Raw genomic sequence first — 58387 nt, forward strand, 5'->3', positions numbered from 1 at the left:
TGTTATGATCATGTGCATGTTGTTGGGACAAGATAATGTGAATTATATTCCTCGCAACTCTTTCAGTTTGATGTGTGTAGCGCAATAACAGAGCTAGATAAGAAAAGAAAATAAATGTTCATGAGAGAACAACCTCGATTTGGATGGTGTTTGGAGGAGAGAGCACCCAGGCTGCAGCACTCGCACTACAACTTCAGCCAGATTCATCAACTTTGGAAGGGAAGCAGCATATTCACAGGATTGCTAGGTCTATCACTCAACACACTGATAATTTGTCGATTTCCTGTCCCAGCATACGCACAAATTCACCTAGTAGGTGAAGTGCTGAGGTTCATGTTCAGGTTCAAGTGATTCTTCCCATGTTCTACACAGGATTGCATAATTTTTCTCCAGGTAAGTTGCCGGAGTACATAATACCTACTTCCAGAGAGAACAATATGAACACCACCTACATAGCAGAGCATATAGCCATTTTAGACTCTCGAAAGGATTTCAGTGGGAAAATCAAGAAATGCCTAAAAAATCTTTGCTAGTGCACCACCACCTAACAGACTTCTCTTTTCTTCTGAATCTTGCTCTCTCTAATTTCTCAGTCAGAGCATATAGCCATTTTAGACTTCTCTCTCTCTCTCTCTCTCTCTCTCTCTCTCTCTCTCTCTCTCTCTCTCTCTCTCACACACATTAGGTAGGTAAGGAATGTGCAAAAGAACCGGGAACCTCCTGGATCGCCTGGGACCGCTCGGAACCGAACTGGAGCTGGTGGTTCCTAAGGGAACTAGTCCAGTTCCCGGTTCCAATTTTTGGAAACCGGTGGGTATCGATCCGGTTCCCGGTTCCAGGCGTGGAACTGTCCGCTCGCCCATCCGGATCGGACTGATAATATAATAATAAATATAATATATTTATTTAATTTTAATTTTTTAAAAAAAGAAAAATCCTAAATCCCTAAACTAAACCTAACTCATTCGACGTTCACAATCTCACATTGAGTTGAGAAACACCTCCTTTTGCAATCGCCTCACACTCACTCTCACTCTCTCTTTTCTCGGTCGATGCTCACCTCACCATCTCCAACTCTCCATCTCCATCTCTGTCTTCGTCTTTCCGTCTCCGTCCTTGGCTAGTGGGACCGGTTCCATGGACCCACCTGGGAACCGGGCTGGACCGACGGTCTGGTTCTCGGGTGGATTCATGAAACCAAAGGGCGGTTCCCGGTCGGACCATGCTCACCCCTAGTAAGGATCGACATCTCTTCGCGGTCAACTATACCTAGCATGAATACATCAGATGACATTTTGCAGGTCAAACTCTCTCTCTCTCACGCATGCCGCTAGTTAGGTAAGAATCACTTAGCAGTCAACTGTCCCTAGCATGAATACATTAGATGACATTTTGGAAGTCAAATTCTTTTTCCTTCTACTGTTTAAGCATAACTTGATTCCAAACTTAAGAGTGAAATAGCCGCTCCTGTATTGGTTCAAGAACATGCATACTAATTTGAACTTTCACAATGGGAACAGCTTGACCCAATGACTTTATATCGTTACGCAAGGAAACTTGAACACAAGAAGAGAAGGAAGAATGGAACACTAAGGAAATATTCTTCAAGTCAGAAAAGCACATTTGGACGCTATTTCCATAAAGACGAAATTGCAAGTCTAACTATTAGCTGTAAAGGATTGTGTTTCGGTCTACTTCATTTAAGTCAATACTACTTGCAGAATGTCAAAGCTGGAAATTTTTTACCAGACCAATTGAATGTTCTCTATAAATATTTCGAAAGCTCACTGCTTCTCTTGCACCACCGCATTCTTTTTCTTGGGCTTGAGAGTTGCTTGGTTCTGCTTTCACATAATGGCTCTTAAGCTCAAGTTGCTTCTCTCTCTCTCAGCCACCCTCTTTCTCATGCAAACTCCGGCCAACGGTGCAACCTGCAACAACTGCTTTGTCTCTTCTCGTGCCTCCTACTACCCGAATTCGAGTCAACAAGGAACAGAAAGTAAGGAATATTAGAATGAGTAAAATTGTAGATTTTTGTAGCAGATACTATGATAAATTGAATGCTTGACAAATGGATATTTTCAACCGCAGTTGGGGCATGTGGGTTTGGTTCATTTGGAGCTATGATTAATGGCGGGGATGTGTCGGCAGCATCTGATCTCTATCGCAGCGGTGTTGGTTGTGGCGCTTGCTACCAGGTGAGAATCCTGTTTAACCGAATTTTTTGAATATCATACTATAATTAGTGATTATGAGGATGTAAAAGTTGTTAATACATGGATAACAACTTCAGGTGAGGTGCACCAGCAGTAAGTACTGCTCGGATAAAGGTGTAACCGTTGTTATAACTGATCAAGGTTCAGGGGATCGCACAGATTTCATTCTAAGCCAACGTGCCTACAGCCAAATGGCTCAAACCGCCGATGCAGCCAGCTACTTATCTGCACTTGGTGTTGTTGACATCGAATATAGACGGTGAGACCATAGATAGTGCTTGATATGTACACTATTGGAAAGTTTTTAACTGTAGCATGTGGATCTGTGATAGCTTATGCTTAAAACCAGAGATAAGAGAAAAGAGGCAACTGGAAATCTTTTCTTATACACATACCTCTGGTATGATGGTTAAGCTCTTGCCAAAGAGTGTATTCTTAACAAAACTTAGAGATGCCTGTCCACAGTACAAGTAACACCTAATAATTCCAAGATGATGTGCCGAGAAGTTAAACGGCATGCAGATGAAGGTTTTACCTAATCCAAGAATCTCAAATCTTCCACAGTGTTTCCTGCAGCTACCCAAACAAGAATATAACCATCAAGATCGACGAGAGCAGCAATAATCCCCATTATTTGGCTTTTGTGATATGGTATCAACAGGGCAATAAGGACATCACCGCAGTGCAGCTATGCGAGGTAACACTCATTTTCTATCAAAGATTGCTCTCGAACATCAAACAACAAGTACTTCATAATATGCACTGACCCCTCTTCCATGTAACACCTATCAAACCAGTCAATTCCATGAGGAACCATGAACCACCTTGCAACCACGTTTCAGATCCTCATGAACTTTCAGACATTTAGAAGCTAAAATTTGCATTTATTGTCATTCTATGGGAGAAGATAAACCCATCCCCTTTGTCTTGAAAATCAAATTTATATCCTTATGAACCTAACAATTCGTGCTGATATGTCCTGTCCATTCGTCAATTTGTGTGATTTTGTTCCTGTTGTTGCATGAAGGAGCATGCGACACTAGTTAACCTAAACCATAGGTTTATAAGATATATGAACTTGTTTAAAGTCAATCTTGTCCATCTAATCTCGCATTTTCCGTGCTTTTGGCAAGATTTCTCTCATGTCAAACAGTCATCCACACCGGCTTCTTACAGAAAAAATTGGAATCGTGTGCATCAAAAAACAAAAATTTGCTGACGATTGCTCTACAATGAACCACACTCAATAGCAATGGTACTTTGACGATGGTATTTCTGACTTTATATTATCAAAATTTGGCCAGACTCAGAACTTTGTTTGCAAGCTCCTGGACCGGAACTATGGTGCAGTTTGGACAACCACCTCGCCCCCTAGTGGTCCATTGTCCCTGAGGATGTTGCTCAGCAGCGATGATGGAGACGAGACATGGTTGGTTCCTGTCAACAACATACATCAAGACTGGAAAGCTGGAGAAACATACGATACCGGAGTGCAGATCAGCTAATAGTAAGAAGCCGTGGAAGTACAGCTGATTGTTTTGTAGGATGTTCAATAGAAATCGTCGCTCATGAGCATTCTTGTTCTTTTAATGAGTTATAGAATAATTATTCTCCTTGGAGATGAACAATGGCTTAGCTAGAGAAATGCTTAATATGTAGTCTTCCAGATTTGGATGAAAAATTCATGTACTATGGATGAAGCAATAAATGTCGGATTCTGTAGAATGATCCATCAACTTTACTTAATAGAACCATATGCAATCAACCAAAATGTTTGAGAGATCTTGAGAAGAACGAGAAGAGTGAGAATTTCGAAAAACAAGAGAAATTCTCGTGGATGTGCCTCGATATGAAATGACAAAAAGGGTTTATATAGAATTTCTCGTTACTTTGTTAAGAGACGTGACTATGATATTTACATGATGTCATAACCTATCAAAATTCCGCACATTCACCTGAGGCTGGGTCTTGATTATCCTAGGAATCAATACTTGGGTCTAACGTTGAAGATCAATCCACGTGTTTTTAATGTTAAAACCCTTTCTTTTTCATGGACAGTTATGCCCGCGGGCAGAGGGCATCGAACTTGCAATATGGAGTTACATGCCCAAGCTCGTTCCTTAACCGTGGAGCCTATCCTTTGCTGTTCAGAATCACTAGTTTGAACGGCCACGCACATTTGAAAGCCACAAATTAATTCACAAATGAAAGTGGCTCATCTTTCTCATTTTCAAAAGTCGCACTTTCACCTGTTGTCGTAGTCTGTTTGTAAAAGGCATTGGGAGAAAGATTAAGGAGTTTAAAAAGGGTAAGAATTAGATCTGCGCACAACGCAGCCGCGGCCTATGATTCCCCAAATAGAATCCATCCCCAACCCTCTTTTCCATCCTTCTCCCCTCGGATTTTCTTCTTTCTTCAGCCTGAGGCTGAGAGCCCCACCTCCATCGCCACACACGCCCGTTGCTGCACGCACCCGGTGTCACCTTGCATCACCTTGCGTCAACATCGCCTCGACCATCGCCCCCGTTGTCTTCATCGGGGCTCGCCATCGCCGCTCATCCGCTCCTCTAATTCTAGAAACCTAAAATGATATTTAGGTCATAATGTGTTCCTTTTCATGCTTTTGCCTCGCTAGTATCCAAGCAATGTTGTAATTCAACCCTCAGCATCCATTTTCTACTTTTTCATTATTTAAAATCTTCCTTTTCCTTTCTAATCAACTCCACCAAACACAATGTTAGTTCCCCTACAACTCTATCGCCTCTACAGTACACTTTCAAATGAGAACCTAGCTCACTCAACATTGAATAAATCATAACTCTTCGATGGGGCAAACTATCTTTTTTGGCATCTTTGGACTCGATGCCTCCAAGTTGAAAGAGGCTAGACCCGACTTCCTTTTGCAAACCTGTTTCCTTCATCATCTTTCTGACGTTCTCGACAGAGTCCCAATTACCTTCTGCTGCGTGCATGTTTGCCAAGAGCACATAGGGCCCGACATCAGTCGGGTCCAACTCGATCAATCGCTCGGCCACAAGCTCTCCTAGTTCAGTGGTAGAATAGGTAGATCCAGCCCCCTTTGGGACTTCTTTTGCCAACTCTTCTATATCTTCCTTCATCAACCCGACCATAGCAAGAAGCTCGAGGATACAACCATAGTGCTGTACTTTGGGATCAATCTTGTAAACTCGAGACATTAGGTCAAAACACCACCAACCCTCCAAAACCATCCCACCGCGTTTGCAGGCAGATAAGATGCTGACGTAGCTGGACCCATTAGGTACTTGACCTCTCTTCTCCATCTCCAAGAACATATCTAGGGCTTTCTCGCCATGCCCATGCATTCCATACCCCAGAATCATAGCATTCCATGATACAACATTCCTATCAAGCATCTGATCAAACAGATTCCTAGCCACATCCACAGCCCCGCATTTTGCATACATTGTCAATAGAGCGGTCGAAAGTGCCACATCAGCCTTAATGTCATTTCTCGCGATGTAGGAATGGACTATTTGGCCTCTATCGAGGTCACCCAGATTGCCACATGCAGTCAAAACAGGCAAAAGAGTGAACTTATTGGGTTTAATCTCTCTCTCTTGTAGCATAGTATCATACAAACTCAAACACTCCCTATAGTGCTCATGACGGACAAGATGATCCAACAAGGTATTCCAAGTGGTCACATTCCGGGAAGGCATTGAATTAAACAACTCAAGAGCCACCCAAAAACAGCCAATCCTTGCATACCCGTCAATCATACAGTTCCACGATGGGGTGTCTCTAGATGGCATTTTATCAAACAAACATCTCGCCTCTTCCATCTCCCCTCTCCCAATGTAACCCCCTATCATCGAGGTCCAAGTGACAGCGTCCCTCTCAGTCATTTCATCGAACAGCTCACGTGCAGAATCAACTTCCCCATTTTTCACATAACCATCGATCATCGTATTCCAGCTGACGGAATCCAGAACAGACCCAGCATCAAACACTAAGCGGGCATTCCGGGTCTTCTGAAAAGCCGAGTACAAGTAAATCAGGGCGTTCGTCACGAACAAATCTAGCTCAAACCCAAGTTTGAACACCCTGCCGTGCACCTTTTCTCCTTCCGTCAACGACCCAATTCCCACACACCCCTTCAAAACAACCGGGAACGTGTAATGATTGGGCACGACATCATGACCCACCATCTCATCCCGATAAAACCTCATGGCGCTACTCGCATCCTTCCCGCCCACGTAAGTCCTCATGATGGTGTTGCACATGAAAGCATCGGGCTCACGGGTAGATTTGAAGAACAGGACCGCGCGAGCGACCGCGCGCAGAGCGCAGAGCCTCTTCACGGCTTGGCTGGTGGCGAGATAGTGGTCGGAGAGATCGGAGACGACGAGCTGAGCGTGGACTTGGTTGAATTCTACGATGCTACAGCACGAGTCTAGCTTGCGCATGAGCGGGTGGGTCAACGCGACGAAGTGCTTGGACCTCCCGGGGCTTGACATTGGTCGGAGAGGCAGGGGACTCTGGCGGGGTGGCGGTCGTTCGTTTTGTGAAGTTTTTTGAGACCGACTTGGATCGTAGGTTCTCCAATACCGGTGGCCAAAAAAAAAAGAAAAGAAAAGAAAAAGGGGAAATATTCAAAACACCTAAAACACCCCTGATCGGACCCATCTTCTCATAAGAAACTTCAAAGTGGCGCTTATCTCAAATGACCCCAAATTGAATACCGTGTTCCGAACGACCCCTTCCCGCCTCATTGCCAGCGATTAAAACCACCACCCGGCGATCACGTGACAGCCGTGTGCTCATTTGTTACCGTCGCGCAGGGGCATTTTGGTCCGTAGGATAAATTTCCCAAATTTAAGTCGTTTTGAGAGGGGAAATTTGAGAAAGAAATTGGAAAAGAAGATGGAGCGGGGGTTTTCGTATTTTAGAGCCCGAGTCAGTCGGGGATGGAGAACTTGAATCGCGGATGTGGAATGAGGAGGGCTCGATTGAAGATGTCATGGATTAAGGGGCGAACCCATGAAGGCGATTTCTTGCATGCAAAAAGTACGGGTAAGTGAATGTGTGCACTTTTGGAGATTTGAGGTTTTAACATGCACTAAAGTTCGATTTAAAGGTCAAGTTGCTCTATCGCTTCAATTAAAGTTGCAATCTCACATTCTTCCCTCTCAAATTCGATTTATGATTTGTTCAGCCAAGAAATTAGAAATTTTAGGGTTTCATTGGTGAGAAATTGGGACCAAATGTCACTATCCAACGGCAAAAAATGGGGCACATGAATGACATGTGGTCACCGGGAAGTGCTTGTCATCGGCGATGAGGCACTGGGTCTTTTGGAACACGGTTAATCAATGTAGGTGGTCGTTTGAGATAATTGTCTTTCTGATTGCTCTTTTGAGAAAATGTATCTAATCAAATGCGTATTTGTTATGAAGCATTCTAAAGCATAATTACAAATTTTAATGAAGCATTGGCAATAAAAGTGTATAGATTATCAATTTAGATATATAACCACGATTCACAATTGATGGTTGGTCAATTATCTCATAACCAATCACAACTGTGTTGTTCAAACTATAATTTAAATAACTAAAAGTGTATTAAATATTTCCAATTTAAATTAGATTTATTTGAATCCTCTTTACATTTCATCTTCCACCATATTGATGTTACAACCAAAGAAAAAGGTCGAACAAAAAGTCTTCATTTCGTTCCATTACAAAAATTTTCCAAAACAGAAAAGAGATATATGCATAAATTGTCTCTGAATTTTTACAAAAGTTCAGTCGGGCCCCTGAACTCTTTTTGTCCGTTTAAACCCTATATTCTTTGCTTTTTTGTCCAACTAAGCAATCAATTTAGAGCCTGGAGGAGAGGAGACCAGCTAAATGTTCAACATAAATATATCGACAGCTAAAACATCTTCAAGGCAAATTAATCAATGAGCTTATTACCTTTCAACTTAAGAGATGATTGCTTGATGTATATTGCCGTCCAACTACTGCTCTGAAATTTTAATTTCATCGATTGATGCTTGTAGAATTAACTCAACCTGTAAAGAGTTCCCGCAGTATCTTCCATCCAAAGTAGTGTTCCAGCAACAATTCTCAATAACTTGAAGATGGGCGCACTCATGAATTTGCATACTGCGATTTTCCTTTAACTTGGAGAAGTGCCGAACAGGCATACATATATATTCTTTGCAGAATGTCTTCACCTTCAATCCTGCAAAATATACAAAACACGGATGTTAAACAAAATCCAGCAATATGGTTTAGTCTCTCTCTACTCTTGATCCTCTATTGCTCTAGAGTTTCTACAGGCCGCTTTTATCTGCGGACCAATCTCACTCAAAATCGAGTAAATCATACTTCTCTGATGGGGCAAGCCATCGTTTGTGGACTTTGCAGATTCAACGCCTCCAGGTTGAATGAGGCTGGACCCGCCTACCTTTTGCAAACCCTTTGCCTTCATCATCATCTTGACATTCTTGACGGCATCCCAACTACCTTCAGCAGCATACATGTTTTGACAATAGCACATAGGGCCCAACATTTGTTGGTTCCAACTCGATCAAATGCTTGGCCACCATCTCTCTTAGTTCGATGTGAGAATGGGTCCTACAGGCAAAAAGCAGAGCTGTGAAGATCCTGCCTCTGTAGGCACTTCTTTAAACAACTCTCCTGAATCCTTCACCAGCCCAGCCCGAGCAAGAAGATCGACCATGCAACCATAGTGCTCCACCTTAGGTTGGATATTGTAAACCCGAGACATCAGGTTGAAACACCACCGACCTTCCAAAACCATTCCGGAATGTGTGTAGGCAGATAATATCCTGACAAAGGTAGCATCATTTGGCATTGGACCTCTCTTCTCCATCTCTCAAGAACATTTCCAGGGCTTTCTCGCCATGCCCATGTAATCCATACCCCACGATCATAGCATTCCCCGAGACAACACTTCTATCAGGCATCTGATCAAACACTTTCTTGGCTAAATTCATAGTGCCACATTTTGCATACATTGTCAATAGCGCAGTTGAAAGCAGCACGTCAGCTTCAATTTCATTATCCTTCATGTAAGCATATATTAAGTGGCCTTTATTGAGGTCCCCTGTATTGGCACACGAAATTAAAGCACTCACAATAGTAGCCCTATTGGGTTCAATCTCTTCCTCTTGTAGCATTCTATCAAACAAACTCAAAACTCTGTATAAGCTTTAACACGTACGTAGAGAGCCAACAAGGTATTCCACGAAACCACATTCTGAAAAGGTGTTGAATCAAAAAGCTGTGAGCCTTTGACACGTTTCCAATCCTTGTACACCCATCAATCATACAATTCCACGACACGATGTCCCTAAACAGCGTTCTACTAAACAACCGTCGTGCCTTGCTCATGTCCCCTCGCGCAACACCACCTGCAATCATCGAGTTCCAACTGAAGACGTCCTTTCAGTCATTTCATCGAAAAGCTCGCGAGCAACATCCACTTCCCCATTCTTCACATGACCATCAATCATGGAATTCCAGCTAACCAAATCCAACACAGGCCCTGCATCAAACACCGAGCGCGCACTCCTGGCTTTTCAAAAAACCGAATACATGGGAATCAACGCATTCCTCACGAATAAATCCGACTCGAACCCAAGTTTTAACACCCTGCCATGAACCTTCTCTCCATCGGACGATGATCCAATCACCACAAAACCTTTCACAACAATGGGAAACTTATAGTGATTTGGTGCAACATCATTCCCCCCCATTTCGTCATAATAAAATCTCATAGCACTGCACGCATCATACATGTGGACATAAGTTCTCATAATAGTATTGCACAGAAAAACATCAGGCTCTTGGGTACACTTGAAGAACGTAGCTGCATGAGCAACCTCACGTAAAGAACAGAGCTTCTTCACTGCTCGGTTTGTGGCAAGAGAGTGCTTAGAGAGATGACTGACAACTGTTAGAAATTAAATCAAATTTGTTAGTACTTATTTCCTTTTTGAGTCTGTTCGTATTTCCATATTTTGATAGATATTGTGAGATATTGTTTCTATTTATATTTTAGGAAAGTTTCCTAAGTCAATTAGATTTCCTAATTAGAATAGGTTTCCTAGAAAGAGGTTTCCTATTTCGAATCAAACTATGGTCTATATATAGTCTATTTCTCTTGTAATTGAGACATGCAATAGAAAGACGCGAATTGCGATTGTTTCACCTTCAAAAATTCCTTTCATCAAATCAATATTGTTGCCGCGCCTCTGACGCTCAACAAATTGATATCAGAGCTTACGGTTCGTGATCATGGCCTCAACGAACAATCAGCTTCCTCTTCAATACCCTCGTCTTACCAAAGAAAATTATGGTAACTGGGCTGTTAGAATGAAAGCTCTACTCGGCGCCTACGGTGTGTGGGAATTTGTTAACACTGGCTATGATGAGCCAGAGGATGAAGCTACGTTGAACCAGAATCATAGGAATGCCTTGGAGAATGCTCGAACGAAAGATCAATATGCCCTGTCGATCATCTATCAAGCGTTAGATGATTCCATGTTCGAAAAAGTTTCTAACGCCACTACCGCTAAAGAGGCATGGGAGATTCTTCAAAACACACATCAAGGAGTTCAGAAAGTTCAGAAGATTCGCCTTCAAACCTTGAGAGGCGAATTCGAGGTAATTCGTATGAAAGAATCTGAATCGATTGCTGATTATTTCACGAGAATTTTGGCAATTGTTAATCAGATGAAAAGAAACGGAGAAGAAGTTTCCGATGTTCGTGTTGTTGAGAAAATACTTCGGTCCTTAGACAAGAAGTATGATTATATTGCGGTTGCAATAGAAGAATCCAAAGACTTGGATGCCATGACGGTCGATGAACTTATGGGTTCATTACAAGCCCATGAAGAAAGGTTTAGAAAGAAAAAGATTGAACTGGTGGAGGAAGTTCTCCAAACGCAGTTGACCATACGAGATGAAAAGGAGCAAAGAAGAGATCCCGTACAAAATCGCGGGACAAATCAAGATCGTGATCGAGGTCGTGGCCGAGGTCACTTTCGAGGAAGAGGTCGCGGACGAAGCAGAGGAGATCCTGCTTGAAGTGATGGAGGATACCGTTACCAAAGAGGTGTTCGTGGAAGAGGAAAGAACTCGACAAGCCAATGGTATGATAAATCTAAAATCCGATGTTATCATTGCAATAAACTTGGCCATTATGCTTCTAACTGCTGGAATAAAGAAAGTAGCAGACCAGACGAAAAGGCGAACTTGGTAAATAATGATGATCAAGTTCTCTTATTGGCATTCAAAGAAGATGAAGAAGGTCAAAGCGATACGTGGTATTTGGATACCGGCGCAAGTAATCACATGTGTGGGAGAAAGGAGATGTTTGCCGAGTTAGATGAGACAATTAAAGGGAATGTCTCATTCGGTGATAACTCTAAAATTCTTGTTGAAGGGAAAGGTACAATTTTGATTCGCTTAAAGAATGGTGCACGTCAGTTTATTACTAATGTTTATTATGTTCCAAAAATGTCAAGCAATATCTTGAGTTTGGGACAACTTCTGGAGAAAGGTTATACTGTTCATATGAGAGATCTTAATCTTATGTTGAGAGATCGGAATAATAAATTGATTGCAAATGTGAAGATGTCGAAGAACATGATGTTTATTCTTAATATAAAGAGTGAGATGTCTCGATGTCTAAAGACGTGCATAGATGATCCTTCATGGTTGTGGCATTTGAGGTTTGACCATCTTAATTTTGGCGGACTCAATTTGCTTTCTTGCAAGAAGATGGTTTATGGCTTACCACATATTGATCATCCCGATCAATTATGTGAAGGGTGCGTTATCGGCAAGCATTCCAGAACTAGCTTTCCGAAGGAGGCGACTTATCGAGCGAAAAAGCCGCTTGAGTTGATTCATTATGATTTGTGTGGCCCGATCAATCCTCACTCATATGGTAATCATCGATATTTTGTTACTTTTATTGATGATTTTACTCGGAAAACTTGGGTGTATTTTTTGAAAGAAAAGACAGAAGTGTTTGATATTTTCAAACAATTCAAGAACCTGGCTGAAAAGGAAAGCGGCTATTTTATCAAGGCTTTGAGGACTGATTGTGGTGGAGAATTCACCTCAGCCATATTCAACAAATTCTATGAAAATCATGGTATTCGACGTTTCTTGACGGCCCCGTATTCTCCTCAACAAAACGGTGTGGCTGAACGGAAAAATAGAACCATTCTTGATATGGTTCGAAGCATGTTGAAGAGCAAAAATTTGTCCAAGGAACTTTGGGCAGAAGCTATTTCGTGTGCCGTCTATCTTCAAAATAGATGTCCAACATATGGACTTGAAGGCGTAACTCCACAAGAGGCATGGACCGGGAGAACACCAAGTGTTTCGCACTTGAGAATTTTTGGGAGCATTACATATGCTCATGTCCCGGATCAAAAAAGATCGAAACTTGAAGACAAGAGCAAAAAGCTCATCTTTATCGGGTATGACTCATCATCCAAAGCCTATCGATTATTTGACCCTAACACTTTGAAAGTGTATGTAAGTAGAGATGTCAAGTTCGATGAAGATGAAATGTGGGAAGAAAATTTAAAAGAAGAAGCGAATGTTCGTGATGATTATGATCAAACGGAGTTGAAAGATCAACCTTCACCTTATTCTCCAACATCTTATTCAAGTTCATCAACACCATCCTCTTCAAATAGTGTCGATGAACCGCTAGTGCCAAGATCAAGAAGATTGTCTGAAATTTACGAAGCTATCGAAAAGCTTCATCTTATATGTCTTCTTGCAGATTATGAACCACTTGCTTATGATGATGCGGCCAAAGAAGAAAAGTGGAGGAAAGCCATGAACGAAGAAATTGAAGCCATCAAGAAAAATCAAACATGGGAGCTTGCTAATCTTCCGAAGGACAAGAAATCAATTGGTGTTAAATGGGTGTACAAGGCCAAGAAGAATGAGAAAGGTGAAGTAACAAGGTACAAAGCTAGATTAGTCGTGAAGGGGTACAAGCAAAAAGCCGGAATCGACTATGATGAAGTTTTTGCTCCTGTCATCCGCATGAAAACGATTAGATTGATTATTTCCATTGCTGTTCAAAATAATTGGCGAATTTATCAAATGGATGTCAAATCAGCATTCTTGAATGGCATCCTTGAAGAAGAAATTTATATTGAACAACCCGAGGGGTTTGTTGTGAAAGGTTATGAAGACAAAGTGCTAAGGTTGAAGAAAGCTCTATATGGGCTTAAACAGGCACTGAGAGCATGGAATTCCAGATTTGATGCATATTTCAAGGCGAATGGATTCTCTCAATATCCATACGAGCATGCACTCTATTTGAAGCAAGAAAAAGGTGATATTCTACTCGCCTGTTTATATGTTGATGATCTTGTTTTTACAGGAAATAATTCGGCGATGATTGATGCTTTTAAGGCATCGATGGTGAAAGAATTTGAGATGACCGATAATGGTCTCATGAATTATTTCCTTGGTATCGAAGTGAAGCAAAGTGCCGATGGGATTTTTATTTCCCAAAAAGGATATGCAGAAAATATCCTTGAAAAATTCAACATGAAGAACTGTATGCCGGTCAATACACCAATGGAGTGTGGAACCAAGCTTTCGAAGTTTGATGATGGTGCCAATGTTGATTCGACATATTATAGAAGCTTGATTGGAAGTTTGAGATACTTGACATGCACGAGACCGGATATTATGTATAGTGTTGGAATTGTTAGTCGATACATGGAGAAGCCGAAATCATCTCATCTTAAAGCTGCAAAGAGAATACTTCGGTACATCAAAGGTACTATTTCTCATGGTTTACACTATTATTGCTTTGAATCTTTCAAACTTAGAGCTTATTCGGATAGTGATTACGATGGAGATATCGACAATCGAAAAAGCACCACGAGATTTGTATTTTTCTTGTGCGACACTGCTTTCACGTGGTCATCAAAGAAGCAATCAAGTGTTACTCCGTCGACGTGTGAAGCTGAATATATAGCTGCATCTTCATGCGTTTGTCATGCAATATGGTTGAGAAGACTACTCAAAGATATTCTTATGGAGCAGAAGAAAGCAATGGAGATTTTTGTTGATAATGTTTCTGCTATTGCTTTGGCGAAAAATCCAGTTTTTCATGAACGAAGTAAACATATCGATGTTCGATATCTCTTCATCCGAGAACAGGTTAAAGAGAATGAAGTTGAAGTATTGCATGTGAAGACCGGAGATCAAGTAGCAGATATTTTTACTAAACCTCTCAAGATCGATGCTTTTCGAAAGTTCAAGAGCCTGCTTGGAATGATTGATGGAAGAGAATTTGGTTTAGGGGGGAGTGTTAGAAATTAAACCAAATTTATTAGTACTTGTTTCCTTTTTGAGTCTGTTCGTATTTCCATATTTTGATAGATATTGTGAGATATTGTTTCTAGTTATATTTTAGGAAAGTTTTCTAAGTCAATTAGATTTCCTAATTAGAATAGGTTTCCTAGAAAGAGGTTTCCTATTTCGAATCAAACTATGGTTTATATATAGTCTATTTCTCTTGTAATTGAGACATGCAATAGAAAGACGCGAATTGCGATTGTTTCACCTTCAAAAATTCCTTTCATCAAATCAATATTGTTGCCGCGCCTCTGACGCTCAACAACAACTAGCTGAGCATGGACTTGGTTGGATTCTCTGACGTTGCACGACTCCAGTCTGCGCAGAATCGGATGGGCTAACGTCAATACGTCAAATTCTTCATCGTTTGGGATTAGAATTCGTCGCTTGACAACGTCAGGCCAGAGTTTCGGTGTGGGCTTGGAGAGGTTTTTCCGGGATTTGATGAATTTGTCGAGAGATAGGGATGAGAATGTAGTGTTTGGTGTGAGTTTCCGAGCAACGGACATGTCGTTACTGGCTTGTGCTTGGCTTTTCCCGGGAAGCTTCGTGCTTCCAATTTCTAAAGTTCCAAACAGAATCCAGAGGTCTCGGATGCGTTGTATGCATTACCATTTTTGCAGAAGCTTTTTACCTTAATCAGCATCCCATAAGCCATGTCAAGTGCATTTACCTCTTATTTATGGATCTCTCATGGGGATACAATTTTTTTTTAGGGAAAAAGCCACCAAAAACCCTAAACTTTCCCACTTGTGACACATTTACCCCGAACTTTTTTTTGTGATACCAAAAACCCCAAACTTTGCTATTTGTGACACATTTACCCCAATGCATTTAGTCCATGGGCATTTTCGTCTTTTTTGCATTTTCTTTTTTTTTTCCTTTCCGGCGAGGGGGGCCCTTGCCGGTGTCGGGCGAGGGCCGCCCTCGCCTGGGCAGGCGAGGGCGGCCCGCGTCCGACTCAGGCGAGGGCGGCCCTCGCCCGATCTGGCGAGGGCTACCCTCGCCGGCGTCGGGCGAGGGTCGCCCTCGCCTGGCCGAGCGAGGGCGGCCCTCGCCGACGCCGGGCGAGGGCAGCCCTAGCCGGATCCGGCGAGGGCGACCCTTTCTTCTAGTTCTTTATTACAAATGTCCTCAGATCAAGGACCAATAAATAGAGAAGAAATTAATATAGAAGATTTCAATAAATCTATTGAAAATTGGTTTATTCCAAAAGTCAAGTTGGATAAAATTTATGAACATTCTAAATTTAGACTCTTTGGAAACAATGATTATGTCATTGTTACTGAAGAAAGAGATATTCCACTTTCTAACTCCTTTGCTTCAATACAACTTTTGAATAAGGATTCTATAAAAAAGCATTCCCAGAAATGGAATTACATGCACATAGGATTGGTACAGGTCGGTGCAAAGCCCCTTACCAAAGAAGGATTAGATACTTCTTTACTCCTTATTTTAAGAGATGCTAGACTTTTAAAATATGAAGAATCTATTCTTGGTGCTGTTGAGACCAGTCTTTGCAGCGGTCCAATTTATTTTGATAGTCATCCTGGTCTTACAATCTCTCTCAAAGACAAAAATATTTTAAAATCTCTCACTCTTCAAATAAAAACCCATAATTATTCCATAGCTGAAGGTTCTATTCCCATAGCTCTCATCTACAGAGTTTATTACAAAGTAATGAATTCTGCTTTTGGTAGCAAAGCTTTTAAATTGAATTCCAATAGAGAAACCCTTCTTTTACAAACTGATATTTCTAAAGCAAATGTTACCATTCCCAGGACCATTCCTTGGAATCAGATAACCCTTCTTGATCAATGGGAATTAGAGAATCGAATTCCCCAGCCAATCATTCAAAATTCTGATCCTACCAATATCATTCAACATCCTGAAGGAAGAGTAACTATTCAATTTTCCAGAAGATCTATAGATATTCCTAGAAGGTCTTGCAACATTAGATCAATTCCTTCTTGGCATTCTACTTCTTCTCGAAGGTCAGTAGATACTATTCCTAATATTCCTTTGAATATCCCTTTGAATAATACTGAGGAAGCATCTGCTAGTGCTCCTCCTCTTCCAAATATCAGTGGCTTAGATAACAGGTCAGGAATTTCCAGGCCAGTTTATCAACATACTCCCGATTTCCCTGACCCAACTCCTTCCGAAATGGAAGACCCTGAAATCAATGTTTTGGAAATAGCCTTTGAACCTGACTGAATCATTTTGAATAAAGAATTCAATTCCTTTGGAAATAAACATATCAGAGAATGGTTCTTTGCAAATTTTCAAAAACAAGCACTTGAAATCAAAAAAGAATGTTATGATTACATGTATCAACATGAAGTCGAAGTATTCTTCTTTGATTGGTTTGAAAAAGTATTTCTAAAAGAAAAACAAAATTTTGTTTTAGATCAATTTTATAAATGGAAATTAGACGATGGCCATGTCATTGAATCTAATCATCCTCCTCTGAGAAAAATTAAATTTGATCATCGAGAGACTGAAATTATAGCTTCCCCTTTCAAAGCTGCCTCAGAAATAGATGGTATAGGAATCAAAAAGATTGTTGAACAAAATAACTTTTCTAATCAACATCTGCATACCATAGGAAAGCAGCTTGATCGAATTGAAAATCTTACTCAGAATAGTTTCTCATCTTCTTCCATAACTATTCCGAAAAAGGATTTAAAACCGCCTCTCTTTAGGAATTTTGAAATTCCAAAAAATCCTAGTCTTGATTTTGCCAAAGCCTTAGAGGATAGGAGAAGGCTCCTCAAAGGAAAAACAGTTTTAATTCCTAAAAATCCTATAATTTTGGATACCCCTTTAATACAAAGTTTGAGTGTCAAGGATACTCCGGATCGCACTGAATCCTCCAATCAGATCAATCTTTTAGATAAATCCGATACCGAATCACTTCCAGAAATAAATCGTATCCCTTGGAAGGATCCTCAGAAATTATATTACTCTCGTGCGACTCCCCCTGATATCCTCACAGAAGAAACCTTTTCTAGAGTCTAGAACAAATATTCTTCTGATGCTATCTATGAATGGAATATAGATGGTGTTTCTGAACAAAACCTTATAAATATTCTGACTCAGATGGTCATGCTTGCTAATACTTATAAGACCATCCCTGATACTTCCGATCATTCTGTTGCATATCTTTTAATAGCCGGATTTACAGGCCAGCTCAAAGGATGGTGGGATAACTACCTGAATGATGAGCAAAGGTCTCAAATTTTAAATGCCTTTAAACTCGACCCTTTTGGTCAAAATATTCTTGATGAAGATGATCAACCTATCCAAGATGCTGTTAATACTTTGATATTCTCTATATCCCAACATTTTCTAGGAGATTCTTCTCATATTCTCGATAAAAATCAAGATCTTTTATCCAATATGAAATGTAGATCTTTAGGAGAATTCCGAGAATATAAAGAAATATTTTTGCAAAGAGTTTTCCAAAGAACAGACTGCAATCAGTCTTTTTGGAAAGAAAAATTTCTTGCTGGTTTATCAAAACTCATAGGAGAACAAGTTCGTGGTAAGATAAGAGAAGAATATGGAAATCAAATTCCATATGACCTCCTTTCTTATGGTGAACTAACTTCTTATATTTATAAAATAGGAACACAATTGTGCACTAACATTCGTCTCCAGAAACAAATCAAGAAAGAACAAAAACTTTCTAAAAAAGGACTAGGAGATTTTTGTGCCCAATATGATCCATCTTTTGAATCCTTTGAAAAAGCCAAATGTTCAGGAAAATGCCCTTCTAAACAAAAAGATAAAAAGAAGTTTTATAAGAAGCCTTATAAACCTTATAAGAAGAAGTTTGATAAAAAGTTTTCTAAGAAAAAAGAAAATGATGATTTTGATAAAACCAAAAAACCCAAAAAGGATTTTAAAAATATCACTTGTTATAACTGTGGCAAGAAAGGCCACACCTCTCGATTTTGCAAACTCAGCAAAAAGGTTAATGAGTTAGATTTAGATGAGATACTATTAATCAACTCAATCAATTAATGATTGAAACTGATAGTAGTTCTTCTGATGAATCTAGTTTTGAAAAAGATTTGCAAATTTGTGATTTAGAAACCTCTTCATCGTCAAGTTCAGTAAGTGAAGATGAAAAAGCCACCAGTTTTGAAATAAATGTTTTGACAAAAGAAGAAGAAATTCTTCTACAAACTTTTGATGAAATATCTGACCCTGAAACAAAGATTAAATATTTGAATAAATTTCAAAATCCCAAATCAGTTTCTAAGCCCACTTTTCAAACTGATATTCCTTACAATATTTCAACCATTCTTGGCAAAACCAAAAAAGCAAATTTTAAACCCATTTCTATAAGTGACCTAACTCAAGAGATCAATAAACAAAAACAAGAAATCCAGGATCTCAAGGCCACTCTGATAATTGTGCAAAAAGACATTTTGGATATTAAAATGAAAAATTTAAGAGGAAAACAAAAAGAAGAAGATTTTGAAGAAAATGTCCCTCAACCTCCTTCTTCTTCCGATACAAACTTCCTTTTAATGCTTTCTGAAATTACCACCAGAAAATGGATTATTAATATTTCTATCAGAATCCAAAATGAAATTGTTTTGGAAACAACGGCCCTTTTTGATACTGGTGCAGACCTTAATTGTATAAAGGAAGGTCTCATACTAACCAAATATTTTGAGAAAACTTCCCAGTCTCTCAAATCAGCATCCGGGGATAAACTAATGATTAATTACAAAATTCCTGAGGCCGAGATTGTGAAAGACCAAATTTCTTTCAAAACTCCCTTTCTACTTGTTAAGAATATCAAACAAAATGTTATTTTGGGATCACCTTTTATCAATTTACTTCAGCCTTTTAAAGTTTCTGAAAAGGAAATTGAAACTGAAACCTTGGGCAAAAGGATTTGCTTTGATTTCATTTCAAAACCCCAAACCAGAAATTTGAATACTCTTCAAGAACATTTCATTTCTGAGATCAATTGCATAATCCAAGATAAAGAAACTCATCTTCAGTTTCTTAAAGAGGATCTTGAATACAAAAGGATTGACAAAAATCTTTCTGAAACCAGTCTTCAGAAAAGGATTTCCCATCTTGAAAGTCAAATAAAAAATTCCATATGTTCTAATATTCCTAATGCTTTCTGGTCTCGTAAGTGTCACATAGTTGATCTTCTTTATGAACCAAAGTTTTCAGAAAAGGATATTCCTACTAAAGCAAGACCTTCTCAAATGAATCACGAAGTTTTAAATTTCTGTCAAAAAGAAATACAGGAACTTCTTGAGAAGAAGCTTATTAGGAAAAGCCAATCCCCTTGGAGTTGCTCTGCTTTCTATGTCAACAAAAATGCTGAACTAGAAAGAGGAGTCCCAAGATTGGTAATAAATTATAAGCCCTTGAATACAGCTTTAAAATGGATAAGATATCCAATTCCTAATAAAAAAGATTTGTTAAATAGGCTTTGCAATGCAAAGATCTTTTCCAAATTTGATATGAAATCAGGCTTCTGGCAAATTCAAATTAGTGAAAAGGACAGGTATAAGACAGCCTTTACTGTTCCTTTTGGCCAATATGAATGGAATGTCATGCCTTTTGGATTGAAAAATGCCCCATCTGAATTTCAAAGAATAATGAATGATATTTTTAATCATTGTTCTGATTATATTATTGTTTATATTGATGATGTTTTAATATTTTCTACGTCCATAGAAAAGCATTTTAAACACATCAATCATTTTATCAACATTGTGAAGAAAAATGGTTTAGTAGTTTCACCTACTAAAATATCTCTTTTCAAAACAAAGATTCGTTTTCTAGGACATTACATCCATCAGGGAACCATCATTCCCATTGAGAGATCAATAATATTTTCTGAAAAATTTCCTGATAAAATCAGAGACAAAAACCAATTGCAAAGATTTCTAGGAAGTCTGAATTACATTATTGAATTCTTTCCCCGCATCAATATAATTTGCAAACCACTCCATCAGAGGCTCAAAAAAGATCCTCCACCATGGACTCATGTTCATACTAATATTGTAAAACAGATCAAGCGGACTGTCAAGTAAATTCCTTGTTTACATCTTGCTGATCCTTTTGCTTTTAAAATTGTTGAAATTGATGCTTCTGATATTGGATATGGAGGAATCCTTAAGCAATCCAAGGACAATAAAGAACAAATTGTTCAGTTTGTCTCCAAACACTGGAATGATTGCCAAAAGAATTACTCTACCATTAAGAAAGAAATTCTTGCTATTGTACTTTCTATTTCTAAATTTCAAGGAGATCTTTTAAATCAAAAATTCCTTTTACGCATTGATTGCAAATCTGCAAAAGATGTTTTGCAAAAGGATGTTCAAAATATTATCCAAACAGATTTTTGCCAGATGGCAAGCCATTTTATCTGTTTTTGATTTTGATATAGAATTCATAAACGGTTCTTCAAATTCTCTCCCAGACTTTCTCACAAGAGAATTTTTACAGGGAAAATGCCTCCCAAACCACCAAACAAACCCACAAGGAGAGACAAAGGAAAACAAGTTGCAGAACCGTCTTCCGAAAAGAAAACCCCAGGAATGACTAATCTCAAAACCTGGCTCAAGGCTGCTCAGCAACCATTGAATATTACTACCATTTCTAGCCAAGTCAAAAAGGAACCTGTTCCCCTTACAGGAAATCCTTCGGATAAGCTCTCCCAATTTGATATAACACAGTTATCTCAGGAAGAAGCATTACAGCTTCTCCAACAAGCCTTCAATAGTCAGCCACAACCATCCATGGCGATGGTAAGTCCTGATCCTTCTCCCATAACCACTCAAAAGGCAAAGGGAAAAACAATTTCTAGTGAGGTGGTCATTCAGTCTACTCAGACAGCTCCTCCAAAATCAAAATTTTTTCATAAAACAATATTTCAAAATATCTGCAATGTTGAAAATGGTTTTTATAACGCAGATCCATATGTATTTGCTAAAAACATGTTTTCTAAGAAATTTTTATATACTCCTCATGACATTTACAAAACAAATGAGTTTTATGAGAAAATTCTGGAAGAAACAAAATCTGTTACTTTCAGACATTTTTCACAAGGAGGTCATGTGAACTACTCCATGGCCAGGATTCATAGGGTCATTCACCCTTCCCAGTGGAAACCTGATCCACTAGCCTTGCAAAACCTCACCACCAAAACAAATGAAGCCCTTCCATACAGGTCATCCTTTTCATATTTTGACTATCAACAAGCTTGGTGGAACACTTTCTGGAGAAAGAATGCCAATAATTCCCATACTTGGCTATTCTTTTTTGAAGACTTTGATATCAAAACCATTCCTTATTGGTTTATTCGCTGGTGGGAATATTTGGGACCTACTGACGAATTGATCCACCTAAAAATCCATCCCAGTTATGAGCTTTTTCTAGAAAAATTCACCCTACTTCCATTTGAGAAAAATTTCCCCAAATTGATGCTCTTTTTCTATTATTTCGGAGTATCATGGGTCCTTGGATGGTATTTTGATTATAGGAAAGCCCCTGAAACTGGCATCCCCATTCTCATAAGACGATTCAAAGTCAAATGGTAGGATGGTTTCAAGTTTTTTGATAGGGTCTCCAAGAAAGCCGTCTCAGAATGGCTGTTTTTAAGGAGCAATGCTCCAAACACTTCTGAAGATATCAGCCCCTTTCTACATGACAAAGGGTTTGTACTTTCTAAATTAGCATCTGCTAAGTCTCATCAGCAGCTAGCCGGGATGCTAAAACAAGCCCTTTCAGAAATTGAAGAAACCAGTTCTTCTCATTCCAATCATAGTGGCAATTCAAATGAAGATGACTGCTATGGGATCCCAGGATTTACTCCCATTCCTCACAACTGGGCAAGTGTGAAGGACGAAGAAGAAGAAGAGGAGCCTGAACCAGTGGAAGATCTCTCCAGATTCTCCTAAGGACAAGGCGCCGAAAGACTCCTGGCTGTTTTCATAATTTCTAAGCCGAAAGAAGTCTGTCAACTTTTTCTTTTCTCAGAACTTTCATAATTATGTTCGATCACTGTTCACTGTAACACTGTGCACTTACTACTATTCGCTACAGTACTACCCGTGAACTATTTCTACAGGAACCCAATTTGCTTATATAAACAGACCTCACTCACTTGAGAAGGCAGAACTTCTTCAGACCCTTTCTCTCTGAGTTCAAAACCTCTCCATCCTCTCCAGATCTCTCCAAGCCTCCTTCGAGAGAATAAGAGATCATACATCTCACAACCTTTCTAGAACCTTTCATATCCAGTAAGTTTCTGATCCCTGTTTTCATATTATCCTCTAGATCTTAGTTTCCTTTCGAGAAATATAGTCTGCAGACATCTGCTAGAACTATTCTCAGGAAACACAAAGTTTCATTCGAAACTCCATAAGATCCATCACTTTCTACCAAAGAAATTTTCTTACAACTGCACTTGTACTTCAATATTTACATTCTGTAACCTTTCTATACTATTATTGTAATCCTTCAATATTGTTTATATACCAGTTATTTCTTTAATTCCTTCTTGCATTTACATACTACATACCCCACAAACGGCAGGTCGAACCGCATGTGGAAGGTCTGTACTTTAAATTAAAGCAGTTCTCTGGCGAGGGCTACCCTCGCCGGCGTCGGGCGAGGGTCGCCCTCGCCTGGGCGAGCGAGGGCGGCCCTCGCCGACGTCGGGCGAGGGCGGCCCTAGCCAGATCCGGTGAGGGTCGCCTTCGCTCACCCAGGCGAGGGTGACCCTTGCCCGACGCCGGCGAGGCCGCCGCCGGATTCGGGCGAGGGGCCCTCGCCGGCTGCCAGCGAGGCGGCCCTCGCCCGATCCGGGCGAGGGCGACCCTCGCCGGCGTCGAGCGAGGGTCGCCCTCGCGGATCCGGCGAGGGCCGCCCTCGCCCGACGCCGGCGAGGGCGACCTCGCCGAGGTCTCTCGCAGATCGGGCGAGTGGCCGCCTCGCTCGACGCCGGCGAGGGCCCTCGCGATCCGGCGAGGGCGGCCCTCGCAGGGCCGGGCGAGGGTCGCCCTCGCGGGCGAGCGAGGGCGGCCCTCACCGGCGCGGGCGAGGGTCGCTCGCCCGGACTCAGCGAGTCAACCCTCGCCGACGCCGGCGGTGGTCAACCTCGCCCGAGCTGGGCGAGGGCTGCCCTAGCTCGCCGGCGAGGGCGACTCGCCGACGCCGGCGAGGGTCGGCCCTCGCCGGAAATGAAAAAAAAGGAAAAAAAGAAAAAGCAAAAAAGACGAAAATGCCCATGGACTAAATGCATTGGGTAAATGTGTCACAAATAGCAAAGTTTGGGGTTTTTGGTGTCACAAAAAAAAGGTTCAGGGTAAATGTGTCACATGTGGGAAAGTTTGGGGTTTTTGGTGGCTTTTTCCCTTTTTTTTTATTAATGGGTAATGTTATATTTTAAAGGGAAAACGCCACCAAAAACCTCAAACTATGCCATTTGTGACAAATTTACCCTGAATGTATTTTTGTGACATGAAAAACTCCAAATTATGCTACTTGTGACACATTTACCCCATAATACTTTGGCTCAAGGGCATTTTTGTCTTTTTCCTCTTTCTGTTTTTTTTTTTTCTTTCTTGTCTCTTCCCTCCGCTGGCCATGGGGGAGGGAAGCCGGCGAGGGCCGCTCTCGCCGGCGTTGGGGTTGGGTGAAGGCTGCCCTCGCCGGCGTCGGGCGAGTGTCGCCCTCGCCTGGGCGGGTGAGGGCAGCCCTTGCTTAACGCCGGCGAGGGTCGCCCTTGTCGGATCCGATGAGGGCAATCCTCGACAGCATCGGGCGAGGGCGACCCTTACCGGCGTCAGGCGAGAGTCGCCCTCGCCCCACCCCAATGCCGGTGAGGGCTGCCCTTGCTAGCCACGGTGGAGGGAAGAGAGAAGAAAGGAAAAAACAAACATAAAAAGAAAAAAGACGAAAATGCCCTTGGCCAAAGTATTATGGGGTAAATGTGTCACCAATAGCATAGTTTAGGGTTTTTTGTGTAAAAAAAAAAAGTTCAGGTTAAATTTTTCACAAGTGACATAGGTTGGGATTTTTGATGGTATTTTCCCTATTTTTAAATGGAAATATGTTACAATTAGCTTTTCTGACCCTTGTTGCACGAGTCTTCGCGTATTTGTCATAGCTTAATTGTCGAGTGGCATGAAAAGATGCTCAAATACGAACGCAACCTAAAATGGATCTTTGATATCTTCAAATTTCCCTTTATATCCTCAATTTCAGCACTATCTTTTAGGACCGAATATCCAATTTTTTATTCTCTTAATCGTCAATCGTTCGTCTAACCTACATAAGGAGTATGATCATCGCTTTTGATCACCGAGTTATCGGATACTATAGTGCAATCAATGGCAATGCCCGAAATCCATCGATTTTGACCCTTGGAAATTTTCGAGACCACAAAAAATAAGTCGAATACTCAATAGTATCAACACGCATCAATCAATGGTTACACAAGCATACACATAGACCCCCAGCACAGATCGAGCATTTTGGCTCCTTCGGATGGCCACAAACATAGCCGCCATCGTGACTATTGGTGCAACTAGCTGAGGTATGAGAGGCGTCTTTTGACGTAATGGCAAATTTCACATTTGAATTCCAGTGTTAAGCGCACTCAGGTGAGAGCCCTTTGGGATTGGTGATGTCCATGAAAATTGTCCACTTATATGTCAAAGGATAAATCGTGATGCTCGGTATGAAACAGGTCAAAGAGAACAACTTCAAGTGAGTTAATATAGGGTCGTCACACTTTCAAAGCTCAGATCATGCTACTGAGCATTTGCTTTTATTGGCAAGGCTACTGATGATGTACTTAATATTTCTCAACGAAGTAATAGACACGATCTGTTGTATTTCCTACTTGCACGGTTGCGTTGTTCTGACGTGACCCATCGTATCAGAAAAATATTGTCCCATGGTCCCTTGTTAAAATTACTTGTCGGGACAATAACCCTGAATTTTTGTCCGTTTTATAGCGGAGCACCTCAATTTTTTTTTATTCAATCAATTTCAACTTCTCTGATGTGGCTCCATATGAAGCCTCTGTTTAAATCATGGATGAAAAATGCCATTGTGACACTACCGTTGTTAAATAGTCATTATCTTTTTGAGACGATGCCCGTCATTATAAAATAACCACTATTAATATGACTAATTTAATAGTAAAGTAACTATAAATTCTACTTGCAGCGCAAGTTTGCCCTCATAACATTGGTGGAGCTCGAGCAAATATAACATTTCATCGAGCCGAGTTTAAGCTCGACAATTGAAATGGAGTCGACGCGAAGCTCCACTGTAGGAGGCTAGTCGAGTTTAGATATTAGATTGTCTTGACTTGGGTTGACGTCATTTTTCACGACGAAAGAGCTCAATCTCATGGGGACATAGCCATTACGCGCACACGAATGAAGCAAGTGCTAAAAATAAGTCAATAGCTTGTGATGGTTCAACACGTCTTATTGAGAACGAGATCGATTCGCTCAAAGGTCTCCGTTGCCTCACCTTGCGATCGGAACACATACACATTTGCCGTCTTTAAAGACGGGATGAGACCCGGTATCACACTGCTCTGGAATACAAAAGGCGTGATCGTAGACCTGGCGCCTTGATGGAACACAGAAACATTCGGCATTTTTAATGACCGGATGATACCCGACAGGACACACTTGACCTCTGCCCGTGATGTCTAGATGACACGCTACTCTTTCTTCTGCAGCTTGGGAGACAGCAAGACCTTAGAAAAGGAAAGTTCGGAAAATTCATCAGTGCAGTTCTACATTTACTAATAATAATAATAATAATAATAATAATAATAATAGACGAGAGATGAGAGAAACCTACTAGATGCAATCACCAATAGAATGACCGACGCACTAAGCTTGGCTTGATCCTTCTCCATTTCCAAGTATGTCGGCTTGATTGTGTAAGCTGTGACTGTGCAGAGAGTTTTTTGGGATAATATAGAGGAAATTTGGGCTTGATTATTAGAGACAACCGTGGAAGATATGTGTCATGAGTCCCTTCGAAGTGGGTTTATATAGATGTCTAAAGGAAAAAGTACACAAGAAGTGCCATAACTTGTGTACGGCGATCACTTTGGTGCCATAACTTTTTTTCAGATCACTTTGGTGCCAAGTCGGAGGAAAAGATATCACTTTAGTGCCAATTTGGCCGGAAATCCGACGTGGCATTTTTTATTAATTTTTGACCCCGATGTGGCTCGCCGGAGGCTGAGTCAGCGTGTAAAGTCAGCATTTTTTATTTTAAATAATTTTTTCCAACGTGTACAATCAGCATTTTTTTATTTTAAATATTTTTTTTTCTCTTCTTTCCTTTTTCTTTTCTTTTTTTTTCTTTTCTCCCTTCGCCGGCCGACCACCGGCAAAGCCCGGGAAGGGTTGGGCGAGGGCGGTCTTGCCCATGGCCGGCGAGGGGCGGCCTCGCCGGCGACAGGCGAGGGCGACCCTCGCCCTCGCCTGAGTCGGGGGTGGGCGACCCTCGCCCGACGCCGGCGAGGGAAGCCCTCGCCCGGGCGGGCGAGGTCGCCCTCGCCCGAGTCGGGCGTGGGCGACCCTCGTCCGACGCCGGGCGAGGGTCGCCCTCGCCGAGATCCGGCGAGGGCGACCCTCGCCCGCCCTGTGCGAGTGCTTCCCTCGCTCGACGCCGGCGAGGGTCGCCTCGCAGATCCGGCGAGGGCAGCCCTCGCCCGGGCCGACGAGGGCGGCCTCGCGGGCGGCGAGGCGGCCTCGCCTATCGCCGGCGAGGCCGCCCCTCACCGGCCATGGGCAAGGCCGCCCTCGCCCAGCCCTTCCTGGGCTTCGCCGGTGGCCGGCCGGCCACCGGCAACAGGCCGGCGAGGGGAGAAAAGAAAAAAAAGAAAAGAAAAGAAAAGGGAAAGAAGAGAAAAAAAAAAGAAAAAAATATTTAAAATAAAAAATGCTGACTATATACGCTGGAAAAAATTATTTAAAATAAAAAATGCTGATTGTACACGCTGACTCAGCCTCCGGCGAGCCACGTCGACATAAAAAATTAATAAAAAATGCAACATCGGATTTCCGGCCAAATTGGCACTAAAGTGATCTCTTTTCCTCCGACTTGGCACCAAAGTGATCCGAAAAAAAGTTATGGCACCAAAGTGATCGCCGTACACAAGTTATGGCACTTCTGGTGTACTTTTGCCGATGTCTAAAGCATGGTATTTTTGGAGACTGAGTGAATGCAAGATCTAAAATTGAATTAATAGTAATTAACTTGCAAATATTCAGTGCTGATATAACCTAAATGCCCACTAGCATTACTTGGTAAGATAATATGCTGTAGCGGTATGCAATTAAATAATTCGAAATTCTCTTTCCATAATGTGAGCATTCCATGGATTATTCGAGATTCTCCTACCATAATATAAGAAAAGATACCTAACATGTATATATTTTCTCGTTAGATAAATGTTCTCTTTTTTCTCTAAAATATCTGTATTTGACCCGATTAAAATATGCAAAAATTTAATAATACTACACAAAGTGCAAATTGTGAATGTTAAAAAGGGTTAATACCACGAAAAATCTCGAATTGGTATATCTGTGATAATTTTATCTCAAACTAATTTTTTGACCACTAAAAATTCCAAATTAGTGCATCAGTGACAATTTTACACCATGCTTATTTCCGTTAAATTTTACCGTCAAAATTCTGAGTTGGATGACAAGTGACAGTTGACAGGTGTATCAGTTACCAATTTGGGGTTTTATCCTCCATTTGTCACAGGTGTACCTGTTTGTAATTTTTCGTGGTATTAATCAAATGTGATGGAGGGTAAATTTATCACAAATGTACTAATTTGAGGTTTTTGGTTGTCAAAAAATTAGTTTAGCGTAAAATTGTCAAGGGTAAAAACTTCTCGCAGCATCTTCCTTCCAAAGTAGTGTTCCAGCAACAATTCTCAATAACTTGGAGATGGGTGCACTCATGAATTCGCATATTGCGATTTTCCTTTAACCGGGAGATGTGCTGTACATGCAAACATATAGAAGCAACGCATAGAGAATGTCTTCACCTTCAATTCTGCAGAATATGCACAACACGGATCTTCGACAAAATCCAACAATATAGTTTAGTCTCCCTCTACTCTTGATCCTAAATTGCTCTGGAGTCTCTACATGACACTTTTATCTGTGAATCGATCTCACTCAACATCGAGTAAATCGTACTTCTCTACTGGGCCTTGCCATCTTTTGTGGACTCTGTAGATTCGACGCCTCCAAGTTGAATGAGGCTGGATTCGACTTCCTTTTGCAAACCCTTTGCCTTCATCATCATCTTGACATTCTCGACGGCATCCCAATTACCGTCGGTTGCATACATGTTTGACAATAGCACATAGGGCCCAACATCTGTTGGTTCTAACTCGATCGAACGCTTGGCCACCATCTCTCCTAGTTCCATGTGAGAATGGGTCCTACAGGCAGAAAGCAGAGCATCCCATAGTGAAGATCTTGCCTCTATAGGTACTTCTTCAATCAACTCTCCTGAATCCTTCACCAACCCAGCCCAAGCAAGAAGATCGACCATGAAACCATAGTGCTCCACCTTAGGTTGGTTATTGTAAACCCGGGACATCAGGTTGAAACACCACTGACCTTCCAAAACCATTCCGGAATGTGTGCAAGCAGATAATATGCTAACAAAGGTAGCATCATTTGGCATTGGACCTCTCTTCTCTATCTCCAAGAACATTTCCGGGGCTTTCTTGCCATGCCCAAGTAATCCATACCCCATGATCATAGCATTCCACGAGACAACACTTCTATCAGGCACTTGATCAAACACTTCCTGGCTAAATCCATAGTGCCACATTTTGCATACATTGTCAATAGCGCAGTTGAAAGCAGCATGTCGGCTTCAATGTCATTATCCTTCATGTAAGAATAAACTAAGTGGCCTTTATTGAGGTCCCCTGTATTGGCACACGCCGTGAAAGCACTCACAAGAGTAGCCCTACTGGGATTAATCTCTTCCTCTTGTAGCGTACTATCAAACAAACTCAAACAGTCCGCATAACCTTTAACATGTACATAAAGAGCCAACAAGGTATTCCATAAAACTATATTCGGGAAAGGCATAGAATAAAAAAAAATTGCGAGCCTCTGACACGTTTCCAATCCTTGCACACCCATCGATTATACGATTCCACAACATGATGTCCCTAAACTGCATTCAATCAAACAACCATCGTGCCTCGCCCATGTCCCATCACGCAACATAACCTGCAATCATCGAGTTCCAACTGAAGACGTCCCTTTCGGTCATTTCATCGAAAAGTTCGTGAGCTACATCCACTTCCCCTTTCTTCACATGACCATCAATTATGGAATTTTAGCTAACCAAATCAAACACAGGCCCTGCATCAAACACCAAGTGCGCCCTTCTGGCTTTTCGAAAAACCGAATACATGTGAATCAATGCATTCCTCACGAATAAATCCGACTCGAACCCAAGTTTTAACACCCTGCCATGAACCTTCTCTCCATCGGTCGATGACCCAATCACCACAAACCCTTTCATAAAAATGGGAAATGTATAGTGATTTGGCGCAACATCGTTCCCCACCATCTCGTCGTGATAAAATCTCGTAGCACTGCACGCATCATGCACGTGGACATAAGTTCTCATAATAGTATTGCACAGAAAAGTGTCGGGCTCTTGGGTACACTTGAAGAACGTAGCCGCATGAACAACGTCACCTAAAGAACAGAGCTTCTTCACAGCTCGGCTGGTGGCAAGAGAGTATTGAGAGAGACGAGTGACAACTAGTTGAGCATGGACTTGGTTGAATTCTCTGACTCTATTACACGACTCCAGTCTGCGCAGAATCGGATGGGCTAACTTCAATACGTCAACTTCTTCATCTTTTGTGATTAGAATTCGTCGCCTGACAACGTCAGGCCAGAGTTTCGGTGTGGGCTTAGAGAGGTTATTCCGGGATTTGATGAATTTGTCGAGAGATTGGGATGATGTGACATCCGGAATCTCCATAATAATATTTAGTGGCATTAGGAATTTTCGGTGTTCGATAATAATAATTAGATGATAAAACTAAATATTATTTAGCTTGAAATTCGGATGGACACGTAGAAATCTTAGATGGTTCGTAAATCTTGTGAGATGTGGAGGATGATTTTCCGCGAACACAATCATTCCGAGTCCGACGCGTTGAAATTCAATTGATAATGATGATGTGTATGATGATTATTAAAGTGATGCTAATTGTCGATTGGGATGGATATTTTGAAATTACATGATTATCGAGTTTGAATTTACTAAACCGAGATTTTCTTAGCATTCGGTATGATTTATTAATAATTTTGGGTAATATCAAGTGCCATGGGTTTCGCTATTTATTTTTTATCCTAGTTAACTAATTCTAAAAACCATTTACTCATGTTTATAGAGACCCACTTATTTGGCCACGGGAGGAGAGTTTCTCACAATATTACCTTTTAACTTGTTTTTCTTAGATAGCATAAGAGACCACATTATACGTATGTGTCATTCTAAGATTTCATGTAAGGCCAAGTGTCTTTCTCAAAATTAGAACTCTTCCAACCTGGACACATAATGCCTTCATGGCCTTATAAGGATACATGCAAGCCATGTGTCTCTCCCAAAGTGAGACTCTTGCTAACTTGACACCTAAAGACTAAGTGTCATCATTACAGGGATTAGTCATCAAATTCTTCTCCCATTTGACCATCCACTAGGTGAGACATGACCACATGTTCTCTTCTAATCTTGCATGAATGGATTAGTTGTCTTCTTAAGGTGGAGACACTTGCACATATAGGTTAGGCATCATCTCTTCTACTATTAGCTAATCCACTCGTATGTTTTATTTGTACAACAAATGGTATGGAAAGATGAAATTTTTGTGAGCTTATCACACGTAGCCTTCCTTCTACATGCAAGCTTACACTTGTTTTCTTTCACTTAAGAGTTAGAACATTAATTCTAAGGAAAGGAAGCATAATCCTTACGATAGCCAAACCCTTTTTACCAAAAAGACTTCAAAGGGAAATGCTTCGCTACTTTTAAAATTCTAAAAATGAAAGGAACAACTTCATCAAGGTGATTAGAGCTTTGAATTGGTCAAGTTCCTTTTGAGGTAAGCAAAGGCTTTAGAGTTAAGTTAGATCAATCTACTTGTTACTTTTAACTTGGATGGTTGTGATATGCTATTTTGATGTGTTACAATATTGAGAATATGGTGATATGTGGAATTTTTTGATTGGTCTCAAGCATGTTAAAAATTGGTGTGATTTGTTTTCTTAAAGTGTGGTATAATTGGCAAGTGAAATCGTTAAATTTGAGCATGGAAATGATATCCTTGAGGTGATTGTTGAATTTGTCCTGCTGGTCTTATGCATGTTTAAAAGGTAATTAATCATTTTACTTAAAGTGGAGTACATTTAATAAGTGGAAATGATGAATATGAACTCATAAAAATCATATTTGTAAGTTTAGGCTTAATCGTCGTTTGTAAAATCTATTGATTTTTGAATTGAGTAGATTTTTCTCTTTGAATCTGGACATATTGATTTTTGAACTCGAGTAGACTTTACTTTCAAAATCTGAATATATGTTTTTCTAAACTTGAGTAGACTTTACTTTCAAAATCTTGATATATGTATTTCTGAACTCGAATAGACTTTACTTTCAAAATCTTTATATATATATATATATATTCTTAATTGAGTAGATTTTACCCTCAAAATCTGGATATATTTATTTCTGAACTCGAGTAGATTTTACTCTCAAAATCTGAAAATGTATTTTCTGAACCGAGTAGATTTTACTCTCAAAATCCATATATATATCTATTTTTAAACCCAAGTAGATTTTTACTCTCTAAATCTAGTTATACTTATTTCTAAATTTGAATCTGGACATATATATATATATATATAGAAGTATTAATATAGAAGTATTAATCTGATCGTTTTATTTTATTAGAAACAAAACTAGGAAATTGTAATAAAAAGATTAGGGCAGTAAAGATGTATGTAATTTTTAATCGTCTCTCTAAATATTCAAAATATTTATTATATTGAGAAAATAGATAAAGGATCTGAGATACTTCCCTAGATCTAGCTACTGCAAAGATATATTCTAATATGAAAGTGCAGATTTCTACACAGAAAATTATTAAATAAATGAAATTAAATAAAAGCGCGAGCATTATAAATAATAAAGAAACCGTAAGCAATATATAGAATGAGAAGAAGAATTGCTAAAAATTCTAAACCAACCATGTAGGTGGTATTTGTTAAGCAAAAATGAGAAGGGCAAAACGGTAAGAAGAAGTAAGGATATATAACAATTGCAGAGAATTGCTTTAAAGTAGAGTACAAACCATCCACAGGCAGTTCGACCTGCCGTTTGTGGGGTATGTAGATGTAAATGTACAGAAGAAATTAGAAATAACTGTTATATAAATAGTATGGAAAGATTACAATAATAGTATTGAAAGGTTACAGAATGCAAATATCGAAGTACAGGTGCAGAAGTAAGAAAATTTCTTTGGTAGAAATTCTCCCGTTACTCAGACTATTTGGTAGTCTAGAACGATAAGATTTTCCACACTATGAAAACTAGAAAGTATGGGACAAGATCTTTACAGGGATCATAAACTTACTGGGTATGGAAAGGTTATGGAAAGGTTTTGAGATGAATGATCTCTTATTCCCTCGAAGAAGGTTTGGGAGATCTGGAGAAGCTGGAGAGGTTTGGAATTCTGAGAGAAAGGGTTTGAAAAAATGTTCTGCCCCCTTCAAAGGAATGGGGTCCGATTATATAGGCAAGTTGAGCTCCTGTAGAAAATAGTTCACGGGTAGTACTGTAGCTAATAGTAGTAAGTGCACAGTGTTACAGTGAACAGTGGACATACATAATTATGAAAATTTTTGAAAAAGGGAGAAGACTGGCAGACTCCTTTCGGCCTAGAAATTATGACGAATTCATAAAAGCAGGAGTCTTTCGGCCTTTCACCCAGGAGAATCTTGAGAGATCTTCCACCGGTTCAGGCTCATCTTCTTCTTCTTCATCCTTCACGCTTGCCCAGTTGTGAGGAATGGGATCAAAACCTGGGATACCATATGTTGACACCTAAATTTTGGCGTATCATTTAGTGTAATTTGCATAGAAAATTAGGGATTAAATTTTTAACCCCTAAACAAAAATATTTAAATTGAATAAACATATAGTTTAGGTCCATTTAATTTAATTGCATTTTTTGCATCAGATTGGCAGTGGCGAATGAGCTTAAAATTTCATCGAATGAGACTCGGCTCGCTCGGAAGGCAAGGGCTGGGAATTACAAGTCAAACGGGCTCGGTTGTTTTAATTTGAGTTTAATTCAGCCCATTATGCTTAATTAAATAAAAGCCCAAGTTAAATCAGCCCATTTAAATTAAATTAAACCTAAGCCCAAGCCTAAGCCCATTAGGACTAGGAAGCCCGGTTAATTAACCTAGGGTTGCGATATAAATATGTCGTTATGCGTCATAATCAAAGGGGGGCTCTCATAATTTTCAAGATCACGGCCAAAAGAGAGGAAAAAAAAGAGACAATCCGGAGAAAGAAAGAGAGCGACCAAAAGCACAAAAAAGGAGAAGACTTGGAAGCGGTGGTCTTTGTCTGGAGTGGTCCAAGCCGAGAGAGAGACGGAGGAAGCTTTCTCCAAAGGAAAAAAGAAGCTTTTCTTTGTCTATCTCCACTGATTGCACCAAGGAGTCTCTCTCTCGCATCTTTGTCCACAAGGGATTTTTCTTCCTCTGCAAAGAGAAGACGTCCACAAGAGAAAACGCCAGAGAGAAGAAGCTACGCCCTCAACGCAAGAGACACGTGACGCTGAGCAAGTGACGCAAAAAGTGCTCTCTCTCATCTCCGAATTCATTGCTGCCGCGCAACTTCCAGTCGCTTCCAAGCATTCCTGCAGCAATTCCGGTGGACTTCAAGCGGATCTTAGCATCCCACAGTCCATAGTCACCGACGGTAGCCTCCACGACGGCCGTTTTGCAGGTTTCCAAAGTCGTAGCGAAACATCATCGTGGAAGCCATCGAGCTGAATCCTCACGTCCAAACCGCACCGAGACCACCGTGCACCATCGCCGGCCGAGCACTACCGTCGTGCATTGCCATCCGCGGTTGAGAATCACCGCGAACCAAGTTGCTCCTAGCTGCAAGCCACCGTCCACACCGAAACCACATCGCCGCGCCGACGCCGCGTCGCCCGTCGCCCGAGTCCGATCCCGATCCGCAAACTCGATCCCGAGTCGATTTGAATTTGGGAATTATCTGCAAATTAGGTAATTCAACATTATCCGATATTTTCAGAATATTTAATTTCCTAATATGGGTGTTTGAATATTTCGTGAATATCATGTGGATATTTAGAAATCTTAGGATAATGTTCGATATATCCGCAATATTTTTAAATATTCAAAATTAGGAAAACTTCCTAATTTAGCAACGTATCTGGACGACTATCCGACCTTATCCCTAAGGTTCGATACACGGCGATACGGAAAATTATTATCCTATCCATAACCACTTGGGTACGATAATGATTTTTATCCACTTTCCAAATTTGAATAATCGGCTTTCCGTCGATATCTATAACCCTATAGATATGACCGATAGTTTGATTTTTGTGCCTAATCCGAGTTTGAAACAAATATGGCGGATCGCGTGGACGTTTTGAATGTGGTTGCTATCCTTGTTTATTTAATTGCTTTCCTTTTTCAAATAAACAGAAAATTCAAAAAATATTAATTAGATTTGAATTAGAGTTTTTGCATGTCTAGGAATCCTAAATATATCTAGAAGATAGAGTAGTTATTTAATTTAAATTAGGACTTGAGATGATCTATTTCCTAGTTTAAATTAAGTAACATTCTAATCTTAATAGATTATTCAGGTTATTCATTATTTCGAATTTTAACAAAAATCCTAAAAAGAAATCATGCTATGGTAGATTAAGTCATCATAGTTTGCATGTTAATTTAGGCATTTTTATTATTCCGAATTTAAATTGAAAAAATACCAAAAATAATCATTCGTCCTGTCATTAGAAATAGGTCACGTCGTCGCACGACATATAGTTTGCATGCTAGGTTGCATTAATCGCATGTCATTTTCGCATGTCATTGCATATAGGCTAGATTACATTTAAATAAGTGAAAATCCAAAAAAAGAAATTGAGTGAATTGCTTGTTAATTAGAAATCATATTAGGGTGTCAATGTGATTTTCTAGCTAACAATGTAGATGCTTACGTTGCTTCCAGGTAAGTAATTCTTCCAAACTTGCAATTTATTTAATGCTTTCTGGGTGTTAAATTGGTGGTTTGCGCACTCGCATGAACACCTCACATGTTAGTAACTAAGTTGAAATGGATCCAAACTGCCTGCCAAAACATTTTTGAAAAGAAAAGGTACCGAAAGGGCGTTAGACCAGATCTAGCGTAATCAAGTCCCCGGGCTTAGAATCTCTGGTTCGTAGGAATAAAACATATCTCCCTATGTTTTATTTAGGTTTCTAATCAACCTACCATAAATTGATTAGTGGCGACTCCAAGCATGAAAACTTTTGATGTTAAAAACTTAAACCCTAAGTTGCGAATTGGTAGGGCTTGGGAGGGCTCGAGTTAAGCTTAGTCTTAATAATCCATTAGCCTGAGAGAAATTTTAGGTCGCGATACCATAGCAGTCATCTTCGTTGGAACTGCCACTATGATGGGATTGTGAAGAACCAGTTTCTTCAATTTGAGAAAGGGCTTGTTTTAATATCCCTGCTAGCTGTTGATGGGATTTAGCATATGCTAATTTAGAAAGTACAAACCCTTTATCATGTAGAAAGGGGGTGATATCCTCAGAACTGGTAGAGACGGAGCCCCTAGAAACTAGCCAATTCGAGACGGCTTGTTTGGTGACCCTATCAAAGAATTTGAAACCATCCCACCACTTGACTTTGAATTGTCTTATGAGGATGGGAATGCCAGTTTCAATGGCTTTTCTGTACTACAGTACTATAATTTCATTCGCAGTAATTTAGAAATCTGATCGTTTTCTATATATATAGAAGTATTAATATATTCGCAGTAATACTTCTATAGTACTACAGTACTATATATATCTTAACTGAGTAGATTTTATTCTCAAAATCTGGATATGTCTATTTCTGAACCTGAGTAGATTTTATCCTTAGAATCCGAATATACTTATTTCTAAACCCAAATAGAGTTTACTCTTAAAATCTAGACATACTTAATTGTAAACCCAAACAGATTTTAATCTCACAATCTAGACATACTTATTTCTGAACCCAAATAGATTTTACTCTTAGAATCTGGACATAGAAAAGATTTTATTCTCTAAATATGGATATTTCTATTTCTAAGTTTGAATCTAAATATATCTATTTCTTAACTGAGTAGATTTTACTCTTAGAATTTGGATATACATATTTTTGAATCGAGTAGACTTTACTCTCTAAATCTGTATATATGTATTTCTGAACCGAGTAGATTTTACTCTTTAAATCTGGATATATGTATATTCTGAACGCAAACAAATTTTACTCTTAAACCAAAATATCTTTACTTTCTAAATTTGAATAGATGTGCCTTATGAATCGAGTAGATTTACTTTCTGAACTTGAGTAGATTTTTTCCTTTTGAGTTTGATCACGTATTGCTTCGTACTTAATTTATTGAATAATGCATTTCATTGCTTTGAGGGATATGTGATGTAACAAGAAGGTGGGTATATACATGCAAATACTTATTATTCACGATTTGCATGAGAATAATATATTTTCCGTCACCTACAAATCAACGGTGATGATGCCCCTGTGTCAAGATGCCTCATATGTTGGGATGCCTCGGAGGGTGTACCGAGATGCTTCGAAAGTCGAGATGCCCCGGAGGGTGTATCGAGATGCCTCAGGAGTTGAGATGCCCTGTATGTCAAGAAGCCCCGAGAGTGATCGGGAGGGGAAGTAACGACCCTAATGCATGAGTATGAATGCTATATATCATATGCTTGTGTCTGAATGAATATATTGTGAAATAATGAAATGATCGGATTATTGTGGCATATCTAAATGGAAAAGGTATAACATTTATTCAAGTTCTGTGCACACTGGTTGTTATGCATGTACATTATTTGTGCCGGGTGAAGTGATAAGATGACATTCCTAACTTAAAACTAGAGATTTCATTTATTGGGCCTCTACTTATTTCTTTATTTTTTAGACGTATAAGAATGGACAATTTGCCGCCAATGCTTGCTGGTTTTCCTAGACACTATGAGTGCCAGTTTTTGACTGTCATCATTGGGGAAGATGGAACGGCCCATGATGTAAAGTCTACCTATATACAGGCAAGCTTTTGGAGTATAATGTAATATAGAGATATGCAACCTCCACCTTTATCCCAAGGCTTTCGTGTTTTGTATTTTGCATAAATGATGTAGTCAAGTCATAAAACTGATGTTTAACATAAACAAAATTAATATCCATATTTAACTCGTGTGATTTTCTTGCATGGAATTTTGTTGAGGAAAAATTTAATTGAGCTTCCGCATGCTATTACCGATTAAGGAATATAATTACAAAGGACACGTGTCGCGAGTGACGTTTTGAGGCGTCACAGATGAGAATCTGGTGTTTGGTGTGAGTTTCCGGGCAATGGACACATCGTTACTGGCTTGTGTTTGGTTTTTTCCGGGAAGCTTTTTGCTTCCGATATCTGAAGTTCCAGAGCTCCCAGATCATGCTAAGATGTTATGCACTTGTCCGACACTTGGGAGATGCACTGTATGCATGACCATTTTTGCAAAAGCTTTTTAAATTAATTCAGCATCTTATAAGGCATGTCAAATGCATTGACCTCTTATTTAAGGATCTCTCATAGGGATATCGATTTTTTTTTATTAATGGGTAATGTTATATTTTTTTTTTGGAGTCTAATGTTATATTTTAAATGGAAATATGTAAAATTCAGCTTTTCCGACCTTTATTGGACGAGCCTTCGTGTATTTGTAATAGCTCAGTTGTCGAGTGATATGAAAGGATGGTCAAATACGAACACAAGGATCTTTGATATCTTCAAATTACCCTTTATATCCTCAATTTCAGCACTGTCTTTTAAGACCAAATATCGAAATTTTTATTCTCTTAATCGTCAGTCGTTTGTCTAAGGTATACATAAGGAGTACGATCATCGCTTTTGATCATCGAGTTATCAGATACTATAGTGCAATCAATGGCAATGCCCGAAATCCATCTACTTGAACCCTTGGGAATTTTCGGGACCGCAAAAAATAAGTAGAATACTCAATAGTATCAACCCATTTTATTAAAGAGCAAAATTGATGCATGAAAATCTCTGACGCATGCAACTCATCTCTCTACTATTCCCTCTTATTCTTGCTTCCTCTCCTCTCATAGAGACTCGCAACGCGCATCAATCAATGGTTACACATGCATACACAATTTGCCCCTGGCACAAACCCATTTTGGCTCCTTTGGATGGCCATAGACATAGACGCCATCGTGACTGTTGGCGCAACTAGTTGAGGTATTAGAGGTTTTTTTTTACGTAAGGGTAAGTTTAAAATTCGAACTCCTATGTTAAGCGTACTCGTGTGAGAGCGCTGCTGGGACGGGTGACATCCACGAAAAGTGTCCATCTATATATCAAAGGACAAACCGTGAGACTCGATATGAGACAAGCCAAAGCAAACAACTTCGGGTGAATTAATCCAGGCTTGTCACACTTTCAGAGCTCAGATCATGCTATTGAGCATCCACTTTGATTGGCAAGGCTACTGATGATCTACTTAATATTTCTCAGCAAAGCAACATGCACGATATGTTGTATTTCCTATTTGCACGGTTACGTTGTTCTCACTTGAGCCATTCTATCAAAGAAATATCGTCGAATGTTGGGGAAAAGTGCCAAAAAAGTCTTAAACCTTTTGCATTAGTGCCAATTTAGTCCTAAACCATTTGCATTGGTGCCAATTTAGTCCTAAACCTTTTTTTGGTGTCAATTCAGTCCTAAACCTTTTGTTTTTGTGCCAATTTAGTCCTTCCGGCCAATTTTGATCGGAATTTGCCGACGTGGACGCCTGCCGGCCGGTTACCGGCGCCGACGTGGCACTGACGTGGACAACTTTAATAATATTTTAATATTTTTTTGAATTATTATTTTTTTTCCTTTTTTTTCCACTTTTTTTTTTGGGTCTCTCCTCCTTCCTTTGGCTGGTCGCCAGAGGCTGGCGAGCTCGACCTCGCCGGCCACTGGCGAGGCTCGCCCTCACCGGCCACTGGCGAGGGCGAGCCTCGACCTTGCCAGATCCGGCGAGGGCGAGCCTCGACCTCACCAGATCCGGCGAGGTCGGGCCTCGCCATGGTCGGGCGAGGTTGGGCCTCGCGGGGTGAGCCTCACTCGCCATCCGGCGAGGTCGGCCTCGCCGACCATGGCGAGGCCCGCCTCGCGGATCGGCGAGGTCGAGCCTCGCGAGCCGCAGGCGAGGCCCGACCTCGCCGAGATCCGGCAAGGTCGGGCCTTGCCCGACCATGGCGAGGCTCGAGCCCTCGCCGGAGGCCGTGGCGAGGGCGAGCCTCGCCATGGTCGGGCGAGGCCCGACCTCGCCGGATCCGGCGAGGTCGAGCCTCGCCCAGCCTCCGGCAAGGTCGATCCTCGCTCGACCAAGGCCAGGCTCGCCCTCGCCGGGCGAGGCCGCCCTTGCCAGTGGGCTGTGAGGGCGAGCCTCGCCAGTGGCCAGCGAGGTCGAGCTCGCCGGCCTCTGGCCGGTCGCCGGACCGGCGATCGGCCAGAGGAAGGAGGAGAGACCCAAAAAAAAAGTGGAAAAAAAAAGAAAAAAAAAAAAATAAAATTCAAAAAAATATTAAAATATTATTAAAGTTGTCAACGTCAGCGCCATGTCGGCGCCGGTGACCGGCCGCTGGCCGGCAGGCGACCACGTCAGCAAATTCCGGTCAAAATTGGCCGGAAGGACTAAATTGGCACAAAAACAAAAGGTTTAGGACTGAATTGGCATCAATTTAAAAGGTTTAGGACTGAATTGGCACCAAAAAAAGGTTTAGGACTAAATTGGCACCAATACAAAAGGTTTAGGACTGAATTGGCACCAAAAAAAGGTTTAGGACTAAATTGGCACTAATGCAAAAAGTTTAGGACTTTTTTGGCACCTTTCCCTCGAATGTTGTCTTTGTTAAAATTATTTGTTGGGATAATAACCTTGAATTTTTGTCCGTTTTATAGGGGAGCACCTCAATTTTTTTTTATTCAATCGATTTCAACTTCTCTGATGTGGCTCCATATGAGGCCTCTGTTTAAATCACGGATGAAAAATGCCATCGTGACACTACCGTTGTTAAATAGCCATTATCTTTTGAGACGATGCCACGTCAATTTTAAATAGCCACTATTAATATGACTAATTTCATAGTAAAGTAACTACAAATTCTAGTTCTAGTGCGAGTTTGCCCTTTTAACATTAGTGGAGCTCGGGGGAATATAACGTTTCATTGAGCCAAGTTTAAGCTTGACGATCGAAATGGAGTAGAAGTGAGGCTCCACCGTCGGAGGCGATTAGATTGTCTCGACACACAGGTTGACATCATTTTTCACTGACGAAAGAGCTCAATCTCATGGGGGCATATCCATTACGCACACACGAACAAAGCAAGTGCTGAAAAATAAGTCAATAGCTTGTGACGGTTCGACACGTCTTATTGAGAACAAGATCGATTCACTCTACAATCTCCGTTGCCTCACCTTGCGTTCGGAACACATACACAGCTGTTGTTTTTAAAGATAGGGTGATACCCGATATCGCACTTCTCTGGAATACAAAAGCCGTCCGGGTAGACCTGGCGCCCTGATGGAACACAGAAACATTCGGCATTTTTAATGACCGGATGATACCCGACAGGACACACTTGACCTCTGCCCGTGATGTCTAGATGACACGCTACTCTTTCTTCTGCAGCTTGTGAGACAGCAAGACCTTAGAAAAGGAAAGTTCGGAAAATTCATCAGTGCAGTTCTACAATTACTAATAATAATAATAATAATAATAATAATAATAGACGAGAGATGAGAGAAACCTACTAGATGCAATCACCAATAGAATGACCAACGCACTAAGCTTGGCTTGACCCTTCTCCATTTCCAAGTATGTCGGCTTGATTGTGTAAGCTGTGACTGTGCAGAGAGTTTTTTGGGATAATATAGAGGAAATTTGGGCTTGATTATTAGAGACAATTGTGGAAGATATGTGTCATGAGTCCCCTCGAAGTGGGTTTATATAGATGTCTAAAGCATGGTATTATTGAAAAGTGAGTAAATGCAAGATCAAAAATTGAATGAATAGTAGCTAACTTGCTACATATCATATTAAGCTGCTGATATAAATTGTTACATATTCTCGATCGAAATCTGCACTTGCTTTACTAGGTAAGATACTAAGTACGTACTAGTGGTGTGCAATTTTACAATTCGAGATTCTCTTACCAAAAGTTGAGCAATCCTTGGATTATTCAAGATTCTCCTACCATAATATAAGAAAAGATACCTAACATGTATATATTTTCTCGTTAGATAAATGCTCTCTTTTTTCTCGACCAGATTAAAAATATGCAAAAATTCAATAATACTGCACAAAGTGCAAATTGTGAATATTAAAAAGGGTTAATATTACAAAAAAACACCCCAACTGGTATACCTGTGACAATATTACCCCAGACTAATTTTATGATCACTAAAAATCCTAAACTGGTACACCTGTGATAATTTTACCCTCTACTAGTTTCCGTTAAATTTTATAGTCAAATTTCTTAGTTGGATGACACGTGACAGTTGACGAGTGTACTAGTTTGGGGTTTTACCCTCCATTTGTCACATGTGTACATTCATGGTATTAATCCAATTTAATGAAGGGTAAATTTGTCACAAATGTACCAGTTTGGAATTTTTGGTGGTAAAAAAATTAGTTTAGAGTAAAATTGTGACTGGTTCCCGCAGTATCTTCCTTCCAAAGTAGTATTCCAGCAACAATTCTCAATAACTCGAAGATGGATGCACTCATGAATTCGCAAATTGCGATTTTCCTTTAACTAGGAGATGTGCTGTACAGGCATACAAATAGAAGCGAGGCATAGAGAATGTCTTCACCTTCAATCCTGCATAATATGAAGAACACGGATTTTCGACAAAATCCAACGATATGGTTTAGTATCTCTCTATTCTTGATCCTCTACTGCTGTAGAGTCTCTACAGGACACTTATATTTGTGAACCAATCTCACTCAGCATCGAGTAAATCATACTTCTCTGGTGGTGCATGCCATCTTTTGCGGACTCTGTAGATTCGATGCCTCCAAGTTCAATGAGGCGCGACCCAACTTCCTTTTGCGAACCCTTTGCCTTCATCATCATCTTGACATTCTCGACTGCATCCCAACTACCTTTGGCTGCATACATGTTTGACAATAGTACGTAGGGCCCAACATCTGTTGGTTCGAACTCAAACAACTGCTCGGCCACCATCTCTCTTAGTTCCATGTGAGAATGGGTCCTATGGGCAGAAAGCAGAGCACCCCATAGTGAAGATCCTGCCACTATAGGTACTTCTTTAAACAACTCTCCTGAATCCATCACCAGCCCAGCTCGAGCAAGAAGATAGACCATGCAAGCATAGTGCTCCACCTTAGTTTGGATATTGTAAATCCGAGACATCAGGTTGAAACACCACCAACCTTCCAAAACCATGCCGGAATGTGTGTAGGCAGGTAATATGCTGACAAAGGTAGCATCATTTGGCATTAGACCTCTCTTCTCATCTCTCAAGAACATTTCCAGGGCTTTCTCGCCATGCCTATGTAATCCATACCCGATGATCATAGAATTCCACGAGACAACACTTCTATCAGGCATCTGATCAAACACTTTCCTGGCTAAATCCATAGTGCCACTTTTTGCATACATTGTCAATAGCCCAGTCGAAAGCAGCACTTCGGCTTCAATGTAATTATCCTTCATGTAAGAATAAACTAAGTGGCCTTTATTGAGGTCCCCTGTATTGTCACACGCTGTGAAAGCACTCACAAGAGTAGCCCCGTTGGGTTTAATCTCTTCCTCTTGTAGCATACTATCAAACAAACTCAAACACTCCGTATAACCTTTAACACGTACATAAAGAGCCAACAAGGTATTCCATGAAACTACATTCCAGAAAGGCATCGAATGAAAAAAGCTGCGAGTCTCTGACATGTATCCAATCCTTGCACACCCATCGATCGTACGATTCCACGACATGATGTCCCTAAACGGCGTTCTATCAAACAACCATCGCGCTACGCCTATGTCCCCTCGCGCAATATAACCTACAATCATCGAGTTCCAACTGAAGACGTCCCTTTGAGTCATCTCATCGAAAAGTTCGCTAGCAACATCCACTTCCCCATACTTCACATGACCATCAATCATGGAATTCCAGCTAACCAAATCCAACGCAGGCCCTGCATCAAACACTAAGCGCGCACTCCTGGCTTTTCGAAAAACCGAATACATGCGAATCAACGCATTCCTCACGAATAAATCCGGCTCGAACCCAAGTTTTTACATCCTACCATGAACCTTCTCTCCATCATCAATGACCCAATCCCAACAAACCCTTTCACTACTGTTGGGAAAACTTATTCCACAATTGACATACTCGAAACGTATTTGATCAATGCGGAAACGTGCCCAATGATCATCAACTTGTATCACCGATCGTATAGGCATATCATATAAAGAACATATCCGGTATTGCCACAGATTAAATGTCACTTTGTACTTGAGAGTGATTTTCGATCGTCTTTCGTACCCACTTCCGTTCCGAAGAAAAACCAGAGAAAACGTTACTTTCGAATGGGTGTGTTATTTTGTATATATGAAAAATCATGTTGGTTTTCTAAGGAGGTCTACTATTTATAGTAAGATGCAAATAACTACCTTGTGGGCCTTTGTGGTTCATGGGCCGAGTTTGACCCATCTTGGGCAGCCCACCCATTATGCCTTTTAACTATAATAGGAAACGAATAGTGATTTGGCGCAACATCATTTCCTACCATCTCTTCATAATAAAATCACGTAGCACTACACGCATCATTCATGTGGACATAAGTTCTCATAATAGTATTGCATAGAAAAGCATCGGGCTTTTGGGTACACTTGAAGAACATAGACGCATGAGCAACCGCACGTAAAGAACGGAGCTTCTTCACGGCTCGGCTGGTGGCAAGAGAGTGTTGAGAGAGACGAGTAACAACTAGTTGAGCATGGACATATGGTTGAATTTCTGACGCTATTGCACGTCTCCAGTCTGCGCAGAATCGGATGGGCTAACGTCAATATGCCAACTTCTTCATCGTTTGTGATTTAAATTCGTTGCTTGACAACGTCAGGCCAGAGTTTCGGTGTGGGCTTGGAGAGGTTTTTCCAGGATTTGATGAATTTGTCAAGAGATTGGGATGAGAATCTTGTGTTTGGTGTGAGTTTCCGGGCAACTGACATATTGTTACTGGGTTGTGTTTGGTTTTTCCCGGGAAGCTTTAATTTGTGCTTCCGATTTCTGAAGTTCCTCAGATGCGTTATATGCATGACTACTATTGCAGTAGCTTTTACCTAATTCAACATCTCATAAGGCATGTCAAGTGCATTTACCTCTTATTTATGGATCTCTCATGAGGATACGGATTTTTTTATTAATAGGTAATGTTATATTTTACATGGAAATATGTAAAAATCAGCTTTTCTGACCTTTATTGGATGATTCGTTGTGTATTTGTAAAAGCTTAATTGTCGAGTGATATCAAAGGATGGTCAAATACGAAGACAACCCAAAAAGGATCTTTGATATCTTCAAATTTCCCTTTATTTCCTCAATTTCAGCGCTTTATTTTTCTTGTCAACCTATAGCAAGCGTAGTTAGAATATGCAAACTAAGTTTGAATTTCTTTGCCATCAAATTCGAAGACGTTAGGATATCGAGCGTGTCACTCTTCCGGGACTTTGTCTTCTAAGACCAAATATTAAAATTTTTATTCTGTTAATTGTCCGTTGTTCGCCTAACCTATACATGAGGAGTATGATCATCGCTTTTGATCACCGAGTTATCAAATACTATAGTGCTATCAATGGCAATGCCTGAAATCCATCGACTTCGACCGTTGGAAATTTTCGAGACCACCAAAATTAAGTCCAATACTCAATAGTATCAACCCAAGAAAAATTGATGCATGAATATCTCGGACACATGCAAGGCACCTCTCTCTTATTCCCTTTTATTCTTGCTTCCTCTCCTCTCATAGACACACTCGCAAGACGCATCAATCAATGGTTGCGTTGGCATACACATTTGCCCTCGGCACAGACTGAGCATTTTGGCTCCTTCGGATGGCCACAAACGGATACACCATCGTGATTGTTGGTGCAACTAGCTGAGGTATGAGAGGTGCCTTTTGACGTAACGGCAGGTTTAACATTTGAACTCCAATATTAAGCGTACTCAGGTGAGAGTGCTACCGGGATGAGTGACGTCCAAGAAAAGTGCCCATCTATATATCAAAGGATGAAACCGCGAGGCTCGGTATGAGACGGGCCATAGTGAACAATTTCGAGTGAGTTAATCCCGAGTTGTCACACTTTTAGAGTGCAATGTCAATAACGAGCTGTTTTGCTATATAAAAATTACACATGTTCTCTAACTGGATCCGAGCATCTACTTTGATTGGCAAGACTACTGATGATCTACTTAGGCCCTGTTTGGTTCAGCCCAAAATGTTGAACCGTTTGGTTCGGCTTTCCGAGTCCGGAAAGTCGAAAGCCAGCATTTGGAATGTCGTTGGAATGCCGAAAGCCCAAAGCTGGTCCGGACTAGCTTTGGGCTTTCAGCATTCCACAAATGCTGAAGCCTATTGCTCCCTTCCCAAATTGCCCTCACTCAAATTTCAATTTTTCGGTTTTGCCCTGTTACTGTTCATCTTCTTCACCGTGAGGGTGGCCGGCAAGGGTGGCCGGCGAAGGGCTGGCGAGGGCAGATCTGGCCGGCGACGGGCCAGCGAGGTCGCTTGACCCAGGCGACGGCCGCCTGGGCGGTCGCTCGACCCCAGGCGGCCGTCGCCTAGGTCGGGCGACCTCGCCGGCCCTTCGCCGGCTAGATCCGCCCTCGCCGGCCCTTCGCTGGCCACCCTCACGGTGAAGAAGATGAACAGTAATAGGGGCAAAACCGGAATATTAAGAATAAAAATTGCTAAAGCCCTTTGCAAAAAAAATTTTACCAAACGCTACTTAGGCCAAAGTAGCTTCACAAATTTTTTTTGCCAAACACTACTTGCATTTCCCCAAGTGGCTTTCACCTAAAGGTATTTGCATTCCCCCAAGTTGCATTTGAAAAACCGAACCAAACGGGCCCTTAATACTTCTCAGCGAAGCAACACGCACAATCTATTGTATTTGCCATTTGCACAGTTACGTTGTTCTCCCTTGAGCCATTGTATCAGAGAAATATCGTCGCATGGTGTCTTTGTTAAAATTACATGCCGGGCTAATAACCCTGAATTTTTGCCCGTTTTACAACAGAGCACCTCAATTTTTTTTTAATTCAATCAATTTCAACTTCTCTAATGTGGCTCCATATGAGAACTTTGTTTGAACCATAGATGAAAAATGCCATCGTGGACACTACCGCTGTTAAATAGCCATTATCTTTTGAGACGATGCCACGTCAATATTAAATAGCCACTATTAATATGACTAATTTCATAGTCAAGTAACTACAAAGTTTAGTTTCGGTGGGAGTTTGCCCTTATTACATTAGTGGAGTGTTAACACCTGATTTTTAGCCGACGTGTCTTGAAAGGTAAAAATTTGAGATTAGGGTTTCTGGTCACGACATGACCTAATTCTCAATTAAAAAGAGTCATTTAGCATTTGAATTAGTATTAGCCACTCATTTTCTAGCCTTTTGCATTTATTTTTCAAAAAAGTCAAAACATTGACTTTTGAGTTGACTTTTGGTCAAACTTTAATAGAAAAGTCAATCCAAAGTCAAAACTTGATTTTTTGCATGAAAAACCCCAAAATAGTGTTAATTTCACTTTTGCCCAATCAATTTTCAAAAAATTTAAAGTTTGACCCATTAATTGACATTTTAGTATATAAGTACTAAAATGTATTTTATCCAAAAAAAATTGAAAAAATTTGAAACCCCTAAATCATTTCATTTTTAGCTTAATTTCACTTTGGCATCATTAGTATTGCATAAATCGGTTTATAATCAACTTTTCCCCAATTTGTGGAATTTGGTTCAAATCTGCGAAAAATGAAATTACTTCATTTCTAGTCATTTTTAGAATAGTTTCCTTCACGGCATTTGATCTAGAGGTCGTATTACATTCAATTTTCAAATTGATTTTAGAATTCCAAGCCAATGGTGAAAACCCCCAATTTGAGCCATAATTAGGGATTTCGATCGATTCTTCATGATTTGCATAATTGAGACTCGTATGTGCCTAATTTCTTATATAAAACTCAAATCCAAATTTAATTTTGGAAGATTCACATGAATTTGAGTTAATATGACCAATCTAGTGATCCAATGATTGAGAAATCCAAGAGTAATTGGTCCAACTAGTGCAATTCAACTTGGTCAATTCTAGACTAAAATCCAATTTGATGAATTGAAGTTCAATTTGGCCAATTAGACTTCAATTAAATTCTTTATTCTAGCTTGGCAATGAAATTTAACGTAAATTGAAGAGTAATTGGGTCAAACAAGTTAAATTTGATCAATTTATGCTTGTATTTCAAATGGTTCAATCCAATTCAATTCAATTGGGGCAATCAATCATGATAGAGATTAAATTTCATGAAATTGGAACAAAATTGAGCCAAGAACCAAACCGGTTCCACCCGGTCGAACCAATTCAACCAAGTTTGACTGGCGGGCCGATCATTTCACGATGAAAATTCCGGTGGCCAGCGGTCCATTTCAACCAGCCAAGGCCAGTCGGTCCCTTTATGCACAAAATTACAAAAATACCCCTAGTGAAATTACAAAAATGCCCCTTATAATCAATTTTTAACTAATTTTCTTAAGGGATAAGCAAATTTCCTTAGGGATTAAGCAAACAATCATGGCCATCCGTTAAGAGTGCATCATAGTTATTTATTATGTCATGTCATCTATCCTTAGCCCTTAGGCTGCGTTTGGTCGTCCGGGTTTCTAAACTGGATAGGACTGGATAGGATAGGATAAGAAATCTTGGGATTTCTTCATATCATATCCACTGTTTGGTGGACTACGGATTTAAAGTCAGATAGGATAATTTTTTTTTTTTTGCTATTCACGGGTTCGAAGGAGTCGGTGAAGGAAAAAAAGTCGAGAAATTTTTTTGGTCAAAGCGCACAAGGTGTGGGGATGAAAATGACGGCGAGTGGAGAGTAGGGTTTCTGGAAAAATAGACATTAGAAATCCTATCTAGGTCTATCCCACCCCCCCTCGGATTTTTTTATCCGGTCTATATCCGACCTTATCCTATCCTGGACCACCATCAAACACATGATAGGATAAAACATATCCTATCCTGGCTTTTATCCGGTCGACCAAACGCAGCCAATCCTGGCTTTTAAGGAATATCCTTAACTCTTAAGGAAGCATTCAAACTTGGGGGAGGTATATAAGGATTTTCCCTCCAAAAATTAAGAGGAGGCTCATTTTTCAGATTTACTTTCTCTCACTAAAAACTCTCTCTCCCTCCCTCTCTATTCCTCTATCTCGGCTGGCGCTCTCTACCGCCCGTGCCGGTCGATCTCCAGTGAACCACCGCACCTCCGACGTCCCCCGGAGGCTCCTTGAGACTGTGGTGGCCGGCCTCCGTTGGAAAATCCACTGGAACTTCCTAAACTTGTTTGATTTTGCTTCTTGTTCATTCTTCTTCCTCGGATCGTTATCTTACGTCGATCTTATCATGTTGTGACGTAGATACTGAGAGCTATATTTGGCACCGTTCCGGAGCTCATCGGTGGTCAAAATAACTCGGTTGAGCTCAGCAACTTCATTCAACAAGGTAGGCACTCTTAAATCTTACTCTGTGAAATCGTGTACTGAGGAACCTGCATGCTTCCAATGCTGATTTGAGCTCGAAAATGTTAGAATCTGAAAAAATGTTCAACTAGAGATTTGATCTATACTTCCTAAGCTTCGATTTGATAGATTATATGTGTAAATTGGACTTGGTTTGCTAGGTGAAAATCACTTCGTAAGTTAGGATCAGAATCTGGAATCATGACTTTACATTCTGTTCTGGTGATTTCCTGACTGATGTTGCTCGGTTCTATGATTTTTATGATTTTCTATGATCGTTTTTTGAAGAAACTTCCTTCATGAAAGTCGTAGAACACACCTAGATCTATCTGGAATAAAAATTTCATAAAATTCCGTATTGATTTAGTATATACAATTGATGCTAGAAGTCACGTCATCTAGTTTGTGATAATCAGTTTTAGACCGACCTTTGCATGTTCCACGATTTGTATAAATTTTTGTGGTCATTATTTGGAAACACTTCCTTGATAAAAGTTGCAGAATACATTTTTATCTATAAAACCTCAAAATTTCATACAATTCCATACTGATTTGGGTGGTCCGATCTGCCCTTGATGAAGACATTCAGATTCTGTCTTTTAATCCAAAATTTTCCAGTTTCAGTGACCGAATTGATTTTACAATTTTCACAAAGTTAGGGATATTTTTGGCAAAAACTTAAAAGTTGTTCATTAGGGCCTCATTATGTAAATTGAAAATTTTGGGGACGTAATAGCAACGTGGGGTCAATTTGCTAAAAATTTCGGATAAGGTTCTCCCGATCTCAAAACTGTTTTGCAAATGTGTCCTCGGTGAAAACCGATTTTTATAAATAAAAAAAAAATAAGGGCTTTTTAGCAAAAACTCAAATATGAAAGTTGTTAGACACAGGGAATCCTAACTGTCTAAAACTTTTCATGCGGTTTGGATATTGTTTGTTATTTTTCTCGCCTTTATTTTAAAATCCTTAACAGAATCGGATCTAGTCTGTCATTCTGAGTTACATGTTGATTTTCTGAAAAACCGGGTGGGAATTGTGAAAAACGGTCTTCTTGACTTTTCATCCTCACGATCTAAGCTTTCTAAAGACACCTTATTTGTATTATTTGGATATCATTAAGCTGATTAATCACATCTGAACATAAAGGGTCTGAATTTGATAATAATAACTGAATAAGTGGTCTTATTACGAGGCCCACTTCTCATTATTTGATTGATTGAGAAACAAGGCCTATGGGCCTAAATGCATGCTTTATTCATTGCTATGCATGTGGTTATTAGATGTATGTTTAGGCCCGATGCATGTTCGGCGGATATGCTACGATAAACACTTAGACCCGATATTAGAAGTTAACCGATATGAGCCATTGTTTTGTGAATGCAAATGGTGACTCGTTATCGTTAACCATTAATCAATCAATGTTAGTTGATTAAATGGGTGGCATGATCGGAATGCATGTAAAGCAAAGGCTGACCACGAGGCTCGTTTTTGAGTTGATGCTTGAATGTTCGTGCTTGATCTTGTTTGAATGCCACTTGAATGTATGGTATGAATGTAAAATCGACACCCGTGAGGCAGTCCATGGAGAAAATGGCCAAACAACTTCGAAGATGGTGGCTAAAATCCGGTCTCAATTTGTACACAATTCGTGTTACCCGATCATGTCTTGGGTCTTTCTATTCGTGTTGTATTAAACACCCGACGAGTAGCGGGTTTTTCTTTTCTCGCACTTAGAATAGCTTGTCTTTTCAATACTTTGCGTGTTTACTTTACACATCGCCATTTCAATACAAATTGTTTGTTTGTTTCCTTTTCTAGACTAATATAGGACTAGTTTAGAACCTAAATGGAAACCACATAAACAAAATGCATGATCACCTAGTGGACTAAAACTTTGGCATGAAAATGGTAAAAAACAAATGCATGACAACTTAGATAACAACCATGTTAAGTTTAGCGGTACCGAAAGGGCGTTAGTGGAAACATTAACGTAAGTTAGTCCCTGAACCCATGATCTCTGGTTTTCGTAAAAACCAAAATGAAACTCCTGCATTTCGGTTGGGTATTCTAGCTGACCCTCGACCTAGGCTAGTGGCGACTCTAATTTGCTAAAAAAAGATAAAATCAATTCGTTGTCACGCGAGCTATGAATTTAGGGAAAATCCACGTTTATGATTAACGGACCATATGGATGACCAAAAGATTGATATTTCGGTAAGCCGTCTTTTATAATATGCCATTCAGACCGTTTCATGAACACTTACCTTTAAACCCGCTCCATTGAGTTCGGCCCTCGAGAGGTAGGTCGTGACATTGAGCTCGAGGGAATATAACGTTTCATCGAGCCAAAGTTTAAGCTTGACGATCAAAATGGAGTAGACGTGAGGCTCCACTATCGGAGGCGAGTCGAGTTTTGATATTAGATTGTCTCCACTCGGGTCGACATCATTTTTCACGATGAAAGAGCTCAATCTCATGGGGGCATAGCCATTACGCACACACGAATGAAGCAAGTGCTGAAATATAAGTCAACAGATTGTGACAATTCGACACGTTTTATTAAAAACAAGAACGATTCACTCAACGGTCTCCGTTGCCTCACCTTGCGTTTGGAACACATATACATTTGTTGTCTTTAAAGATGGGGTGAGACCCGGTATCACACAACTCTGGAATACAATAGCCGTCCGCGTAGACCCGGTGCCTTGATGAAACACAGAAACATTCAGTATTTATAATGACGGGTTCATATCCGATAGGACACACATTAGCTAAGCCCTGGCCGCCTAGAAGACACTTTCTTTCTTCTGCCGCTTGTGAGACAGGAAGACCTTAAAAGAACGAAAGTTCGGAAAATTCATTAGAGCAGTTCTACATTTAGAAATAATAATAATAATAGACGCGAGATGAGAGAATCCTACTAGACGCAATCACCAATAGAATGACCAATGCACTAAGCTTGGCTTGACCCTTCTCCATTTCCAAGTATGTCGGCTTGATTGTGTGATTGTGCAGAGAGTTTTTTAGGATAATATAGAGGAAATTTGGGTTTGATTATTGGAGACAATTGTGGAAGATATGTGTCATGAGTCCCCTTGAAGTGGGTTCATAGAGAAGTCTAAAGCATGGTATTTTTGGAGTCTGAGTAAATGCTAGATCTAGAATTGAATGAATAGTAGCTAACTTGCTACATATTCATATTAAGCTGCTGATATAACTTGTTACATGTTCTCGATCGAAATGCGCACTTGCTTTACTAGGTAAGATAATAAGTACTAGTGGTATGCAATTAAATAATTCGAGATTCTCCTACCATAACATAAGAAAAGACGCCTAACATGTATATATTTTCTGGTTAGATAAATGCTCTATTTTTTCTCTAAAATATAATTATTTGACCAGATTAAAATATGCAAAAATTCAATAATACGGTACAAATGCAAATTGTGAATATTAAAAGGGGTTAATACCACGAAAAACCCAAACTGGTATACCTGTGATAATTTTATCCGAAACTAATTTTTTGATTACTAAAAACCCCAAACTTGTACAACTGTGACAATTTTACATTCTACTAGTTTCCATTAAATTTTACCGTCAAATTTCTAAGTCGGATGACATGTAACAGTTGACAGGTGTACCAGTTTGGGGTTTTACCCTTCATTTGTCACATGTGTACCAGTTTGTGATTTTTCAAGGTATAAATCCAATTTAATGAAGGGTAAATTTGTCAAAAATGTACTAGTTTAAGGTTTTTGACGGTAAAAAAATTAGTTTAGAGTAAAATTATCGTAGGCAAAGACTTGCCGCAGGGCCTTCCTTCCAAAGTAGTGTTCCAGCAACAACTCTCAATAACTCGAAGATGGGTGCACTCATGAATTCGCATACTGCGATTTTCCTTTTAACTTGGAGATGTGCTGTATAGGCATACATATAGAAGCAAGGCATAGAGAATGTCTTCACCTTCAATTCTGCAGAATATGCAGAACACGGATCTTCAACAAAATCCAACAGTATGGTTTAGCATCTCTCTATTCTGGATCCTCTACTGCTGTAGAGTCTCTACAGGACACTTTTGTTTGTGAACCAATCTCACTCAACATCGAGTAAATCATAATTCTCTGATGGTGCATGCCATCTTTTGCGGACTCTGTAGATTCAATGCCTCCAAGTTCAATGAGGCGGGACCTGACTTCCTTTTGCGAACCCTTTGCCTTCATCATTATCTTGACATTCTCGACTGCATCCCAACTACCTTTGGCTGCATACATGTTTGACAATAGTACATAGGGCTCAACATCTGTTGGTTCGAACTCAATCAAATGCTCGGCCACCATCTCTCTTAGTTCCATGTGAGAATGGGTCCTACGGGCAGAAAGCAGAGCACCCCATAGTGAAGATCCTGCCACTATAGGTACTTCTTTAAACAACTCTCCTGAATCCATCACCAGCCCAGCTCGAGCAAGAAGATTGACCATGCAACCATAGTGCTTCACCTTAGGTTGGATATTGTAAACCCGAGACATCAGGTTGAAACACCACCAACCTTCCAAAACCGTTCCGGAATGTGTGCAGGCAGATAATATGCTGACAAAGGTAGCATTATTTGGCACTACACCTCTCTTCTCCATCTCCAAGAACATTTCCAGGGCTTTCTCGCCATGCCCATGATCATAGCATTCCACGAGACAACACTTCTATTAGGCATCTGATCAAACACTTTCCTGGCTAAATCCATAGTGCCACATTTTGCATACATTGTCAATAGCGCAGTCGAAAGCAGCACGTTGACTTCAATGTCATTATCCTTCATGTAAGAATAAACTAAGTGGCCTTTATTGAGGTCCCATGTATTGGCACATGTTGTGAAAACACTCACAAGAGTAACCCTATTGGGTTTAATCTCTTCCTCTTGTAGCATACTATCAAACAGACTTAAACGCTTTGTATAACCTTTAACATGTACATAAAGAGCCAACAAGGTATTCCATGAAACTACATTCCAGAAAGGCATCGAATCAAAAACGCTGCGAGCCTCTGACACGTTTCCAATCCTTGCTCACCCATCGATCGTATGATTCCACGACACATTGTCCTTAAACGGCGTTCCATCAAACAACCCTCGTGCCTCGCCCATGTCCCCTCGCGCAACATAACCTGCAATCATCGAGTTCTAACTGAAGACGTCCCTTTCAATCATTTCATCGAAAAGTTCGCGAGCAACATCCACTTCCCTATTCTTCACATGACCATCAATCATGGAATTCCAGCCAACCAAATCCAACACAGGCCCTGCATCAAACACCAAGCGCGCACTCCAGGCTTTTCGAAAAATCGAATACATGTGAATCATCGCATTCCTCACGAATAAATCCGACTCGAACCCAAGTTTTTACACCCTGCCATGAACCTTCTCTCCATCGGTCAATAACCAATCGCCACAAACCCTTTCACTACAATGGGAAACGTATAGTGATTTGGTGCGACATCATTCCCCATCATCTCGTCATAGTAAAATCTCATAGCACTGCACACATCACTCATGTTGACATAAGTTCTCATAATAGTATTGCACAGAAAAGCATCGGGTTCTTGGGTACACTTGAAGAACGTAGCTGCATGAGCAACCTCACGTAAAGAACAGAGCTTCTTCACTGCTCGGCTGGTGGCAAGAGAGTGCTTAGAGAGACGAGTGACAACTAGCTGAGCATGGACTTGATTGAATTCTCCGACGCTATTGCACGACTCCAGTTTGCGCAAAATCGGATGGGCTAACGTCAATACGTCAACTTCTTCATCGTTTGTGATTAGAATTATGTCGCTTGACAACGTCAGGCTAGAGTTTCGGTGTGGGCTTGGAGAGGTTTTTCCGGGATTTGATGAATTTGTCGAGAAATAGGGATGAGAATCTGGTGTTTGGTGTGAGTTTCCGGGCAATGGACATATCATTACTGGGTTGTGTTTGGTTTTTCCCGGGAAGCTTTGTGCTTCCGACATCTGAAGTTCCAGAGCTATCGGATGTGTTATATGCCTGACCAGTTTTGCGAAAGCTTTTGACCTTAATTCAACATCTCTTAAGGCATGTCAAGTGCATTTACGTCTTATTTATGGATCTCACATGAGGATACGAATTTTTTTATTAATAGGTAATGTTATTTTTTAAATGGAAATATGTAAAAATCAGCTTTTCTGACTTTTGTTGGACGAGCCTTCGTGTATTTGTAATAGCTTCATTGTCGAGTGACCTAAAAGGATGGTCAAATATGAACACGACCCAAAATGGATCTTTGATATCTTCAAATTTCTCTTTATATCCACAATTTCAGCACTTTATTTTTCTCGACAACCTAGAGCAAGCGTAGTTAAAATATGCAAACTATGTTTGAATTTCTTTGCCATCAAATTCGAAGACGTGAGGATATAGAGTGTGCCACTCTTCCGGGACTTTGTCTTTTAAGACCAAATATCGAAATTTTTTATTCTCTTAATCATCAATTGTTCATCTAACCTATATATAAGGAATACGATCAACCACTTTTGATCACCGCGTTATCAGATACTATAGTGGAATCAATGGCAATGCCCGAAATCCATCAACTTCGACCCTTGGAAATTTTCGAGACCGCCAAAAATAAGTCAAATACTCAATAGTATAAACCCATTTTATTAATGAGCAAAATTTGTGCATGAAAATCTCCGACTCATGCAACTCAACTCTCTCTTATTCCCTTTTATTCTTGCTTCCTCTCCTCTCACAGACACACTCGCAACGCGCATGAATCAATGGTTACATAGTAGGGGTGGTCGGTTCCCGGCCCTGTCCGGTTCCACCGAGAAACCAGGAACTGGACCGGTTCCCAAAATTGGGAACCATGGACCGGACCGATTGGTCCTGGGACTGGGAACCAAACCGGACCGATGGCCTGGTATTGGTCCGGTCCAGTCCAATGGAACCGATCACTTAGTTTTAACACTTGTTTGAGGGTCCTTCTATTTTAGAATTCGTCATTGCCCTTGATGATCTAAATCAAATATGTTAACCTAGTCTGACGGGCAAAAATCTAGAGGAGATGGTTTAGTCACTTCCTTCTATTTCTGTGTTGTCATGGGACATTTCTTTTCCTTGTGGTTCATTTCGTTTTTTTCTCCTTTTTTTAAGATTCAAATGCTTCTTTTGTCATCCAACCATATGAAATTTGATTGGAGCCAAGAAAAGAAACATGCCCCCTGTGAGAATTGGAGCATACTCCACAGCAGCAAATGCCATGTGGCATGTAAAGTCTCTTCATTTGGCAAAAAATTGTCATTCTTATGAGCCTCTTCTGGTTGAATGTGGATGAGCCCTTATACATATCATATGATATTTTTGGTTTGGTCCAGTTGGTCCGATTCAGTCCAGTGCCCCCTTGGAATCGGAAACCGTACCACCCAAACACCGGTTCCACTTTTAGAAACCGAGAATCGGACCAAACTGGCTCGTCTGGTCCGGTTTGGGCGGTTCCTGATCCGATCGGTCCATCTTGCTCACCTCTATTACACAAGCATACACATTTGCCCCCAGCACAAATTGAGCATTTTGGCTCCTTTGGATGACCACAAACATAGACACCATTGTGACTGTTGATGCAACTAGTTGAGGTATTAGATGCTTTTTTTTTACGTAAGGGTAAGTTTAAAATTCAAACTCCTATGTTAAGCGTACTCATGTGAGAGCGCTACTGGGATGGGTGACATCCAGGAAAAGTGCCCATCTATATATCAAAGGACAAACCGTGAGACTCGATATGAGACAGGCCAAAGCGAACAACTTCGGGTGAATTAATCCAGGCTTGTCACACTTTCAGAGCTCAGATCATGCTATTGAGCATCCACTTTGATTGGCAAGGCTACTGATGATCTACTTAATATTTCTCAGCGAAGCAACATGCACGATATGTTGTATTTCCTATTTGCATGGTTACGTTGTTCTCACTTGAGCCATTCTATCAGAGAAATATCGTCGAATGGTGTCTTTGTTAAAATTACTTGTCGAGATAATAACCCTGAATTTTTGTCCGTTTTACTGGGGAGCACCTCAATTTTTTTTTATTCAATCGATTTCAACTTCTCTAACGTGGCTCCACATGAGGCCTTTGTTTGAAGCACGGATGAAAAATGCCATCGTAGACACTACCGCTGTTAAATAGTCATTTTCTTTTAAGACAATGCTACGTTAGTATTAAATAGCCACTATTAATATGACTAACCTCATAGTAAAGTAACTACAAATTCTAATTCGAGCGCGAGTTTGCCTTTACAACATTAGTGGAGCTCGAGGGAATATAACGTTTCATCGAGCCAAGTTTGAGCTCAACAATCAAAATGGAGTCAATGCAAAGCTCCACAGTCGGAGGCTAGTCGAGTTCAAATATTAGATTGTCTTGACTTGGGTTGACATCATTTTTGTTGGAAGATATGCCGAAGATTTGTGTCATCTATCCCGATTACAATTGATA

The 58387-nt window shown here is 40.3% G+C and overlaps 7 protein-coding genes across 8 annotated transcripts; 1 reads left to right on the forward strand and 6 right to left on the reverse strand.

Moving 5' to 3' along the window:
* The first annotated feature begins 1631 nt into the window (after positions 1 to 1631).
* LOC115685424 (expansin-like B1) lies at positions 1632 to 3941 on the forward strand. Of its 2 annotated transcripts, none has more exons than XM_056304641.1 (5): positions 1632 to 1999; positions 2092 to 2198; positions 2294 to 2475; positions 2793 to 2913; positions 3521 to 3941. In XM_056304641.1, exons 1-5 carry the CDS (start codon positions 1759 to 1761, stop codon positions 3719 to 3721), a joined length of 852 nt encoding a protein of 283 aa, XP_056160616.1. In that variant the 5' UTR covers positions 1632 to 1758; the 3' UTR covers positions 3722 to 3941. The 2 variants fall into 2 exon arrangements, with proteins under 2 accessions (XP_056160616.1, XP_030466364.2); XM_030610504.2 differs by having other exon boundaries at positions 1636 to 1999; positions 2781 to 2913.
* Positions 3942 to 4903: 962 nt separating this feature from the next.
* Positions 4904 to 6715, reverse strand: LOC115685345 (pentatricopeptide repeat-containing protein At4g18840-like). Its single transcript, XM_056304373.1, has one exon. The coding sequence runs from the start codon at positions 6713 to 6715 to the stop codon at positions 4904 to 4906; it is 1812 nt and encodes a 603-aa protein (XP_056160348.1).
* Positions 6716 to 7907: 1192 nt separating this feature from the next.
* LOC115685383 (uncharacterized) lies at positions 7908 to 10177 on the reverse strand. The gene is made up of 2 exons (XM_056304595.1): positions 8591 to 10177; positions 7908 to 8444 (listed from the first exon to the last, which is right to left on the reverse strand). Exons 1-2 carry the CDS (start codon positions 8772 to 8774, stop codon positions 8218 to 8220), a joined length of 411 nt encoding a protein of 136 aa, XP_056160570.1. The 5' UTR covers positions 8775 to 10177; the 3' UTR covers positions 7908 to 8217.
* Positions 9070 to 9984, reverse strand: LOC130135380 (pentatricopeptide repeat-containing protein At1g31920-like). The gene is made up of 2 exons (XM_056304374.1): positions 9824 to 9984; positions 9070 to 9406 (listed from the first exon to the last, which is right to left on the reverse strand). Exons 1-2 carry the CDS (start codon positions 9982 to 9984, stop codon positions 9070 to 9072), a joined length of 498 nt encoding a protein of 165 aa, XP_056160349.1.
* An 18708-nt stretch (positions 10178 to 28885) lies between the features above and the next one.
* LOC130135381 (pentatricopeptide repeat-containing protein At3g12770-like) lies at positions 28886 to 29527 on the reverse strand. Its single transcript, XM_056304375.1, has one exon. It carries the CDS (start codon positions 29525 to 29527, stop codon positions 28886 to 28888), a length of 642 nt encoding a protein of 213 aa, XP_056160350.1.
* A 13517-nt stretch (positions 29528 to 43044) lies between these two features.
* Positions 43045 to 44331, reverse strand: LOC115665471 (pentatricopeptide repeat-containing protein At4g02750-like). The gene has a single exon (XM_056304376.1). The coding sequence runs from the start codon at positions 44329 to 44331 to the stop codon at positions 43045 to 43047; it is 1287 nt and encodes a 428-aa protein (XP_056160351.1).
* Positions 44332 to 53923: 9592 nt separating this feature from the next.
* On the reverse strand, positions 53924 to 55436 carry LOC115685382 (pentatricopeptide repeat-containing protein At3g22690-like). The gene is made up of 4 exons (XM_056304377.1): positions 55325 to 55436; positions 55071 to 55184; positions 54534 to 54887; positions 53924 to 54438 (listed from the first exon to the last, which is right to left on the reverse strand). The coding sequence occupies exons 1-4, from the start codon at positions 55434 to 55436 to the stop codon at positions 53924 to 53926; spliced, it is 1095 nt and encodes a 364-aa protein (XP_056160352.1).
* Positions 55437 to 58387: the final 2951 nt, after the last annotated feature.

The sequence above is a fragment of the Syzygium oleosum genome, unplaced genomic scaffold (genome assembly GCF_021117445.2).
Source record: "Syzygium oleosum isolate NSW1041296 unplaced genomic scaffold, Sole_v2.1 Sole_v2.32, whole genome shotgun sequence".
NCBI classification, from domain to species: domain Eukaryota; kingdom Viridiplantae; phylum Streptophyta; class Magnoliopsida; order Myrtales; family Myrtaceae; genus Syzygium; species Syzygium oleosum.

Coding starts and splice junctions, on each gene's coding strand:
- LOC115685424 (XM_030610504.2), top strand. CDS start 1,759: ATGTTCTCTATAAATATTTCGAAAGCTCACTGCTTCTCTTGCACCACC. Junction 2,000..2,091: donor GAGTCAACAAGGAACAGAAA/GTAAGGAATATT, acceptor TTTCAACCGCAG/TTGGGGCATGTGGGTTTGGT. Junction 2,914..3,520: donor CCGCAGTGCAGCTATGCGAG/GTAACACTCATT, acceptor AAATTTGGCCAG/ACTCAGAACTTTGTTTGCAA.
- LOC115685345 (XM_056304373.1), bottom strand. CDS start 6,715: ATGTCAAGCCCCGGGAGGTCCAAGCACTTCGTCGCGTTGACCCACCCG.
- LOC115685383 (XM_056304595.1), bottom strand. CDS start 8,774: ATGTTGGGCCCTATGTGCTATTGTCAAAACATGTATGCTGCTGAAGGT. Junction 8,445..8,590: donor TGGCTTGCCCCATCAGAGAA/GTATGATTTACT, acceptor TATATTTTGCAG/GATTGAAGGTGAAGACATTC.
- LOC130135380 (XM_056304374.1), bottom strand. CDS start 9,984: ATGGGGGGGAATGATGTTGCACCAAATCACTATAAGTTTCCCATTGTT. Junction 9,407..9,823: donor AGGAATGCGTTGATTCCCAT/GTATTCGGTTTT, acceptor TTTGTTTGATAG/AATGCTACAAGAGGAAGAGA.
- LOC130135381 (XM_056304375.1), bottom strand. CDS start 29,527: ATGTGGCACTATGGATTTAGCCAGGAAGTGTTTGATCAAGTGCCTGAT.
- LOC115665471 (XM_056304376.1), bottom strand. CDS start 44,331: ATGTATTCGGTTTTTCGAAAAGCCAGGAGTGCGCGCTTAGTGTTTGAT.
- LOC115685382 (XM_056304377.1), bottom strand. CDS start 55,436: ATGAGTGATGTGTGCAGTGCTATGAGATTTTACTATGACGAGATGATG. Junction 55,185..55,324: donor GAAAGGGTTTGTGGCGATTG/GTTATTGACCGA, acceptor TGTTTGATGCAG/GGCCTGTGTTGGATTTGGTT. Junction 54,888..55,070: donor GATTGAAAGGGACGTCTTCA/GTTAGAACTCGA, acceptor TCTGGAATGTAG/TTTCATGGAATACCTTGTTG.